At 42.3% G+C, this 72,089-nt stretch overlaps 1 protein-coding gene across 2 annotated transcripts; it reads left to right on the forward strand.

Moving 5' to 3' along the window:
- Positions 1 to 4,583: 4,583 nt before the first annotated feature.
- LOC147433469 (dihydrolipoyllysine-residue succinyltransferase component of 2-oxoglutarate dehydrogenase complex 1, mitochondrial-like) lies at positions 4,584 to 48,243 on the forward strand. Of its 2 annotated transcripts, XM_086490146.1 has the most exons (15): positions 4,647 to 4,784; positions 20,921 to 21,180; positions 21,270 to 21,323; positions 26,141 to 26,174; positions 26,280 to 26,307; positions 35,742 to 35,809; positions 35,894 to 35,968; positions 40,418 to 40,473; positions 40,569 to 40,613; positions 46,393 to 46,689; positions 46,779 to 46,873; positions 46,952 to 47,042; positions 47,132 to 47,242; positions 47,347 to 47,541; positions 47,650 to 48,243. In XM_086490146.1, the coding sequence occupies exons 2-15, from the start codon at positions 21,154 to 21,156 to the stop codon at positions 47,839 to 47,841; spliced, it is 1,368 nt and encodes a 455-aa protein (XP_086346272.1). In that variant the 5' UTR covers positions 4,647 to 4,784; positions 20,921 to 21,153; the 3' UTR covers positions 47,842 to 48,243. The 2 variants fall into 2 exon arrangements, with proteins under 2 accessions (XP_086346271.1, XP_086346272.1); XM_086490145.1 differs by lacking the exons at positions 20,921 to 21,180; positions 21,270 to 21,323 and having other exon boundaries at positions 4,584 to 4,784.
- The last annotated feature ends 23,846 nt before the right edge of the window (positions 48,244 to 72,089 follow it).

Here is a 72,089-nt window from a genome sequence, read left to right on the forward strand (position 1 = left end):
ATCCTCTTTTGGAGATTCAACCATGGAAGCTCTGAGAGTGTCATTGCGTACATTTCTTTTGGGGCAAGAACAATAACAATGTCCTTGCTCCCCACACTTCAAAGAATTTATGGTCTTTATGAAAGGCCTCTAATTCTTTGGGAGGGAGCTTATTTTGACCTTTGTAAGATCCTTTCTCCTTGGCCTTGTTGTTGTTTTTGTTGTTGCCTTGGGAAGAGTTTTGAGCATTGCTCTTCCCTTTAGCTTCATTTTGATCCTTGTTTTCCATGGGCTTGAAATTTCTTCTCACCCCTTGTTGGAAATTGATCTTTGAAGCAACCATAGTGTGGTGGATGGCTTCGGTGATAGTGCTAGGCCGTTGTGAGTTGACATACTCGGCCATTTCTTCCGGTAATACCGCATAAAATTGTTGCTTTTGTTCTGAGAAGTCTATCCTTTGAAAGACTGTAGCTTTGAGATGTAAATCCCAAAACTTGTCTACGTATTTGTGGATAGACTCGTTGAAGAGCACCTTCAAGATCCGCCATTCGGTAAGCACTTTGTCCTTTGCATCGCTTGGGAATTGCTTCATGATGGAAACTTGTAGAGTTTCCATGTCTTTGGGGCCTGCCATTGCCACGAAGGCTAGCCCACCATTGACGAGCAAACTTATGGAAGCGCATAGCTACATGGTGTAGCTTGGAGGACTTCGTGAAACCCTCATCTCCAAAGGCGGCATCAAATTGTTGGATGAAGGCCAATACTTTGTCAGTGGCACCAAAGGTGCTATCATAGGTGAGAAAAGAGATACTCTTTCCTCCCTCTTTGAACTTCTTGAGCTTTTGTGATTTTCGCCATGCAGTGTATGATTTGTGATGTCCTCCCCTCTTGTATTCTCTAGGAAAATAGCCATAGCTTTTGTTGAAAGAGAGGTAAGATGAAGAAGAAGGAGAAGTGGGTGACCTCTTTATTGCCTTTTCTTCCTTTGTTTCCTCTCTTCCCTTTTGGAGTGACAAGGAGAAGGACTATGGGTTGACTGTTTCCTCCTGGGAGAAGTTGGCGATAGTCTAGACCGCCGTCTTCATGGAGCCACATCTTTAGAGGAACTTAGGGATTCACTTCTTTCTCGTTCTTTGGATCCCTCCTCTCTTATGGGAGAGAGAGAGTCTTCTTTCGGGAGTCTCATCAAGAGGTCTCCTAAACTCTCTCTCCTCTTGGAGAGGAAGGGAAATCCCCTAAGCACGAAGTTGTTGGGTAACTTCGGCTTGCAAAGTAGAGTTGCCCATAGCTTGATGCAACCTAGTAACAAGATAATTGATAAACATGGGCGCATCATCATTAGCACCTTCATGTGAAAAATCAAAGTTATCAATGTTCATTCTACTCTCTTGGTTATTGTAAGCCATGCTAATTATACTTATGTGTTTACTTAGTGTATCATTTGGCAATTAAAAACCTTAGTTGCTACTCCTCTTAGCCTTTGAAAATAAGCACTTAAGTATCTACACCCACTGCTCGAATTGGTTAATTATAGAGAGTAGTGAGGTGGGTCCAACATAAGAGAATTGTCGAGGGATAGCTCCTTTCGGACTTCCTATGGCTCAATAATGGTAAAGCTGTAGGCAAGTCTAAAAAGACCCCATTATTAAGACCAAAGCTCTTGAGGTGTGCACCATATCCCACATAGTGGGCTTAACAAAACTGATAATAGATCCCAGTCCCACTTACCCTAATATAATTAACAAAATCAACCATTAATAGACTACTTTAAAGGTCCTCTCTTCTTAAGCAAGAAAAGAGAAACCAAATGCTCTGATACCAATATAATGGGAATGGCCTATGAACTTTGAGAATAACAGAATTAAGAGAATTAGAGTGAGCATTTTTGTGAGATTACTTTGAGAACATAGAGGGTGAACTTAATTGATGGTCGCAACATGAACATAGTACTTAATTAATTTGGCATGAACAATACTTTTGTAAGAGAGAGAGTATTAGAGAACATGACAATAATTGAGGAATGGATTTACTTGGAGCCAGTCCCCCCTCCAAAAGGCGTTTGTATTATAGATTCTCCCATCAAGAGAGACTTGGTACAATACAATCTTTGTGTTCCTTGAGATCTTGGTGATGCTATAAAGATGGAAAGCTTCATGCATCACGGGCATAACATAAACTTTGCAAAATACATTAACTATCCCAAGCCTCAGTCCCAAGGCCTCAAACACCTTAGAAGGTGGAGAGAGCTAACGAGGAATGAGGGTAGGGAAGAGGAAGAAGAATCATCCATAGGAGAAAGAATTAGTTCCTCACTTATCATCACTCTTCTTGCTTAGCATAGCATAATAGCATAGTAATGAAGATGAAGAAGATGACAAGCTTAAGCATTGAAGCATGGCTCTTGGTTGGATTTGCATTCCATAGCCAAGAGTGTTGATGTAGGCTCTCCACTTCTCAACAAGCTTGGAAAAGGAGAGGGAGCTCTTGCACTTTGCACTCCACACAATGAGAGAATGCGTGTGTGTATGGGAGAGTATGCCCCCCTCTCATGCTTGGTCCACACCTCTCTCTCTCTCTCTCTAGTAATATTTAATTATATCATTTGGGACATGTGTCCTCTTTTTCCTCTTTGAGAGAAATAACTTAATTATTTATTTTTATGCATCTAAATTCTCATTGGACCCGTTTAAAGCCTATCCAATAGGATTCAAGAACATCATGAGGACCATATGTGGAGAATTTTTTGAACATGTGTCTTTTATGTTTCTTAAGTCATTTGGTTTGATTTGAATACTTTAAGCACTTAGTCGATCAAGCATGCTTCTTAAGTCATTTGGTTTGAATTGAATACTTAAAGCCTTAGTCAATCAAGCATGGAAATGTTCATGCCTCTTGAGAATTTGTCTTTGAATTTAACATTTCAAAAACCTTAGTCTTTTAAGTATAAAAATCACCTCAAGCTTTGGGCAAGGTTCCCACAACCACTTTAAGCATCTTAGCACCTCACGCTTGGGTAGGAGTTCCACCTAAAGGTTAGCCCTAGCTTGCGTAAGGTCAAAGGACTTTTTAACACTAACTTTTGGAGGTCTTAATGAATCTAACCCTAAGGTCTTTTAAGATCCATTAGATACACGTTGCTCTTTGACAGATTACCTCCTTTTGGACCCCTATTGAGATGTAACCATCTTTCCTCTTCGTCCCTTGCTGCTGAGGTAAATCTAGAAGCACTTATTACACATTGCTCTTTGGTAGACCGTCTCCTTTTGGGCCCCTATTGAGATGCAACCATTTCTCCTTTTGGTCCCCTGTTGAGATAGGTCTAGAAGCACATATCTATATCCTAAGTCTTGTTCCCCTTTTATCTTCCCATATTAAATGATCAGTTTAATATGAAAAAATCATTTGGTAAAGCTAGATATTATATTTTATGACAGAGTATATTGCTTAGTGTAGGATGGAAAGATATGTTATCCCTAGAGTGATGGGCGCATATACAATGCACTGGGGGGGGGATCTCCTAGTGAAAGAAAAAATGCCCTGATGGTCCTAAGTGTGTTGACCCACATTAGTACCACATGTATATGGTAACAATGACTATATTTGCATGGCATTTTATAGATATGAGAGGCGTAGATCTCACATTGTTTCAACAGAGAAATTAATTCAAGGATGGATATAGAATTAGCATCATCTTTGCAAAGCAAGTAAAAGAAGAGTTGAAAAAAGTGTTGGTGGCTTTCATTTATCTTGTGTATGAATTCACCCGGTTATCACCAATTATACCAGGTTTCCAACACTAGTTCTGTATGCAACCCACCATTCTTTTTTTGGAATAGTTGTTCATTCCTAGAAACTCAAATGGCTTTCAGGACTACAACTCTAACTATACAAATTTCTGTCCTCAGATCTTCATTATCCAAGCACCTGGAGCCTAGCGTTACGTCTCGTCTAAGGTATTTATCTCATGTTTGTGCACTTGTTTCACAACTCCTATGCTTTTTGTTATTCTTCACCCCATTTATATGCTACATTCTTCTGTGTTAGTTGTGAAAGAGAGGTATTTATTTGAGAAGAATGTAACATATAAATGGGGTGAAGAATAACAAAAGCGTTGGAGTTGTGAAACAAAATGTTGGTTGTAGCATCAATCCTCAAGCCACTAGATTGGGATTTGTCATTCCATATTTTTATGGATGCTCCCCCCCCTCCCCCCCTCCTGCTCCTGATTCGAGTCTTGGGGAACTACTGGAAAGGATACATAGGCATTAAATAAATGCGTGCTCTTTTTGGCTATGAAGTCCTCATCACTATCTTGCAAGGGGGACTAGATCCACGACCTAGAGTGGGTGGCATCGATTGTGGACACTCTCAGGCTTCAACCACCGGTTCCCTTGGTAACCGTCAATTGAGCCAACAGATCCGACATCAAAGATCACTCATGATCTACAACGCCTATTCACAATAGTGGATCCCTCCTCAACCTCGGGTGACGTGGCTCTGCGGCCGCCACATTTGAGACCAACTCTTTGTTAGCCTACCTGCTTGCGATCATAATTAGAAAACTTTGGTAAAAGTTAATTGTGACACGTGGCATAGGTGGGCATTTCACAAAGTGCTGCCTCGGAAAGTCTCTTTCTTTTCTGCAGCAGAGAAAGATGGCCATGGCTTGGCGCTCCAAGGGTTTCTTGTACATGCGGCGTGCACTCAAACGCTCACCGTCTCTCCCACCAACTTGTCACGATCCAGATCCATGCTTGGAGTCGCTGCGAATTCTGGGCGGAGTTCATGGTCATGTTTCATCTCGGGTATTCTCATTTCCATGCTGTGTTTTTTCGTTCGTAGTGTGTAAGGTGCTTTTATGTGGAGCTCAAGAGAAAGTACCGTTATCTGTTGTGAATAGAGAGCGCAGTCTGCTTGTTTACGTCGTTTCTTAGGACATGCCTTCTTTGGATTCTTGTCATTGTCGACTCCAGAGGAAAGTTATGTCCTTAGCCAAGTCAAGAAATTTTGCTTGACTCGAGTCACGGGGAATGTAACGTATGCTCATTTATTTGTGCTCTGTTGGTGAAGGCTTGATGGCCAATATGTGAGGCAGCTCATGTTTGTATATTTTTTTTAATATGCACCTAAGTACAAACCCCCTTGGGAAACTTTCACCAAAGCTTGCTAACAACTTATCTTTGGTGAGGCCATGTGTGCTAAGGGAGAGCATTGTTTGTTTTATGCACCATATTCGGAAACGGAATCGGAATAATGGGGTTCAAAAACGGGAACAGGCTTTATGGCAGGGGAAAAAAACTGTCAATGTTTGGGAAAAAGACACCTGGAAGATGGCATGGCTGCTAAAGTGTGGTTCCAAAGGTGGAATTGATCTTTGCATGTGACGAAGCTTTATACACAATTACCTAATAATTTAAGCACTCTAGCCTCAAGGCATAGGCCAAGAGCAGCGAAATGATTTGGCTTAAATGAGATCGCAGTTATCCTCGGTCATCTACTCAATTTCTAACTTGATTGGTAAGTTGTTAATGACAATTTTATAATCCTCTATGTTTTTGAGCAATGTTATACTTGAATCAAATTCTTGGCTGTTTCATCTATCATACATACTGATTAGAAGACTCTTTCTCCATCCATATGAGTTGGACTTATTCGAAGAAGTGCTTGGACAATTGTCCAGCCTTTTTGTGGATAAGTTGTGGGTGCAATGAGTGAGGGTGACAATCTGGTGTTGGTGCTCATTAGCCTTTCAGGTTCGAAACTTCAGTGGGAAATTCCACTCACTAACTCTCTGGTTACGCTCATTTTTCGTCCTTGGAGGAGGTGATTTTACTCTTCATCATGGTTTACGATGGGATGTCCATTGAAGTCAGACTTTTAATGGATGCACTTAACTCCATTCACAAATTGGTATTCACATTGGAGGCATGCTGTGTGATATAGGAGAGAGGTTGTTGACAAGACAATTATTGGACTATTTCGGAACTACCTTTCTTGACATGCCGGTTCCCAGGATTGTGATTGTCTCCCCGTTAGTGGTTGTTATAGGTAGCGAACCTGGGAAATTACCTTCCTTTTGTAAGATCCTTAGAGCGAAGACGCTCAACCTGACGATCCCTTGGCTCGATCTTAGAGCAAAACCCGCTCATTAAATAAACTAGGATTTTAATCCTTGGATTCCTCGAGCACAGGCCGTAGTCGTCACTTGTTCCTTCTCTTGTAAAGAGAGTGTTCATTCACTTGTGCGAAAAGCACTACATGTCTTTCCTGACCGGGTAGGGGGTGTTGGTTCATAAGGTACTCAAGCTTAGTAAAAGATTTTCTTGGTTAAAATCTCAAAATGGTTCCTTCTTTTCTGCCGTCCTACCCGCAATAGCAGGTAATTTGTTGGTGAACTACCGGATACGAGATCAATAGTTGACCTTCCGGTTATTTGAGCAAACCAATTCATCTAAAAAAACAATGTTTCAATTTGATCCTGCTCTTGTAAACACTCGAGAGTGAGTAGTCCCGGTTAGACATAACCATACCTCGTGCAAAAGAGCAAACAAGCACAATCACTTTATGATTTCCTCAAAGATGTAACTTTGATCAAAAACCTGCCCTCTCACTTAAAGTCCGAGGGTCTTCTATTCAAGAACTCAGGAGTTAGATTGAATTCCCTTACTCGTAACTTTCTCCTGATAACAACATATCCTTCGAGGAGAAATAAGAAAAATTCGTTGTTTCTGTGTTCAATGGTTCCCGTCCCACTGCGGGGATTAGATTCTATGTACACTAAGGTGTACACTTTCAACTTTTATCGCTGACTCCACCATCTGCTGCAAAGTATTTTGCAGATGCGTCTACAAAATTCGGGCAAAAGTCCTTCGTTAAATTTCATTATCTTTCCTTCCTTAGAGAGGATCAAGAGTGGAGCTACCTTGGCAAGAGTGAACCACTACTTGTTTTCACTCACTCGTGTTCCTATTAGGCAAACCGATCCCAATCTTCTTGGATGCCTTCCTCAAAGTGTAGAGGAAAAAAAATTTGTCGAAAAATTCAGCCTTGAATTGAATCCAAGTCTTGATGTAAGTTCCTTTCAGAGCTTTGGTATACCACCAAGTACTTGCAATTCCCCTTGAGGTGTTTGGTCACATGCCTCACCTTTGACGCTTCTGAGAAATTGCCGTTTGCAAAGGCATCTTCAAACTGTCGAATGAAAGCGGTAGCTTTCGGGACATCTTCCCTTCTATCAAAAGTATCAAACTTGATTGGAGTGTTCCTAGGTCTAGAGACCTTCATATCCTTCCCAAAATGACGGGATTTTTTGGCTATGGTGCTAGATTGATGTTCATGGATATCTTTTGGATTCTGAAGGATCTTGAGCATTCCGCTCCTTGGATTCTCTAGGTTCTTGAGCATCATGCTCTTGTCGCCTTCTCAAAGAATCCAAAGTCTTGTGTCGACTTCTTGCAGAGACAAAAGATTTCCCAACTCTGCGAGCTTTTCCTGCAGGGCTTAGTGTTCTGCCTGCTTACTTCTCTCTTGGCTTGTCATGGCTTCTTCCCAGAGTCGTCCTCCTTTACAGAGAAAGAGAGGAGACCATGCTCTGATACCACTGTCACAAACGGGAGCGCATACCAATATAAAATAAACTAGGATAAATAGAATTTATCACTTAGTACTGAAGCCAGAGTATATAGAGAAATAAATAGAGAGAGAGATATAGAGTGAGAGGATCGACACAGTACTGGGGACCAGAAGATGGGCTGGTCTCCCCCCCGTAATAGTATCTTTATTATTGACGAGAAGTCTATACAAGCACTTGAACCGAACGTATTACCACGTTCGTTCTAGAATAAAACTTGATGGTTCCTTGAAGCCTCGGCTTCCTATTCCTAGGGCAAAACCCTATTCCAAGGAACTTCCGTTCCTTATTCCAAATCCTCGAGAGTCAAGGTTCTCGCCTTTGGATGTCACCTTCCAGACTCAGGGCATGGCATCCCTGCAACTCTTTTCTAACTTTGTTTCCAGAGTCCTCTTCCTGCAGAATAACTCCGTGTTCCTGGACATGAAGTCCTTCCCTTGGGAATTTCAACTTCCGGATTACATCTCGAGAGTCTACCTCTCTTCGATCCGTGGATCTGCTTCCGAACTTGGGTATGAAACCCTTGGGCTGATCTGGCTCTAGTTCCTCAGAGCGCTTTCTCCTACAGAGGCTCATACCTTCCTCTGCTCCTACTCCCTCACTAAGAGAAAGTACACCTGCAAACAAATACTCAGAGTTCATAACATGAAAATCGGTACCGTCAAAGTCTCGACGCTCGAACTCGGTTCTCGAAAAGCAATTCCCCGGAAGAGATCTCTATATAGAAAATCCTCTCTTCCAATCCTACACACAAAAGAGGTCTCGGGTTCCTTCTCGTAAATCAGCCTCGTCTACGACGTTTATGGGCTGAAAACAGAGAAAAAACAGCAACTTTCGCAATGGAAACACGCTCCGTAGGCGCTTCTTCACGAGGGAACTCGCGCATTGGGTCCTGGCGAGATCGGGTACACTTGGGGCAGCCATGGGCATCACCGGCAAACGTCTTCTTTGCGGCTGAAATCTGCAGCAGCATCTCCTCCTTGCGAAAACTGACCTTCTCTCTGGGAGAGGGCGTGTGATGCTTTTATAGCTCCTTGGCCACAACAAAGATAGAAGAGCATTGGTTGCTCGCGTAGAGATTGGTGCCGTTTTTTTTTTTTTTTTTTTGATGCCCTGTTCTGCTAGGAAAAGAGAGGATGCACCTGTCACCCACCTTGTGATGCATCGAGAATACCCATCACCTAGTCTTTTCCTACCGAACTTACGGTACAATCTCCTTCACGATGCTCTATGTCACCCATTCTATGACGCATCAGAGATGTCCGTTCCCGGATGGTCTTATACTTCTTCCCGATGCTCCATGTCACCCATCCGTTGTGACGCATCAGAAGTACTCGTTCCTGGTGGAATTAGAGATATTTGACGCACTAGGAATACTTTGTACTTGGATGTCTCCAGTGAGAAAAACCCTCTCACTTAAAATTCCAATAATTCATTTAGAATGATTTTTCCTTGGTGTTCCAAGCGAGAAAACCCTCTCACTTATAATCCAATAATTCATTTAGAATTATTTTTCTGTCAGATAAAGCCAATTTAGCAACACCCGCAATACTCGGTCCTTAGCCTCGTAGTATCAAGCATCTACCACAGTACCCTTGAATACCTCATCAATACTCAGCATCAGTAGCATCAAGCATCCATTAGCATCTCATCATTTAGTCATTGTATCAATATTTGTGCAAGAAATAAAGAAAGTGCTTGCTTTGGCAACAGAGCAAGGGGGCCCTTAAGGGTGGTTGGGACCGGACATGCCGTGTCGTCTCTCTTTCTCTCTCTCTCTCTCTCTCTCTCTCTCTCTCTCTCTCTCTCTCTCTCATTCTGTTCAGTTCAGTTCTTTCAAGTGAAGTAAAGTAACCCTTGTGTTTGTGCGGAGTACTAGGTGCGAGCTAAATCTGTAAACACTTCCGTTGCACCGGACAAAGCCATACTCCATTGGACTACCATCACCATTGCAGGAATATTGTCTCTCCAAGCAAGTCTCAATCATGCAAGAGCTTATGGACCATGCCGCGGTCGGCTACAAACTGATGAAGGGAAAGCTGGAGTTTACCACAGAATAACCTCCGGCCACTAACCAGAACTCTCGGCAACAATGAACAAATTCTTGAGAGTCATGAAAGTCAACTGCAAAGGTCTCATTTGACGCCTCAACAACGAGACACCTTATCACAAGAAGGCCGACGCTTTGGATGCTTTCAAACAGGGCATAACCATTTTGGTTGTCCCTATTGCACTGATACACCCGCGGAGCCGACGCCCGCACCGACGATCGACAGAACCCCAAGACCACCTCCAATCAAACAAGCTAAACTGGCTGTTGGACTTGTACTTGACATCTATGGCATATGCCTTGAGAGTACAAATGAATTATGCCGAGCATATGGGAAAGTCAAAGGCGTCAAAGTCTTAATTTTCTTTGACCTAGGAGCTATCGAAAACTTCATCCATCCAGAATCCTTGAAGGAGATGCGCTTTGATTATGATCCGTAGGGTGGTGAAATCGAAGCCAAGTTAGCCACCGGTTAGATCGAGAAGGTGGTACCTCTCATTGGTGCTCTTCCAGTGACCATCCAAGGATATCACGGTAAAGCCGATTTTCACATCATGAAGTTGGGCAACTGTAACGTTCTCTTGGGCATGCCTTGGCATGACAAGAATGACGTGACATTTCAGATCTGGAATCGTACAATTACCGTGATGCAGAAGGACGAGCCAGTCGTCCTCAAAGTTCGGCTGTCCAAACAAAAACTTGAATGAATTATTATCCAATTGTTTTAAACACTTTTGAACTCAGTTTCAGGAAGTACTATTTGGAATTTGTTTGAAAGGGATGGTATCTGTTTTAAAAGTGTCTTGGTGCCGATTTGATTTGTTTGACTTTGGTTTTAATACTGGTTCCAATGATTGGTGATTTTACTCCCAAATGGAGTAGTGAGAAATGCTGTTTTGGTATTGTCTGAACCTCGGAACAACGTAGACAGGATGTGGGGAGCCTTTTGTTGTATGTTGGAAAACCAGTGAACCACGCAAACGGGATGTCTGGGGACCGTTTGGTTGTATGCTTGAACCTCCAAACGATGTAGGTTGTGGTATGGGGTGTAAAAGGTCTTTATATCTCCCGGGCTGGACCTTTTAGGTTATATGCGGGAGGAGTGATGAGGGAGTCGTTGAACAGCTCATGGCCCGGACGTGGATGGTTATTTGCGGGGGGAAGTGTTTATCGGTGACTTTATTTTCTGTGTCTTGTAACATGCATATGTGAGCATTTGTGTCAAGCCACTGAAGAACGGAGCAAACTTGCAGATCCCAGATGAGGGGCCTAAACCCTAACAAGAAGCAGCAAGCGAAGTTCTCACCAACTTGCAAAGTCTTGCCGAGTGGCCTATTTTTAAAGAAGAGTTCCCACAAACTTATGAGACTCCGTCTGATGGGGCCTAGGGGACCTAAAGGCATTAAAGTAATACAGGACCGCATGCCCACACAGTCTCTTGCGAAATTGTTGATGATGTGGCAGTTGTATTGACGCCCGCGTTTTACGTTGATGACGTGACACGTTGTACGGGTTTTCGTGAGACCGGATGCTTTTGAGTTTGAAGCTTTTTATGTAATTGCTTTTCATAGGCCAAGGGCCTTCAAATATGAGCCAAGGGTTCATTCCGTGCTTTCGGGGTGAAGGTGCAAAGTGTGGAGTACCGGCTTGTACTAAGTTGAAGCAATATAAAGAAATACCGAAAGGGGCGCTTGAAACCAACCTGTAGGGTGTAGCTTCCACCCGATCTTTACTTTGTTTAACTTTACTTGAACTTTACGACACAAAGGAACTTCATGAATAAACCTGTGACTAAGAATTAAACTTCAAACAGACCACGGCTTGGCAGCTAGAGCGCTCCCAAGTAGGCAAAACGACACCCTTGTTGGCTTCAAAGATCGGCGCCCCTTTCGGTATTTCTTTGTTCTTATTACACTTGAGAAAAACTTGTAAACTTCTACAAGCTGTCCCACTTTCATCGGGCTGAAATTCTCCTACCCTAACCCAATTTCGGTAGCATAACCACAGTTGAAGTCTCGATGGACAAAATCACAAACAAACAATGACTTTCCACACACTTTAGAGCACTTTACAAAACCTGGCGAGAAATTACAGCATGCTGAATTCTCTGTTTTTGGCCCCCAAATTTGACCAAAACAGCTGTTTGGTGATTCCCTAGCTTCCCCGAAGCTCTTGGGACTTGTAGGCATCAAAACTAGCCAAAACCCTAAACGTGCAAAAAATTACAGCAAGCTGTAATTCTCTGTTTTGCGCCCCGATTCGCGTGCCGATCACTCCTGTGGGTAGCCCTCCAGCTAAATCTCTCTAAATTGTCCTATACAAGCACCCAAGGCTTTCCTGAGGCTCTCCTGGCATTACCTTGCAATTCAGGTGCGAAACTCTAAACTTGCAGAAAAACACAGCAGGCTGTAATTTTCTGTTTCGCATCATTTTGAGCGGAGCAAACACGTCTACGCGTGCCTCAGAAGCTCCCGCACGTAATGGGATTGCTCCCCTGTAAATTGGACGAGTTTTCTCATGAGAAAACTCTCCGTTTTCTCATTCCTTCACGATGGAACCGTGCGTACCAGAAGGGGATTAGCAATCAACTAATCCGGTTCGTGTACGGAAGGCTCTTGCCTTGACAAACGCGCATAAAACCCGACGAACTGTACATGGTCATCTGAGAAGCCCAAGTAGAGGGGCATTACCATATGTGCAAAGGTGGGAGAGAGATGCTCGAGAGCAAATCATCGTGCTGCATGAGACAAGGGAGAAGGCAAGCTTTTTATTAAAGCTGTGATCACTTGCACACACACACACACACACACACACACACTTGAGTAGCACCATGTTCAAAAATCAGCCCCCAGCCTCAAATTGGGCGTCCCCCTTGGATGAGACCTTCTGGAGTGAATTTTGACCTGCAGGTTGCTCTCCTATTGCCATGTGTCCAGTTTGCTCCTTTAGGTTTAATTCCTAGTACTCACCAACTTATAAAGTCCTGCTGAGGGACCTAAATGACTTTAGCTCCGACTAATCACTTCTTTACTAGTCGGATTCCAGTATCGATTGGCCCAACCATCTTGTGGCTGCTTGGCCGTGACTCCTGCGGGTGAAACTCTCGACCAATGCCTGTTTCACACCAGCCACACAATGTCGGGGCATTTGTGATTTTAACGAGGGTCCCAAAAATTAAATAAAAATTAAGGGAAAGAAACTAGAAAATATATATAATGGTTGTCATAGTCTTGTGACAGCACCAAGGTTTGAGGCTAGTGCTCTCTTGGGGTGGAACTCCACCACTCCCCGTCTCGTGTGTCGTGCACTCTCTCTCTTTTAGTTCAATTGTTATTTGAAGTGCAGAAAGTTGTTCAGTCTGTTCTTTCCGTTGGCACGTGGTGCCCGTCCCTGTTACATCACGTTCGTACTCCTGAGTGAGCCAAGAAGAGGTAAAAAGTCGCTTGAACTGTAACCACTTCGTCGGTGCTTCCCTTCGTAACAGTAGGGTAGATCACCAAGTTTGTGCGTTTCCCTTGAGATAAGATGCTGCCCTCCTGACCTTGGAGTGCTCTGAGTAGCATCCTCCAAAGTAGGCTATGTCGAATTGTTGGATGAAAGCGAGGGCCTTATGGGTATCGAAAATCATATTGGTTGGGCTCTGTAAAAATGCTTCCTCTTGGTATAAAACATCTGCTCATCGGAGGTGTGACTAACGTAGGTGTTTCTTCAGAGTTGACTTTAGAGGTGAATCGATGGGCGTATGCCATCGGGAATGCATTTCATCAATCAGGTGCTTGATAAAAAATTTCGCATACTGAGGATCTTTTGAATACTGGAGCATCTGCTGGGCACAGGCATGAACCTGTTGTTGGCGTTGGATCTCCATTCGTTCATACTCCGTGGGTGGAGGTAGCCCGTACTCTCCTTCCGCGTCGACGGAAGGTGGTCGTCGTCTGTTTGAATCTTCCATATTTTCACCCGAACCTAAATGGTCAGGTGCAACAGTTTCCTCCCGATCAGATTCGCCAACTGTCCATATGTGTCGCGATGAAAGGGATCGGATTCGAAAGAATCGACTGAGCTCTGATACCACTGTAACAGACTTGGATACCCCAAGTGGAGAATCTTGTGCAACACATGTGAGAGAGACTGAAAACAACTTAATAAACTTAAACACAACTGAAAGAGACGACGCGGCACGATGAAGTTCCGTGTCCAGAGAGATTGGGTCCAAAGTCTGGCGCCCCTTTCGGTATTTCTTTTTTTATTAATGCTTGGCAAAGTACAATGACCAAGAGTCCTCTCTTCCAAGTTCCCTGTAGTGCTCCCAAGCCAATCTCAGGGAGAGAGGCCTTGGCAATTCTTTCAAAGTCTCCTGGCCCAAAAGCATTACATGAAAAGCTCCTAGTTCTAAACACAGTTGCTCCCAAAAGCAGCCAGCGCTGCCCGCAAATTGCACGCGCGGAGGTCCGTACGTTGTGCCACGTCAGCATATATTGCCGCAGATCATGGAAATCCGTACAATGCTGCCACATCAGCAGTCTGGCGCAATATTTAATCTCTATTGTCCATTGGGCCCCATTGAACGGGACCCTATAATTTGGAACAACTTATAAATTGAATTCTATCATTTTTCACTGGGGTTTGTCCTGATCGCCATGCCACGTCATCACTTTGTGACGGGTCTCATAGTCCCTTGGCTTTTGCGAGCTGCTATAGGAGGCTTTTTACAACGGATACTTTATATCAGAGAGACACCTAGCATTGGACATTGTGGTTTTTGCTACATCGCCTGAGGCGGACAACGCTTTTGGCAGATTTTTGTAGGCTTATCACAAGCTAGAGAGCTTCATTATCACGTCTTGATAAGAGTATCTTTCGCTTGATATATCGTATGGTTTGTTGTGGTATTTTTTCCATGATCTCATTGTATATCTTTGAGGGTTTTTCTCATATCTCTTGTAAATGGAACTACGGTCGATTTATAGGGTAGAGGAGCCAGATTAGAGGCGCCCAAATTGGGACCCTGAGTCAGCCTAAAAATGAGCCAGAATGAAAATTTAGCACCACAGACATGCATGTGTTTCTCTACACGTGGGACTAAGCTGGTGTTGTGGCAAGGCCATATGGGGGGCCAAATTAATGGTTTTTGGTAATCCTTTGTAAAAAAAAAAGGGACGAGTGAAGGGATGGACCCTACCCCCTCGGGTTCGCCTTGCGTGGACGAGAGCTGGCTTTGTACGGGACCAATTAAAACGCGATAGTGAATTGGAGCAGGGATGCCACCTCACCCAAGGAGGAGGACTATGTATTCATAGTGAATCATTCGAGTGCCAGTGTGCGTCGAGCAAGCTTCCAGTTCCATCTCACTGCAGTTGCTGCTTACTGTCCTGCGCGTGCTCCTCATTACTGTCTTGCATCGCCTTCAACCTCTAGCTATGGTGTTCTTCCACGAATTGCTATGCTCTGCTCTCACTGCAAGGTTGTGCATTTCAGCCCCCCTTGCTGCTCTCAGAAGGTTGCGCATCAGCCCTCCTCAGAGTACTATCAAGCTGAAGGTTTCCATTATTCTTCAATCCCCCTTGCTGCTCTCAGAAGGTTGCGCATCAGCCCTCCTCATCGGCCTCCTCATCTGCTCGAGCCATGGCTACCCTGGCCAACTGTGCTGCAGCCTCTCATCTGGTTGCCGAAGAGGTGAGACGTTTCTTCTTTGCATGCACTTGTAATTGCTCTAGGCCACATTCGGCGCTCTGATGTTTTTTGCATTGGCAGAAATTGGCGAGCTCATTTGCAGAGTTGAACTTTCTGGGACTACATCTATCGGTTCTTGAGGGAAAAGAAATCGGCCGTAAGGGCATGGCTCTCATGTTGAGAGAGGTTCAACAAAGCTGGCTTAAGCTCCTCTTCGACTCCAAGCTGTTAGGGAATAAAGGCCTAAGTGCCTTGTTTATTAACTTATAAGTTAAAAGACTTATAAGTGAGGGGGCCCAAGTGTGAATGGCCCCCTAGTCACTTACTCATATACTCAAAGGTCAAGCCCAAAAGAAGATTATCGTGACTTTTCCCAAAAACTTCTACGAGCTCTCTCTCTCTCTCACGTTTTCTCTCTGCGTGAGCTTCTTCTGCGCCACTCTCCTCTTCTCCTTCACTCTCATTGCATAGAGTAGCAAGTGGGCTCTCTCCTGCTCCCCCACACATGGTATCAGAGCTTTAGGGTTTCCAAGAGAGCCATTTTCGCAACACAGATCAGAATTCTGTTCTTGCTCGCTGCGGGAAGGATATTCAACCGTTTTCGATCAACTCTGTCGCGAAGGGATCCTCTCACCGTGTAGAATCGACCTCCGGTGACAGTTTCCCCAAAATTAGGGTTTCAAAAACTGGCGAACAGCAGCCTATTTCTGCTGAAATTGACCAATTTCGGGGTCAATTTGATGCAATTTCATTAGGGCAAGTCTCACAGGTCAATCTTACAGGTGTTTCCACCAACGAGGTTCTGAAAATTCAGCAAAACAGGTGTTTACAGGTCTGATTTTTGCCCCTAAACAGGGAATTTCAGCAAGCAAATGATGTATACACCTTGTGGAAACCTTTGGTAAGGGTTTGGCAGTGAATGTACGCCGTTTTGGGGTGATTTCGCGTGAAATTTGCTCGCTGTTTTTCTGTAACAGCAAGCTGTTTTTGCCCGATTGCGCACATTTGGGCGTGTTTAGGTCGGCAAAACAGGGTTTCGGTGTTTGCAATCACTCAGAATGGCTTCTAGCAGTGAAAGTGGCAATTTGTTGCACATTCGCAAGCTTGAAGGGGCCATAACTTTGCTATATGGAAGAAGCAATGTTATAATGTGATGTTGCAGAAGAAACAAGCGAAACCTATTAAGTTACAGGGTGTGAAACCGGTTGATACGGAGGTTGAAGAATGGGAAGAAGTGGACGAGTTGGCTCGCTCCACGATCATGCTTTCGGTGTCTGACAATTTACTCTTCAATGTAGAGAATGAGCAGACAGCATGGGGCATGTGGAAGCGTTTAGACGAGTTGTATGCACAGCAGAGTGCTGCCAGTAAAGTGTATTGGCTTAAGAAGCTTATGGATCTCCGCATGAAGGAGGGCACGCACATGTCAGTGCACCTCAATGAATTCAATTCTATTTTCAGCCAACTGACAGAGCTGAAATTCACAATTGATGAGGAGTTCAAAGCTACTTTTCTGCTATGCACATTGCCCGAGAGTTGGGATGTATTCCGGACAGCTCTTAGTAACTCAAGTGCGTCACTTAAGTATGCAGATGTAGAGAGTTCTCTCTTGATGGAAGAGATGAACAGGAAGAACACCACAGGTGGGTCTTCTAATGCATTGCACTTGAGAGGCAGGTCTCAACAGAGGGAGAAATCTGACAGTAAGGACAGGGCACGCAGCAAATCTCGTAGGAAAGATGTTGTGTGTCATCATTGTGGAAAGAAAGGGCATTATAAACGGGAATGCTATGAGTGGAAGAAAGAGAAGAACAAGGGTGCTGAAACTGATGCAAAGGACAAGGGAAATGCCAAGAAGAGCACTGTGTTGATTGAGGAAATCAATGTTGCTAGTAGTTGTGACAGTGACAGCAGCACTGATGTACTCAATGCCTCTTCTGTGGATGCACATACCCTTGCTATGGGTTCTGATGTGGACATGCATACTTGGATTCTTGATTCAGGTGCCTCCTTTCATGTAACACTTCATAGGGATTGGTTTACACAGTACTCAGGTGAGGTGCAGGGCACTGTTTATTTGGGAGATAACTATGCATGTGACATTGCAGGTATTGGCAGTGTCCAGTTTTCCTTTGCTGATGGTATGACTTTTGTTTTGCACAAAGTGCGCCATGTGCCACAACTCAAGAAGAGTTTGATTAGTACAGGGCAGCTAGATGATGCAGGCTATCACACCACTTTTGGTGATAGCAAGTGGAAAATTTGTAAAGGGGCCCGGATTGTAGCCAAGGGTTGTAAATCGGACACTTTGTATCCTTTGCATGTATCTAGTGTGCGTGACCATGTTGTCGCCGTAACCGAGCAGCCAAGTGTTTCTTTGTGGCATGGCCGGTTGGGACACATGAGTAAAAGAGGAATGGAAACTCTGTCTCGTTGTGGTTATTTGCCGTGTTTGAGGTATGTTGATTTTTCTCATTGTGAGCACTGTATTTATGGTAAGCACAGTCAAACACCGCACAAAAGGTCTCTTTCTTTGAAGTCTGACAGGTTAGACTTAGTGCATTCCGATGTATGTGAAATGCCACAGTTGTCCTTAGGGGGAAAGAAATATTTTGTCTCGTTTATCGATGATGCTACACGTAAGGTGTGGGTGTATCCAATACGTGCTAAAAGCGATGTTTTGGATACTTTCAAGAAGTTTCTTGCGTTTGTTGAGAATCAAACTGACAAGAAGCTTAGGTCTTTGCGCTCAGACAATGGGGGGGAGTATGTATCAAAAGCATTTATTGACTTTTGTGCTACTAAAGGTATTAAAAGAGAGCTCACGGCTCCTTTTAATCCCTCTCAGAATGGAGTTGCAGAGAGGTTGAACCGGACTATCCAAGAGAAAGTTCGGAGTATGCTGTCACATGCTGCATTACCTCATGGTTTTTGGGCAGAAGCTGTGCAAACAACTATTCACTTGATTAATCGCTCACCTAGCAAGGCTTTGGGTGGAAAGGTGCCTGAGGAGGTGTGGTCTGGCAAGCCACCCTCATATGCACATTTAAGAGTGTTTGGTTGTGAGGCCTATGTTCACATCCGGAGTGAACTGCGCACCAAACTAGAACCAAAGTCTCATAAATGCATTTTCCTAGGATATGGTGAGGATGGTGAAATGGGGTATAGATTATGGGATCCCGCATTACGGAAAATCATACGCAGCAATGATGTCATCTTCAATGAGAATTGCATGCACGAACAGCCCACAAAGGTCGAGGAAGTGCGCCGGGTTGTTTTTCGTGAAGATGTTACATATGGACAGCCGAGAAGGCCCAATGTTCAGCAGCCTTTACATGCTGAAAATGGTGCTGAAAATCAGCCATTAGCTGCTGAAAATCAGCCCCAACAAGTTGCCATTGATGCACCACAGGTAGGGGAACAGGTTGATGCTCCTAGACCGCCCGTTGTTGCGATGCAACCGGCTGAACAGCCTGCTGTTTTTGATGGTTTACAGGCTGAAAATCCACCTGTTATGGATCATTGGGTGCGTAGGTCTACTCGGGTGACAAGGCCCCCCGATAGATATGAACCGTCTTTGGACTATGTCATGCTTACTGATTGTGGTGAGCCGTCTTGCTATAAAGAGGCTATGCAACGGGAAGACAGTAAGAAATGGTTCAAAGCAATGGTTTCGGAAATGCAGTCTTTGGAGAAAAACCATACATGGGACTTGGTTGATTTGCCTAAAGGGCATAAGGCTCTGCCATGTAAATGGGTTTACAAGACCAAGGTCACATCTGATGCTTCCTCTAAGTACAAGGCACGTTTGGTTGCTAAAGGGTACAAGCAAAAGCATGGTGTTGATTTTGATGAGATTTTTTCTCCTGTTGTAAAGCTTGCCACATTACGTCTTGTTTTAGGCCTGGTTGCTTCTGAAGATATGGAGTTAAAGTAAATGGATGTCAAAATAGCGTTTTTGCATGGCGATTTGCTTGAGATGATCTATATGATGCAGCCAGAAGGTTTTGTGTCAAAGGGGCAAGAGAAGAAAGTATGTAGACTCTTGAAGAGCTTGTATGGTTTGAAACAGTCTCCCCGTGCATGGTATCACAAGTTTGATACATTCATGAGGTCTCAAGGATACAAAAGAAGTAATTCTGATCACTGTTTGTATATCAAAACGGCAAATGATGGATCTCTTCTATTGCTGATTTTGTATGTTGATGACATGCTTATTGCGGGTAAAAATGTCACGGAGTTGGATGCATTACAGCAAAGCTTAAAGAATCGCTTTGACATGAAAGATCTTGGTGATGCTAATCATATTTTGGGCATGCGTATCTCTCGAGATAGACCCAACAGGCGTCTGTATCTATCTCAACGAGATTATGTTAATAAGGTGCTACATCGTTTTCATATGGATGGGGGAAAGGCACTTGGTACTCCGCTGCCTCCATATGTAAAACTGACTGCACATGACTGCCCAAACACAGATGATATGCGGGCTGAAATGGCCAAGATTCCTTATGCATCAGCCGTTGGCAGTTTGATGTATGCTATGGTTGCTACACGTCCGGACATTGCATTTGCGGTGGGAGTAGTAAGCAGGTACATGAGCAATCCTGGCAAAAAGCATTGGGAAGCAGTGAAGTGTATCTTGAGATACTTGAAAGGCACTAAAGACTTGTGTATTTGTTTTGGGAAGAGTGAGACATCTGTGCATGGCTTTACAGATGCAGATTTTGCTGGACATCCAGATTGCAGGAAGTCTACCTCTGGATATGTGTTTACATTCACAGGAGGTGCAGTTTCTTGGATTTCTAGACTGCAAAAATGTGTTGCTTTGTCTACCACTGAGGCTGAGTATGTGGCTGCCACTGAGGCATGCAAAGAAGCTTTGTGGCTCATGCGTTTGGTAGAAGAGCTTGGCATTAAGTCACCGGTTCCTGTGCTACGCTGTGATAGTCAGAGTGCTATTATGCTTGCAAGGAATCCTGTTTTTCATGCCAAGACAAAGCACATAGAGGTGAAGTATCATTTTATCAGGAGTGTGCTTGATGACAAGAGCATTACACTTGTCAAGGTGCACACAGATGACAATCCTGCAGATCTTTTGACCAAGAGTCTTCCAGCAGAGCGGTTTGCATATTGCCGTCAGATGATGGGTGTTGGATGAGTAAGTGCATGACCAGCTGATGTATCATAGTTAGCTGATTCTTTGATCTCCCAAGGTACATTGCCTTTAGGTGGGAGGTTGTTAGGGAATAAAGGCCTAAGTGCCTTGTTTATTAACTTATAAGTTAAAAGACTTATAAGTGAGGGGGCCCAAGTGTGAATGGCCCCCTAGTCACTTACTCATATACTCAAAGGTCAAGCCCAAAAGAAGATTATCGTGACTTTTCCCAAAAACTTCTACGAGCTCTCTCTCTCTCTCACGTTTTCTCTCTGCGTGAGCTTCTTCTGCGCCACTCTCCTCTTCTCCTTCACTCTCATTGCATAGAGTAGCAAGTGGGCTCTCTCTCGTGCTCCCCCACACAAGCAAGGTCCCATTTTGGTTGTCACTATTAGAGAGTCGATATGGTGAGCACGTACTCGTCTTCTTGTAGGTATCCAATACATGTGGGTGAGGAAGATGACGAAGATGAATGCAGCTCAGATGATTCTGAAACGTTTGCATTTTAGCATGCGGTCCTGATGCACGAGGTTGAACCAAACCAGAAAAGGCCTCAGCTAAGAACAGAGTAGCAGATGAGGAAGAAGAAGAAATGGAAAGGGTCAGTTCGTGCAGGCCAAGCGATAATTACTCTCTAAATCCAATCAGGTCGTGTGATTACTCAAGATGAGGATGATGGAGCTAGAGCATCGAGTAAGTAAGATCTTCTTTGAGAAATCTAATGATTGTTTTCATTTCCCATCCACCTTTTCTCACTATCATTGTATGTGTAACTGTTTCAGAGGTTGTCAAATGGAATGGTAGAACACTTGCTAGCATTGACGATGGCTTTCATGGTGAGATTTATTAAATCTCACTCAGCAATCATTAAGACTCTTTCTGTCTGAACTTCAACTTTTGAGTATAACATTGAAGCACGCATAAAAGATTTTTTCTCATAATTGTAATGTTGCTTGCATAAGGAATTTTACCCAAAATTGACAGTCCTTTTGATCTTTGTGATGGGATTATATTTTGAAACTATTACGAGAACCTTTGACCTTGTTTTTTTGTACCTAATTGTGATTGTCGATTTCAAGCTGTTTCTAAAAGGTAACATAAAGAAGAATGGAAAAAGCTTAAGTTACCAAAATGGATGTATGAAATATGCATCTTAATGGTGGCTGGAAGAGAAAGGGATGCATCAGATCTGTAACTTAATCTTGGATGGTACAAAAATGGATTCATCAGATTTGTAACTTAATGCTGGTTAACAGTGTAAAAGATGAAGCCAAAATGTTGAAAGTTCGGAGAGCATTACATTAGCGTTGGCTGGCACCAAAATGGTTGCAACTAAAAGGCAACCTAATGTACGACCAAAAAGGTTAATTGAGGTATTGCAGTACATAGTGATGAGACAAAAAGTAAGGTTTGTAATCGGCGGTGCCAAAAGGATTATACACATATCGCTTGTGTGGCTTGCTTGCGAGATCTACGCAGTTTCTCCATGCGTTGTTTGCGTGCAAATGCATGAAATGGTAGATCTATGTGTAAAGGCTTTAAATATACTCCTTCAAGTGAGCCTTGCTCCCAAAGTACTGCTCGCATTCGTCTTTCAAAGCGTTGTTGTTGAGCTTCCCAATCCTTTCTTGAGTCTCTTGCTTGAATAGCATCTTGCCTTCGTTGCACACGGGCTTCTTTTTCTGCCCGCATCTGAGCTCTCTTTTTCTCTTTCTCTACCTTTTAATGCTCCTTTGCCTTTGCAATCTCCTTCTTCTTTTGGTTCTTGGCCTTCATAGTTTCTATGTATTGCGTAGAGGTGAGGATTAAACTATTGGTGTAATCCACAAATGCTTTCGAGGCGCTCTTCTAATAGAAGCCTCTGTGACTGGCACTCGTAGTAGATCAATAATTCTAGCCTGCTCAGAATTATGTAGTGTGTGTGGGACAGTGAAAATTTCTGGATTGATGTACTCCTCATTGTGATCTAGTCCTTGCTGTTGCACACATTGTTCTTGTGATGACCTATGGCTGACAGCTTCTCCGTTGCAATGAGCATCCTGCAGCTGATCATCTTGTTGACACCTGCCTCCTTGTAATAATTCCATGAAACTCATAGGCTGCAGAAGGGTGCTTTGCTGGGGTGAATCTGGTGCAGTGTTGCCATTGAAAAGGTCATCTTCCATTTGATTTGCCATAAAGTTCAAAGCGAAGGTGGCTTCATTCTCTGTTGCTCCCATCAATGGAGTTGCAGGGACTTGAGAGAGGTTGTCGTCTATGTGATTGGGTGTTTCTTCCACTAAGTTTATATAGTTGCACGGCATGTTGTCGAACTTAATGGCTGATGAATTAAGTGGCCATATCCCAGTAGCTCGAAAGCCTGCCTGGATATTTTCCTCTGTTAAAGATAAATGTAAGGCTTTTGATACAATTGCAGCAAGCTCTCTCTTGCTTGCTTTAGCAGAGGCTGTTCTTTGCTGCCATATTGTCCTCTCCTTGCGAAAGTTGGCCTTCAAAGACTTGAATACTGAAACATCTAAGGGCTGCAACTTGTGTGAGGTGTGTGCAGGCAATGTAGTGATATCTATGCCATAGTCATGAGCTTTGGCCACAACCTCTAGAGACACGTGACTACCATGTCCATCTAGAATTAGAAGATGTCGATGTTCAAATCCCATATTTTGCATTATAGAATTCTTGAAATGCTCTATCCATGCTTGGAATAATTCCCCTGTCATCCAAGCCTTTTTTTGAATTGCCATGGCTGCCCCTTCTTCACAATCTTCAATGTAGTTGTTGTTGATTCGTCTACCTTTGAATATGTAGTAGGAAGGGATTGCGAAGCCAGCTGCATTGACACAACATAACACTGTCATCCACTCTCTTGAGTCGGACGTTAGTCGGTACACTGATCTTGTTCCTCTCTTTGCTAGAACCTTCATCCCCTTGTCCCGTGAGCCTTGAAAGCCGGTCTCATCGGCATTCCAAATATTTGTGGCTGGATAGCTGTTTTCTGAATATAGCTTTTGAAGATTGTCGTAAAGAGTCTTCACAATCTCTGGCCTGAACCTTGTAGCTCTTGATTGGTCTAAACTTTCTAAAACACGAAACACAAGCTGTGGATGACGCTTTCGAAACCCGTCCCACCAACTTTTGCCGGGAATGCAGTTGCTGAAAAGTGTATGTCTGGTCTGACAGATTTCCGCCACCTTAAGCTTGACATCCACAACTGAAACTCCATATCCTGAGTTGCATTTGAGAAAAATCCATTCTAAGAGTGCCTCTTCTTCTTCAGTTGTGAGCATGGTGGAAGGACCCCTTCTCCTCTTGTGTGTCCGCCCCTCTTCCCAATTTGTTATTGCAGATTTGCTCATCCCAAATTGCATCGAACACTTGTGCAAAGAGAGGCCTTGTTCACGAGCATGGAGTGCTTTGGCCATGTCCTCCTCAGTCCATGACAGCTTTGGGTGTGATTTTGGTTGCACCTGAGGATGTTCATTTGATTGATTGATGATTCTTCTTCAGTAGGAATAGGACTACTGGTTTGTTGAGGAGTTTTTTTGGAAAAGTAGCTCTTGTTAGAGAAGCAAGAGCAGGCTTCTTCACTGATCTAGTTCCATATCTTTTCTTCTTGTTGCAGTGTGCTATTCGTGAGGGAGGCGATAAGGCCATACATTTGTTTGTCGAAGCATATCTCCCTTTGTTAACTTTACTTGCTCTTGAACTCCTCACCATTGTCTGCATTTAGATTTGAACACTCTTAAGAGAAGTATCAAGCATTTGGCGGAAGACCTCGAAAGCAAACCTAAGGTAAAGAAACTTACTTGTAATTGGAGGTCTAATCTTCGTACTGTTTGAGAAGATTTGCGTATGCCTTAACTGAAAATTTCTTCTTGGGGATGGGTGGTGCAATAGCCTTTGGAGGGCTTGCAACTCGCTTGCGAGGTATGGCTGTTGTAGTAGTTGGCTTTGGTGGTTCAACAATTGGCTTTGGTATTGTGAATGGAGTCTTTTTTGGGTTCCTGCATAGAATTGGGGAGGCTACGTGCACTCGACCACAACAACAGACGCGGCCTCCGTGTCGGTGCACAAGAATAGAAGTACACAAAAGGTCAGCTAGTTGAGGATGCCTTTCCAACAAACATGCCTTACACTCGCATGGAGCCTCCGAAGCCATTAATGTATGCTGATTTCATCCGTCTTCAGAGCATGTATGGACTTTCAAAATGGTTGAACATGGATTGGGACTTGGATGTAAATCTGTTCACTGTAGATTGCAAATGAAAATGAGTTAGATGAGTGGTATAGACAGAAGGTGGGTTGTGTGTTGCAAGAGAATAGTAAACTGATAGAGTGGTTTCTACTTATGTTTATTATACTTGTGCTAATTAACTCAAAGCCAAGTGAAGAGCTGGCCGAATGTTGTAGGGAAAGCAGTGGGGCTGGAAGTTCTGACTTTTTGAGTGGGTTAGGAGTAGCACTAGCAAGACGGCAGGGTGAAATTGTTTTGCGCATGAGTTTGAAGTAAAGAATTCATTTTATTTTACAATGGTTTGCTGTGATCCATTGATGTGTTGGTGCAATCTGGACTGTTGGATGCAATCCTAGAGTCAGCTTCTTATTGGTCGTCTGTTGTTATATTGTCTGTAACCTCTACTGGGAGTGTAAGCGTGTGCTAAAAAATGATGAAAACTGTTGTCAATTTTGTGATGTGTTTTTGTAAGATCATGCTTTGTTCAGGTCTTGAAAGCGTGGTTAATGATTGCTGAGATTGGCTGTGTGTTTATTTGTGCAGGCTTGGAGCCAAGGGCGGGAATGGTTAGGCGCCAGATTTCGAAGGAAAGAAACGTAGCTTAGAGAGTGAGAAGACCCTTTTTACCAAAAGTAGCCACGTTTTGAATTTGTCCCTAAACTGGTCCAAGTTAACCTATTTAAATATGTAAAGGTGGATCTAAAAATTGCTTCTAAACTGGTACCCGCCTTTTTACTGGCTCCTCTACCCTATGTAACATAAAAGGGTCAAAAGCCCCACTTTTTGCAGAGAGAGCGATGGCACATTGGGCACCTAAAACCCTAGCGTTGGTGGCCAAGTGTAAACCTTGCCCTCGTGTTGTGTATCACAACCCACGCCCCTGCACTGGTGCCTGCTTACCTCCTCCCCCGTGTTACTGGGACCTTGTTTCTACTCACCTTGGCATGTGCAAGTTGACACAGGTAGCGTTTCCATCAGTACCTCGCTGCCAGCAGCTCTTCTTGACCAGTACCAACAGGTCATCGCCGCCGCCTCTTACACCTCCCCTCCCTGCCCACCTTGCCCCAGCTGCCTGTTGTTGCGTGACCTGCCCGAATCTTGTCCATCGTGCCCACCATTGCCAGGTGTTTCCGCTTTGGTTGGGGCCTCCACCCCCCAACACATGTTCTTGTTTGTTGCCCGGACGCATTAGGTTGTGTCGACGGCCTCCTCTGTCTAGTGTAGAGGAACCCTCTGTGTGTGTGTGTGTGTGTGTGAGAGAGAGAGAGAGAGAGAGAGAGAGAGAGAGAGAGAGAGAGAGAGAGAGAGAGAGAGAGAGAGAGAGAGAGAGAGAGAGAGAGAGAGAGAGAGAGAGAGAGAGAGAGAGAGAGAGATGTTTTTTTTCACTCTTGTCAATGGTGTGGATTTGGTTTTTGATTGCAGACTATAAGGGTTCTTTCTTCGTCGTCCATATATGGTATGCTATAGCTCCATGACTTTGCCACGTGCGCTTAAATTGAAGTTCAAACTTTAGTGTCATGTTTTGAAAGCTGAGCAAGCATACTTCTTATTACTGTTGCAGGTGATACACTGGACAAATTGCTGGCTAGGTATGCTTTCTTTGAAGGACTTAAGTAGCCTTTTAGTTGAGGGCATGACATTCTCACCTGTGCATTTTCTTGCATATCTTGGTTTCAATCTCTAGTGAGTAATGCTAGCTTCGAATTCTGAGATAACTTGGCCTTACCTTGTGGCCTGTGTGACCGAGGTGCCTTTTTGTACCAACCCTTGTCACGACCTTTGGAGGCACTTCACTTCAATTTCTCAACATGCATGAAGAGCAACTCTTGAGCTAGTAAGAGTGCACTTTCTGGAGTAAGATCATGCACGAATTTCTCAATATGCATGAAGAGCAATCTTGAGCTTATAGAAGTGCATCTTTGGAGCAAAAAAGAGAGACGAGAGAGAAGACAAAGAAACAATAGAATGAGAATGTACAACCTGCAAACTGAGCAGCATAAATACGAGAATGCTGGTAGACAGCAAGAGTATGGGGACACCGATAGTTCGGTAAGTGCTTTGACAATGCTGCAGAAGCTGGTGAGTTTAAAACCAATGTCACGTGTGATGTGGGGCTGCGTAAGTTAGGTGAAATAGGAGTTTTTTAGGCAAGCCAAAACCAAACGGGCATTGCCTAAAAATGCTCCACGATAGTGAAAATTGGAAAAAACGTAGGAAGGGGCTGAAAGTGCTAACATGTTGACAGTGGACAAAACTGGGCCACCCAATAGGAGCAAGCCCTGGTGTGAGCCTGTATTTAGGTTTGACACGTTGATTACTCTGGGATGCTGTTTATCATCAGGCATGGATATAGATAGAGCCACTTCCAGGTTTCTCAATTTTGTGAGATTGTGCATGAGTTTGATGATGGTCAGGCTCCCATCTTTTATACCCCCCTGCCTCTGCAGTTTCTTGTAGTTGATGACTGGAATCCACCTCCCACTTTTTGAAACTGTAGAAGACCTGCATCCATTTCCGGTTTTAACTTTTGATCAGGGACAGCTTACACAGTAGGTGCGTGGCATGTTGGCATCTTAGTCGCCGGGTTTCCGTGCTCCCTGGAGTATTAGAGTTTATTATGTACAGGGCTTGAGGTTCATGATCATTCTTTGAGATTGCAGTGGTGCATGATGCTTGAGTGTTGAGCTCTATACATCGCCTTGGTGCCAAAAGAGTGCTTTTGGCAAATTTATGGCGTCACGTAGCTAGAATTTTCCTAATCATTGCCAGTGATTGTATCATTATTTTTGCGCTTTCCCCATGGAGTATGTCATGTTGTAAATTTATTCGGGTTTTACGATCTTGTATTTTTGCCATCTGGCCCCTTGAAAGCAATGTGAGCGGTCTGAAGCCCACTTTTCTCTCACATGAAAGAGAGATGAAATGAATGAAATGTGGTATTAATGTCTGCGAAAGGCCAAAATGCCTGTCACCAGTTGCTGGTGTGGCATATTCACATGGCAGATGGAGACTCTTTGCATTATCACGTCAATGACTTGGCATGTGGACCGTCTAAGAAACAAGAAAAAACTTGCAGACCCAGTGATAGGTGGCACCAAAGTTGCCAGCTGAGATGGGAGCTCACCTGTTGCCAATTGGAGTCCAGCCAAGTGATGGTGCTAAGTAGCAGCTAGAGCTCAATGATGTGTCAGCATACAGATGACAGAGCTGTGTGATATGGCAGAGTTTAAAGCATGTTGACGTGGGTGTGAAGCATTTGATTTAAATTTCAGATTTTGTAAGGTTTTGGGGGTTATTAAGCAAAGCTGAAAAGTGGACTGCCCATTAAAAAAAAATGGGCAGCCCTCAGAAAGAACAAGGCCAACCCAAAACTCGGCGCCTTCTCCAAAAGCAGTCCCCTTTTTCCAATATTACCCCCTCTACTCATCCTTTGTTTTTGGCGCTACAAAAAGCAGCTCTTTGTGTCTTTTGTAGGTGCCCCTGGCTCCTATTCCTTGTCTCTCTCTCTCTCTCTCTCTCTCTCTCTCTCCACATGATGGTGTGAGACCTATGGGACCACACTCAAAGTTGCTACCTGGAATTGTAATGGATCTATGCGTCTAGATGTGGGTGCTTTTGAGGAAAGTTTTAATGGGAGAGATATCATCCTCTACTCTTGAGACACATCAGGCCCCTGGGCAGTCTATGCCTCACATTAGTGGATACAGATGGGAGACCGCATGTAGACAAGAGACACGATCAGAGCACAGAGGGCGGGGCTCAGGTGGAGTGGCAGTGTTATTCAGGGAGGAGTTGCAGCCATTGATACACATAGCTCGCAGGGATGAGCAAGCTAGGTACATGTGGGTGAGATTGAGAGCAGAGACAGGCAGATATCTCTACATTGCTATTTGCTACTTTCCCCCGAGTACGTCAGTGTATGCACCACCCAGAGGACAGTCCCCTTTTCTATTTTGGATGATGACATCTGGGAGTTCTCTAGAGATGGTGACGTCATCATTCTAGGGGATTTCAATGCTAGGATTGCTCATCATCAGACAGTTTTTTATGATACTTCAGAAGAGATGCTGAGATCGTTGGATGTGGCTGAGACAGGCCTATCCAGACTATCACAAGATGGGGAGCATACTGAGTATGGACGACACTTGATAGACATGGGGACTGCACATGGATTGGTCATCTTGAATGGCCTACAGAGATTTTCCGCTGCGGGGGGTTTTACATGCTTTCCACACGGACATGGAGCTAGCACAATGGATTATGTCATGGCACAGTCGAGTCTCATCTCTAGTATCCAGGACCTCACAGTTGGACCCAGATCTATTGGTGTGGCAGTGGACCATGCTCTTGTGTCGTTGACCATCTCTTTCGAGTTTAGTGTAGCACACAGGCCACAGACAGCAGCTCCTACTGGCTACACCTTCACACGAGAGACGGACTCTGAATACATAGATGGGATCTACAGACGCTTGTGTACAGAAGAGCCAGGGCGACCTTTGGAGGAGCTTACTACTATACTGACGCAGACATTATCCACACACACAGCCTGAGTAGAGACGTCGTTCTTGGAGCATGCCCCAGAACAGCTGGTATGACGAGGAATGCCGAGAGACCAGAGCTAGACTTCAGAGAGAGGTGCTTTTGGGGGACATCTCTCACAGACAGTCATAGATTGACTTCCGACGCCTAGTGCGGCGGAAGAAGAGGGCATTTTTGGCTCGCCTAGAGCAAGATCTATACCAGCTATTCTCGAGTCAGGACTCACGTGAGGCATGGCGGCTCTTTCATGAGCACTCCCCTCCCCTTGCCATTACCTTCACAGAGGCTTGGGGCCAGTACGCGTCATCTCTGTACACAGTTCTTGGACAGCCGCCCCTTCCTGACCCCCCCGATCCATGCCCCCATACATGTGCTTTTTTCACCGCTGAAATGGTGAGTAAGGCCATTGACAGGATGAGGATTGGGAGAGCAGATGATCATGATGGCTTAGTGGCTGAGCACTTCATGCATGCCAGAGATCTACTAGCAGAGCTCCTAGCAGTTATGTTTAACCGTGCCATGTGTGAGGGCTTGCTTGATACTTGGAGCCTATCTACTATTGTACCTATCTTCAAGTCAGGAGACCCTATGAAGCGTGGGAATTATCGCACTATCATGATCGGTCACACATTGGCACGGTTGTATGCATCCATTCTTGAGTAGCAATTGAGTAGATGGGCAGAGAAGGGGGGGATACGCGCAGCCGGGCAGGCAAGATTCAGGAGAGGTTTTTCTACTCTTGACCATATCTTGACACTCAGAGCCATCATTGAGGAGGGCAGATCACATGGGAGACGGATCTATTGCAGCTTTGTGGACTTCCACAAAGCATTTGACACCGTACCCAAAGCTAGATTGATGCGCAGATTACAGGAGATGTGAGTACCCATAGAGCTCATTTGGGGGGTCATGGCACTGTACATGTCAGTAGTGGGACATGTACGCACCTCGGAGGGCCTATCTACAGCGGTTCATTCCACTATTGGGGTGAAGCAGGGTTGCCCGCTCTCTCCTACTCTGTTTGGTATGTATGTGGATGAGGTTTCTGACTACATTGAGAGAGATGGTGATAGAGGTGCACAACTGGCAGGAACATGGATACCACTATTGTTATATGCTGATGATATTGTGTTAATCTCCGACTCTCCAGAGGGGATGCAACGTCACTTGGATGCTTTACATAGCTTTGCCCATGAAAGTGGCTTGTCTGTCAACCTTGGTAAAACCAAGGTCATGGTATTTAATAGGACCCCACAATGGATTAGGAGGTCAGCGCCCGCATTCACATAAGGCCAGGAGAGAGTGGAGTATACAGATGCTTACACCTACCTTGGAGTGGTTTTTAGTGGACCAGCATTTTCATTGAGAAGAGTAGCAGAGACTAGATTGACCAGAGCCCATGCAGCATTGGGTAGATTGGAGAGGATGTGTTCACATGTTCAGTTTCAGGAGCCTTGGACGAAGCTCTGGCTCTTTGACACCTTGGTGGCTTCTGCATTGCTCTATGGAGTTGAGATTTGGGGACCTTCATTGGACCATCATGGGAGGACAGGTCGCACTGATGGATGGGGGGACATGGAGAAGCCACTAGTCTCTATGATCTCACGGCTCATTAGAGCCAAGGCTTCAATACCACGTGCCATTATACGAGCAGAGCTAGCTGCCCCCCCGCTAGTGGTTGAGGCGCTCACCAAATCTGTCTCCTTCATACACCGCATTTGGGAACTTCCCAGAAACAGATATGCCCGCCTTGCACTTGAGTCCTCTCGACATTTAGCCATGCAGGGAGATACAACATGCTGGTATGGGGAGATGACATCATGGTTTCAGGCGCATGGGTTCAACATAGACACACTGCCCCCCTTCCAGTACTCACTGGATGCACCTTCTTTGACTCTCACACAGTCCGAGATCACCAGGCTCATCCGCTAGGACCTGACTCAACTAGACATCAAAAGGACATGGATATAGCCAGCACAGGAGCTGGGCACGAAGATGGCTTTCTACAGAGAGCATCTTCTCCAGCTTACGGAGGACGGTCTTGTGACGAGACCTAGATACATGGACACCCACTTGTCTCATGGGATACGGTGTGCTATTGGCCAGATTCGCACATCTTCACAACAGCTGTGGATCGAGACTGGGAGATACAACAAAGTACCAGCAGAGGCCAGGACATGCCTCCTATGTGACCTGGAGCCTGAGACAGAGTTGCACTACACATGCCACTGCCCCGTCTACTACGGGATACGCGGCCGCTTCCACTGCTTGTTCAGAGAGGGCTTCGGACCACTCTCCAGAGTCATGCGGTACGAGGATCAGAGATGCTTGGGTCTGTTTTTGCTCGAGCTGCGCAGACACAGAGAGAGCTTGACGAGAGGAGAGGCCAGCCAGTCTCAGAGACGGATTACAGACTTCTTGGAGCAGACACTGGACACCCGGAGGAGCTACTACCACAGGAGAGCTCGCCGCCTCACACCGGAGGCACACTGATCGACCGAGCGATCGAGCTAGGGAGATCCAAATGCCCACGATTGCGAAGGACTACACAGCATCGACGGAGGTTGCATCAGAGGATTCGGATTACTTTGGCCCAACATGCACGACTCCCGGTTAGGCTATTGACCATGGAGGAGATTGATGAGATCCGCCAGCGATCGATGTTGGATCTTTTGTGATCTGTGATTTAGCTATCCCACCTAGCTGGATCTTTTGTGATCTATGATTTAGCTATCCCACCTATCTTCTTAGATCACACCTAGCTGTTTCAGATTCCATAGCATTTTATTCCGTCATTTTATGTTGTCATTGTCATTTTTGTTACTCTGACTTTGTATCAGATCCACCACATTGTAACTTTTTGGTCTCATAGGTCATTCTGGCCTTCTGAAGACGTAATATAACATTTCATTTCATCTCTCTCTCTCTCTCTCTCTCTCTCTCTCTCTCTCTCTCCACCCCATCTCTCTCTCTTTGCACCCTCTTTGACTCTTACACAGTCCAAGATCACCAGGCTCATCCGCCAGGACCTGACTCAACTAGACACCAGGAGGACGTGGATACAGCAAGCACAAGAGTTGGGCACGAAGATAGCTTCCAAGAGAGCATATTCTCCAGCTTATGGAGGACGGTTTTGTGACGAGGCCCAAACACATGGACACCCACTTGTCCCATGGGATTTGATGCGCTATTGGCCAGATACGCATATCTTCAAACCAGCTGCCGATTGAGACTGGGAGATACAGTGGAGTACCGACAGAGGCCAGGACATGCCTCCTGTGTGACATGGAGCTTGAGACAGAGTTGCACTACACATGTCACTGCCCCGTCTACTACGAGATACGTGGCCGCTTCCACTGCTTGTTCAGAGAGGGCTTTGGACCACTCTCCATAGTCATGCGGTATGAGGATCAGAGATGCTTGGGTCTGTTTTTGCTCGAGCTGCGCAAACACAGAGAGAGCTTGATGAGGGGAGAGGCTAGCCAGTCTCAAAAGACAGATCACAAACTTCTTTAGAGGAGACACTGGGCACCCGGAGGAGCTACTACCACAGGAGAGCTTGTCGCCTCACACCATAGGCACACTGATTGACCGAGCAACCGAGCTAGGGAGATCCAGATGCCCACGACTACGGAGGACTATACAGCATCGACGGAGGATGCATCAGAGGATTCAATCACTTTGGTCCGACATGCACGACTCCCGGTTAGGCTATTGACCATGGAGGAGATTGATGAGATCCGCCAGCAACCGATGTTGGATCTTTTGTGATTTAGCTATCCCACCTAGCTGCTTAGCTCACACCTAGCAGTTTAGGATTCCATAGTATTTTATTTTGTCATTTTTATTACTCAGACTTTGTATCAGATCCACCACATTGTAACTTTCTGGTCTCATAGGTCAGTTTGGCCTTTTGAAGACGTTAATATAACATTTCATTTCATTTCTTTGTGGCCGCGCGTGCGCCTAGGCTCCTCCCTCTATCGTGACAGAAAAATCAACTTCAGCTCCCCTTCAGTGAGCCCTTCACCTCGTCGAACCGCTCCGATCCGTAGCAGAACTTCGCCGTAGACATCCTGTCGCAGCAGATCAGATAGTGTTTTCACTTTTCAGCCCAGATCAGCCAGCGTTGTCTGTTTTCAGCCCTAAGCAGATTGCAGTCCTGAGCCTTGCAGGCCTTGACGGTAGCAGATCAGCCTTTGCCTCGTAGAAGTAACAGATCCACAACATCAGCACCTAGCATTTTCAGATTTCAGCCATCAGCATAGCAGACCTCGACGGCGACACCATTGTTGTCATCGTCACAATCACCATCGTCGTCGTCGGCATCAACATCGTCATCGTCGTCAATATTGTCGTCGTCAAGTACCACAACATCTAGAAGCATTGTACAAGACCTTTGTGCAATCTAAAGTAAATACCTCTGTAGCAATGGTGGGGGGGGGGCCTTGGAGGGGGGTTTGGGACCCCATCTGGTCGCTCTCTCTCTCTAGCACTCTCATGCACCCTCACTCACAGTTTGCATTCCACTCTCGTTGTTTTGGTCATTGTACATTCTCTCATTAAGTGAAGGAAGGCTCTCCCTTCCCGTCAGTAAAAGGAACCTTGAGCACTCACTTATCACTCATCCAGAGCCATACACCATCATTCACTTCAGTTGCACATTACATTGGTATTAGAGCTCCTTGGCAGTGTTCGGTATCATCACTCAAGGAAAGAATCAGAAAGAACCACAATAACTTCTTTTGCTTGTTGTGGTTGCATGTAACCCAAGACCAGTTGGGCGTGTCTATCCCTAATCTGTGTTTTTGAAGAGTGGCAGGCAACCCAAGAAAGAAGGGCTTGTCCAACCTCCTCTCGTTCCTCTTTTCTACTCATTGAGAGCGGACCTTGCACGTAGCGGCAGACCAATCGACGTGAGGTGGAAAAAAGCACCTTAGTGTGAGCGCAAGGGGTGCACCCGCAGGAAGGAGTTGAGCTTGGGTAAGAGAAAAGCCTTCTTAAACACAGGTTGCAAGCCAAGAACCCTGAGTACTCAAGAACCCCAAGAACCTCGAGTACTCGAGAATCCCAAGTACTCAAGAACCCCAAGTACCCCGAGTGGTGCTGTTCGTGCTACACAAACAGTCTTCCAGTAATTAGAGACCCATTTGTGCTTCTCATCCTTAGATCGTCCTGAAACTGACGGAGAGACCGAACGCACAAATCAAACCATGGAGGACATGCTACGAGCTGACGTCAATCTGATTGGGAACACTATTTCCCGCAGATTGAGTTTGCTTATAACAGTACAAAGCACTCGGTTACTGGCTATAGCCAGTTTATGTTTATGTAAAGTTATGAGCCGAAACCACCAATCGCCAACCGGATTCAAGGGGTCAAGATGCGATCAATGGCCGATTTCTTACGCGATATGCAAGAAACGCTCGAGATTACAAAAGAGAGCATAAAAAGACTACGCAAGATCATACCATTTTTTACGCTAATCAGCATCAATAACCCCGCGAACTCCAAGAGGGCATGTGAGTGTACCTTAGGGTACTAAAGGAATCCGAAACAATCCGAACTAGTCCATGCTCAAAATTATCTTCTCACTATTGTGGTCCGTTTCAGATCACAAAGAAGATAAGTGTGGTTTCTTACAAGTTGGACCTGCCTCAAGGCATTGCTATTCATCCCGTGTTCCACGCAAGCCGTCTAAAAGAACGGTTGGGGTAGGATGACTTAATGATTTCCCCCAAGGAAGTCCCGAACTTGGAAGACACCACCCGTTACGTTCCTCTTGAATGCTAATTGGTTTTTGATCAAAGGGTCCGCAAGTCTCACAAGTCTTCGTAACCCGAACATTTGATCAAGTGCAAGCATTGTCTTGAATCCAAGTGACTTGGGAGTCAGTTGATTGTTAAGGAATCGTTTTCTTGGTTTTATAACCAAGGATATTGTTGAGGACAACAATTAAAAATAAGGGGGGAAGTGTTACGTGCAGTATGTCCGACCAGTGTGACTCTGACCCTTTGATTATGAAGTCCTATAAATAGGACTTGAGTCTCATCTGTGAGACATCTTTTTGTGATCACCACACTTGGACTCTAGGCCCTTGGCAGCTCTACCCCACATACCTGTATTGGTGTGGGCGTGGTGGTATGTGACACCAGCCCTTGTGGTATGGGCTAGTCCGCTTGACTGAACGCTCTTGGCTCCAGGGCTCGGGGGTAAGCCCGTCTTGGCTCTATGGCCCGTAGGTGAGCCTTGTGTCTGCTCACTATGTGTGTCTAGGTGTGAGTTTGGCTTGTGTCATGTCGTGTGCAAGATGGATCCAATGAGGGACTCAACACTTTTTTTTGGTAATGTGACACACACACACACACACACACACACACACACACACACACACAGAGAGAGAGAGAGAGAGAGAGAGAGAGAGAGAGAGAGAGAGAGAGAGAGAGAGATTTATCAAAGTCAACCTTTTTGTAAAATTTTACAGACAAGTACAAGACAATTGGCTGGAAAATCATTGGAGAAGATCTGTGCGATTGTTTGCATCTGCTCAAGGTGCTTCCATGACTATTTAGGTATGAAGTTGCTGGTTGTATAATCAAGTAATTTTCTCTACTCCTTTTCTTTGTCATCGCTCAGGGCAAAAGATAAATATTGTCGTTCCTGCAATGGGAGAATCAGTTTCCGAAGGATCTATTACTGAGTACAGTATAAGTGAGTATGCTCTCATTGTTGCCTCATGCATGAAAACATATTTTTGAGCTTTCAGGGATCTTACGTCACTTCCAATTTGTGGTATTTCACAGCTTTCTGCTTTCTAGCTTGCGCCTCCTGATGTGAAGTTGAGCACTCCCTAAGGGTTCCCATGTTGTGACTTTATCGAGATGTAGTTAAGAAGGTTGCATCCATGTGTGTGAGTGTGTGTGTGTGTGTGTGTGTGTGTGTGTGTGTGTGTGCGTGTGTGTTTGTGTGTGTGTGTGTGTGTGAGTGACTTATTTCAAGCATTATTCAGTTGCTCATTTCAGCCAACGCATTTGGTTATGTTCTGGCTACATATTTCCTATTGTAGTGATGTAAAACACGATGTTTAGCCTTTTTTAGCCTATCTCTTACACTTGCATATTGAAACGGATGCATTGAAATTTGACCAAACATGCATAACCATGATTGTACGAGGCGGTGTTTTACCTCATTTTCTGGGCATCTGCTATATTCATCATGTTAATATGAGCATTAGGAAACTGTGCGCACTCATAAATCTAGCAGGTACTTTAAATGACGGTGAAATTTTAATGATCATTATGAAACTCGATGCTTATAGAAGAGAGCTTGGGGAAATTGCATGTTCACAGATTCTGGTAAGGCATTTTTTCCGTAATCTATGCGCTATCCTATTGCCTGAATGCAGTAAGGTCAACAGGGGTCATCCCTTCATCTTCTTCCATATGCTTGCACTTTTATACCATATTGTGCTCTCAATTATCAGGCCCCTAGAAACCTCTTTGGCAACCTTACCTCTGGCTATAGCACCAATACAGCCTGTTACATAGGTGACCTGTTTTCAGCATCCTAGAAATCCCTATGACCTTGCTACAGCCCCGTCCCTCTGTGCTTTACCGTGTACAAGGCTGATCTTGCATATCAGTGTGCATTCTCTCTCTTCATCAACTTGCATCATCTCGGAGGTAGCTGAGTTACTGTGGCCATGCGGAGCAAGAAGGTGGGCATTAAATCTAGAAGATCATTGGAGGTCTCTTGCATGAGCATCTCATACTATCTGTTGTATGTGGTGGTTTATGGAAAGGCCACTCTGGTTCTAGATTTGGGGGTCCTTGAAGGTGTATGTATGTGTGTGTGTGTGTGTGTGTGTGTGTGTATGTATATGTATATACATACACATATACATATGTATATCTTTATGTATATACATATACATATGTATATGTGTATATATATATAGAGTCATGAGAGAGGGCTTGTGTGAGTGTGCTCTATGCGAGGAAGAGTGCACACAAGATTCCTCTCGTGACCAAGAGGTTCTTCAAGCTTGTAGGAGAAAGAGAGTGTCTAAGTGAGTGAGTTGAGTTTGCAGAATCATTGAGAAAGCCTATAGAAAAGAGGTCGCTTGCACGCAGAGGGGAGTGATAGAACCTAGTGCACTAAGGTGGATCAACGTTAGTGCTGTTCATTAGGCATTAAGCTAATGATGATCACTCGTTTAGTTAATAATAAAGACCAATAGACAAACAAACATGCAAAGTGAAATTGGACTGATGAATAACTTGAATACAAAAAGAGGCTTATATAGCCGTAGCAAGTGGTAAGAGGGTGATGCAATGCATGATGTATGTAGCCCAAGTGAGCCTTCTTTAATGCTAGAGGTGCATGAATGGAGAAAAGGAGAGTGAATGTGAGGCTCATTCAATGAGCCCCATGCCCTATGGATCATGTATCATGTCATGGAAAGAGTAGAGGTCATACCCATGGCTAGGGTTATCGCTACAAACTCCCCCATAAACCTAGTCATGGTGATGTTCTAGCATAAGCGATACATCTAGGATATTGTGATACACTGATACATCATAGTGGATCAACATGATTCATCACTATGGTTCACAAGGTGCTCGCTTATCATATCTAGGGTCAAAAGACTAGAGTACATCAGTATATCCACAAATGTAATTGCATGATCTTGAAGAAGTAGAGGGTGCATCATGTCCCTCTTCGTGGTTGTCTTGAGGAGCGGTCATGTGAATTCCTTTTCCTCTGTCGTTATAATTCCTTGGTCTTGAATCTTCTCCTTATCCTTCTTGAAGCATTTGAATGAAGGGTGTCCCGTCTTGTGGCATCGATACATAGAGTCAATGTCTACTGATCTATTTTTTGTCCGTGTCAGTTTTGCAAGCATAATTGAGGGCAATTACAATTCTTTCAAGAGGTGGGTATGTCACAAGTTTGCAGCCTAAAGAACCGATTGGGGTTAGGGTTTCTAAACCGAACCCCTACCTAACTTGGAAGAACGACCTAAAACCTAAAAACTAATGACGGCCAACCAAAAGAAACATGGACAATTGTTGATATGTACACTGTACATGTACGGATATCCGTACACTGTACGGATATCTTTGCAAATTGCGGAAACAACTACTGACGTGGTAGTCCAATACAGACACCCGTGCATATCACGGAACTTATTGTTAGCGCCAGTTTTTGGTTATGAAAGCTTTTGAATTTGATGCTTTTGGGGCATCACTTTTGGGCATCCCTTGTGATAGTTTATAAGAACCCTGGGTGCCACTCCCTGAGGGCATTTGATGCGGAGTTGCGGAGAGTTGGACCCTCGGGAATTGTACTTTTGTGATGGGCAATCAATAAAGAAATACTGGAAGGGGCGCCAGTCCTTGGGGCGAGTGCATTTGGGAATGAAACTCCACCGTTCTGGGTTGACTCTGTGTATGTGCGCGCGCGCAAGTTTAGTTCAGTTATTTGCAGTTTCCAATTGTGTGTTGCTATTGATTTCTTGCTTGGAGTGTCCAAGCTTGTAACAATGGGTGCCACACCAGTAAACCCATATGGCTGGCCACGTCATCTTCTGCGATCCCTCTCTCTTTTCACGATCTCGGCTGGTGGGTTATGTGTGACGTCATAATTTTTGTGACATATGGGATGTGATAGTTGCTAAGGATGGCACTTGGTTGAGTACAAGAGACTGGCAAGCTGTGAAGAAAGTAACCTCAAGGCTTTCAAGATTATAGGGGAGGGTCTTCAAGATGTGTTTATGCATCATATTGGCAATTTTCTTGCAAGTTACAACTCAGGAAGCATGGGAATCCCTAGAGAGAATTTTTGGTACCACTAGTAAGGTACCCAGAATCACCTTGTTATTGAATTATTTGGCTTGAAAAAACCATGAGATATCTCTTTTTCAGCACATCTTCATATAATAATAATATAGGAGAAAATATTACAGTAGCTGCTCTAATTAAGAGTATTTTCCTCTTTCTAGCTTGATCGCAACTCTCATGAGGCTACCCCTCTCTGACATTGACCGAAACTGAGGCTCCATTTCTGGAATAAACAAGACTTAACAAGAAAGTGTAAGGCTTCATTATGGCTGCGTCTGCCCTTGGTCTCCGGAATCATGACAGAAACTCAGTGCGCTGAACTTTGTGTTGACGTATGCTCATGTGTGTGTGCGTGTGTTGTGTGTTGTGTTTGGGAGCATATGTTAGTACCTAGTTCTACACCCACTATTGGGCCCTGACCTAGTGGGGATGTCGTGGTATTTAGTCAATACTATGCATGATGGAGTTGACGGTTATATTGTCTTGTGGTTGGCTACCATGGGTCTATACCTTGCACTTTCCTTTAAGGGTGAATCTGGGCTTATCCTGGATTCATCTAGGTATATATATAAGACTTAACAAGAAAGTGTACATCTTGTAATACCAAAGGAGCTTACGTTGTCAAAAGCGAGTAAGGACGAAAAGTGGGCTTTCGAAGTGCTAAGAAGTTCAGCATTCAGTTCACCTCACATCATCCACTTTGTATACGTCTAGGAGAGATGATGCATTCTCCATCCTTTAAACTCTACCTGGCTTGTTGCCCTGTAAAGTCTAAAGAAGCTCCTAGCAGGAATGAATTATTCCTAGGTTTGCGCTTAGGTTAAAATTTTCCGCTTATGGTATTACAATTAACTCATGCGCTAGAAACATCCCTACGCCACCTCCCTCACATTTACAAATTACTCCACCTCTTGTCCATGTGCACAAGTTCAGATGCCGTATATGTACTCACCCACCTGAAAATACATTAATCGTATTTTTTTCTGCTCATCTACCTCATTGTTTCATACATATATAGAGCACCATCTTTTCACTCATTTTAGGAATCATACATGTACTTCTTGGTGTACCTTGATTAAGCCTTGGAATCAGGTGATCAGTCCATGTTTAGTTTTTACTCAAATTATGGTGAATTTATGTCATTAAGACTTGGTAATAATAAAATGAACAGAAGGCGCGTGTTTGAGCTTTCATTGAAACTTGTATCTGTGTATCATCTGTCACTTATAAAGCTTGCTTGTTTTCTTGAATAAAAAGCCCTAATTCTATTATTTCCTTGTGTATATTTTTGTCACTTATGGTGCCTCTAATTTTGCAGAGCCTGGTGATCACGTGAATGCGGGTGATGTTCTTATGCAGATTGAGACGGATAAGGTTCAAAACCAGGCTTGAAAGTTTCTCAGAGAATATTTATCTTTTTTTTCGTTTTGAAGTAAATTTTCACCCGTCTTAAGATTCCTTTGTTTTAGGTGACTCTTGACGTGCGGACTGATGTATCCGGTGCTGTGGAGAAGGTGAGATCCAAATTTTAGTTTTTGCTGATAGTGAGCTTCTTTGCTCCTGTGTTCAATTGTCAATGTCCTGCTGTAGTTTAAGTCCTCATGTCCATTTTGAAATTGAGTCCCTCTTCTTTTACGTCCAGTTAAAAGCGACCTATGTTTTAAGTTTAGTTTGAAAGTTCTAAGTTCTGAATGTTGCATTTGGATTGCTGTTTGGGTGGATTTTGTGAGGTCTGATGGCAAGCTGATCTCTGAAGGCACGCAAAGGTGCCTGGCCTTGTGACCGTTTGTTTTAACAGGCATTTAGTTGATGACAATACTATTTGATAAGTGCGGTTGCAATCTTGGACTATGCCTCAGAATTGCTAGTGTGATGATGAGCTCTATAACTGTCGCCACAAAGAGCCCCAGGAGGGGCTCTTAGTAGATTTGATGGAGCCTTTGAGGAGTTGTAGGATTGGTATGTGAGCAATATGCCTAGTAATAGAGAGGCAGATGAAATATCATATAATGGGAACGGGCACCACGTCACACTTGCCAACCGAAAAGAATAGGTTGAACAACTTTAAGCACTTAAAATAACAGCTGAACTGAAAGAAATGCACGACACATGAGACGGGGAGTGGCGGAGTTCCAATTCCAAGAGAGCTCTGGCCCCAAACCTTGGCACTTCTTTCAGTATTTCTTTATGTTGCTTCAACAAGGTACAACTCCCATGGCTTTGCATCTCCGTGGGTAGACTGTTAGAGTGAGAGCCCATGGGTCATTTTTAAAGGCCTCTGGCCTCTAAAAGCAATCTACATGAAAAGCAATCAAGTTCTAAAAGCATCTGGCCTCCCAAAAGCAGCCATTGCAAACTGCCATGTCAGCACTGTCAGCGCGTTTTACGGGACCCGCTTAGTTTGCCACGTTAGCAAGTTAGCGCAAAATTCGGGATTGCCGTACATCCTCCTGCTAACCCTGTCATTCCTTCCAAGCCTTCCCAAATTTATTCTTCTCTTCCGCATGACCCTTCTCGAAATTACCCAATTATCTCTTCATGACGGAGCTCTAGAGATGTCTCTCAGTTTTTGGGAGGCATCTTCAGGAGAACGACCGCGTGGCTTCCAAAGCACCACTATTATTTCCTTCTACACCTCCACCCTATGTCCCACACCCTCCTATTCATCAGATGGGCACCATCACCATTACTATTATTACTCAGTACCTTTGGTGGCAAGGTACTGGTGGCAAATTCTGGTCCAGAACCCTCTTAAGGATGGTGGTGCTACAATTAAATTTTTCACCTTCTCAGGCGTCCAAGATTCTCATAACGCTTGCAAGTTCCTACAACTGTTTGACGTCTTGTTCAGCAACAAAAATTTTACAGAAGAATCCAAGTTGTTGCGGGCCACGTCCTTCCTCAAGGATAGTTCTTTGAGATGGTGGGCTTCCCTAATCAAGAAGCCTAACAATCCCAAAACTTGGCATGACTTGAAGGGCGCTTTCTACCCAAGCTTCCTTTATCAGACCTCTTGAAGTAGACGCGATTGTAGCTTCGTTCGGCCTCAAGATGTATCCCTTGGACACTCTTCTAACATACAACAAAGATTTTGGACGCTTATCTACGAGTTTCCAGTTTTCAAGACATTACTTTTACAAAATAGATTGAGAAGTACATTGTGGGCCGACCTTTTTCATTGCAGGATTATTGTATAGGAAAAGTGGTCTCAAATATGCGACAACTTATGTCTCATGCAAGAGTAGGATATCGCTTCATGAAGAAAGAACTAGTATTTACCGTCACTTTGAGGTAGATGTAATTGTAGCTTCGTTTAGCCTCAAGATGTATCCCTTGGACACTCTTCTAACATACAACAAAGATGTTGGGACGCTTATCTACTAGTTTCCACTTTTCAAGACATTACTTTTGCAAAATAGATTGAGAAGTACACTGTGGGCCGATCTTTTCCATTGCAGGATTATTGTATAGGAAAAGTGGTCCCAAATATGCGACAATTTATGTCTCATGCAAGAGTAGGATATCACATATGAAGAAAGAGCTAGTATTTACCAGCATTACTACTACTCAGAAGAGAAACTCAAGTTCACGATCCTTCATCCAAGATACCCCACAACCGTGAAGTAGTACAATCTCCAACACTTCTACTGGATGGCTGACTCCCGAAGAGATGACATAGTACCTATCAGAAGGAAGGTGCTACAAATGTAGCGTCGCGGCCATATTTCCTGGGACTATCTAGAAAAACCCCAATAACAAAAGATCAAGCACATATGAAAGCACAGAAAACAAGAAACCCCAACCCCTAGCTAGATTGATTTCTGATTTGATAGGTGTTCATTCTCTCAACACATCCAATAAACCATGCAAAGCTATGGGAAAAGTTATAGATCAAGATGCCCTTATTCTCTTTGATTCAGGTTCCATGCAAAATTTGATTTGGCCAGAATTAGCTGCAAGATTAGGTATTGAGGAATATGCCAAGGGGACGCAGATTGAAGCACAAATGTCTAATGGGACTTTTACATCATCGACTCCATTGATTGGATCACTTCGACTTCAAGTTCAAACATTTGCAGATCCAATTGACTTCTACATTATAGATTTGGGAGGATGTGATGTACTATTGGGCATGCCTTGGTTTTACAAGCATCATGGCCGATTTGACGCAAGAGAACGAATGATTCAATTGAAGTACAAGAAGAAAGATTTAGTGTTAAGACTTGAGTATTCTGGCTACTCAAGAAGCGCAAGCTAGGAATCAAGACTTGAAGGAAAGAATTAATTTGTATGAATTTATGATGGATAATGATTACGATTAAGATTAAGATTATGATACTGGGTGTGTGCACGACCAGAAACTGGCCATAAGAGAGATTTTTAGATGCACCCAAGGTGTCTACAGCTAGCTTTTCTCCTTTATGTGTGCACGGCCGTCATGACACAAGAATGCATGATTGAATGGTCAATTGTGAGATTTTAAGTTGCATGAATGTGAGAAGTGTGGACATTTTCTTGTATCTTGCAGTCGAGGACGATTGTTTTGATTTTAGAAGGCGGTATGGGACAGGTTTAGGATTTCTGCGTCGAGGTCCTAGACACATTAGATCCATGCGTTCGTTTGGCCTGCCCGAGACTCACTTCCCCTAGAAAGGTAGTCCATGCCAATCTCTTTGTGTGAATAGATCTCTCTATGTGGTATTTGCATCTGTAATCACCTGCGTAACACTAGGACATCTGAGTGACCTTCGGGTCTTGGACTAACTTGACCGAGTTTTGTAGGAATCAACTGAGAGGCCTAAAGTCTAGAGAAAGAAGAAGAAAGTGAAGCTTACCAACTTGAGAAGAAATTGCAGCTTACCAACTTATGGGTTCTCGCCGAGGGGACTAACTTAATAGAAGACACCCACACACTTAAAAATTGCGTAGAGCATGGTAACTTGGCAGTTGTACAGATTTTTGCAAATTGCGCTGGCCAAATTGGCTAAAATTGGCAGATTGGCACGCTAGCTTTAGGTGCAGATGTTTTTAGGATCAAGTGCTTTTAAGGCTTAAGCTTTTGCACATCCCTCGTACGTTTATAAGTGCCTAGAGGGCCACTTTCCCGGAGAGAATCAGGATGTAGAGTCTTGGAGAGGGTTTGACCCTTGGGAGTTGTACTTTGTGAAGTATAATAATAAAGAAATACCGAAAGGGGCGTCGCCAGTGCGTCTTGGCTCGGAACTCCGCCAAGTCGTGTCGTCTACTCTCTCTTTCTTTCATAGTTATTCAAGTGTTTTGAAGTGCTAAAGTATGTAGATTGCAGTCATCTCTGTGTTTCCATCTGATCCCTTGCGGAAAGTGATTACACTATGTATTCACACTTAGATGTCTAATAGAGCATGTTAAGGTCAGAGTTATCTTTTCGCACAACGTTTGATGTAGTACCTAGTGAATGTCTTTTTCAGAGGCTTATGACTGGGATGATATGGGGAATGTAGGAGCGAAAGGATGGTAGAGTTTTATGCCCTGGTGCATTATCAGACAAGATTGCTAGCACATTGTGTGAAGACCTCCTGATGGGGAGATATGGACAGGAGCGGAAAGAAGGTAGAGCTCGATGCCCTGGTGCATTATCCGACAACATTGCAACCACAATTGGCGTTAAAGTATCACCTGCCCAATGCCCCCAATCCTCTCTGGGTCCATATATAGATGAGGTGACAGCTTACATACAGCGGGGTGAGGTCATAGAGTCAGAGATCTGGGTTAATGCCTGCTCATGAATCTAGCTTCGTACTGTCCTTGGCCCATTTTCTGGTCTTTGGGGAATTTCAGTAGTAGAAATCCAGGTCTGTTTCCTGTGTTGACAAAAAGGGGGAGAGCTTGTTTGGTGGTGATTCCACTCTCCTTAAGAGTGATCAACCAGTCTTTGGTTATGGACCCTCTTTGCTACATTGCCCTCCTGGCCATACATGGCGAGCAATCACTAGGAGGTTTTCTTCATTGCATTACTAGATCGTTGCTTGTTTGTGGGGGAAATTTGCAACTTGGTACACCTGATGAAGGTGATTGAAGAGAAGAACAAGCAGTAGTGGAGTAGGAGCTCATGAGACTCTCGAAGAGTCTACAGGTGGGTTTAAGAGTAAGAGTAAATGCAGGGGAGAGAAGAAGAGAGGCTGTAACTGGCAAGTCATCCGACAAGACAGTAAGATAGAAGAACGACACCGTGAACTGGACTGAAAGAGAGACTAAACAGTTGAGACGAGACAAAGTGAGGTGGAGTTCCACACTTAGATGCACTGGCCCCTAATGTAAGCGCCCCTTATTAAGCTCTCAAGCCTTGTGTACAATGGCCAGGGAGAGCCCACTCTGCAAACTGATGAGTGAAAAGGCTCCCCCAGGCACATGTTTCAAGGCCCTTTCCCTCTTCCTTTTGGAGACGGCCAAATGCATCTACTATAAAATACTGGCGCCCAAAAAGCTTTGAAAATCAACGCTTTCAAGATCTGACACCGAAAACCTTGGAGCGCCCAACGCCCATCTGCCACGTTAGCAACACTGTATGGTGTGGTGCGGCTCTGGTCGGCTCGGGCTCTCTAATTGCTCTTGGGTTGGCTCTCCCTCTCCGTTCCCATACAGCTAGCTCATGCCACGTCACCAAGTTGTGACATATACCCCGCCCCCCCGCCCCCCCGCCGCGCCCCCCCCCCCCCCCCCCCCCCCCCCCCCCCCCCCCAACACACACACACACACACACACACACACACACCCACCCACCCCACCCCACCCCACCCAAAATTGTGACAAAGTTGCGTTGATGCTTACCTGCTGCTTTCTTATGCCACCAGTGAGACTTCTGCAAAGCCTCTTTAACCTTGGTAAATGATGTGCTTATATCCTTTGCAAAATGATATATGCCCGAAAGGTCTTGTCCTTGGTGTGCAAGATAGGCGGAACCTTATTGGCAGTTTTTCCACAACGTGGTTGATCTTTAGCTCCCAAGGAATTTACCTTAGAATTTTATGCATTTCTCTTAACAATATTCAATGAATGCTGGGCATGGGGCGGAATTTTCAATTTTCTTCACCGGCCATGACATTGAGCACTGGGTTCAAGTTTTATACAGCTTCTCTTCTTGAAGCATTCAATTTCATGGAAGAGTCAAATGTCATATTTCCACGAGGGGGATTGGTCTTTAGCTCCAAGGAAATTTCCTAGAATTTTATGCAGTTCGCTTTACAATATTCAATGAATGCTGACTGCATGGCTTGATCATTCAGTGTTTTAAGATGCTCAATTGAAATTATGCAGATACTGGTGAAGCCAGGGGATACTGTCAAGGTTAAAGATGTTGTTGCAGTTGTTGTGGAAGGGGATGCATATGTCGCAACTGACGCTCAGGGTAAACCTTCTGAAACGAAGGCATCACCTGCACTGAGTAAAGAAGTAAAATCTGAAACGCCATCAAAATCAGATGGGGCAGCAGCCGCTCCTGCAGCCTCATCAAGCCCTGCACCCCCGCGTCCGTCTCGTACTCCAGAGCCGGCTCCATCTCAAGTTGCAAAAGCAACAGAACCACAACTCCCACCAAAGGAAAGAGAAAGACGGGTATGAGTCTATATGAGAACCTTTTGTTGCCTACAAGGTTACTTCTTGTTTATTTGTACAACCACATATTTGGGGGAAAATTGTTGTAGGTCCCTATGACAATGCTGCGAAAACGTGTAGCCACAAGGCTCAAGGACTCACAGAACACTTTTGCCCTTTTGACAACTTTCAATGAGATTGACATGTATGTTGCTCTTTTTAGTCTTAAGTTCACAGGAAAATCAATGCTATGAATTCAACCCTAATGCATGTCAATGGGCAGGACCAATTTGATGGAGCTCCGTTCCCAATACAATCAAAAGTTTCTTGAGAAGCATGGTCTAAAGTTGGGGTTCATGTCTTGTTTTGTGAAGGTAAGTGTTCTGAACTCCAGTGAAATTTTCTTCCTTTTGGTTCTTGTCAAGAAGCAGTTTTTACATTTGCTTGCTTACATTGATTTCAGGCAGCTGTGAGCGCTCTTCAACAACAACCTGTAGTTAATGCAGTTATTGATGGGGACAATATTATTTATAGGGATTACGTTGATATAAGCATAGCTGTCGGTACCAAAAAGGTGCTTGATTTGTTTGTTGCTATTTGTGCCATACTCTGTGTGCAAAATGCAGCGACATTTTACCATGGTTGACTATCTGCAACGTTTATATGGCATGTATACAGGGTCTTGTGGTGCCAGTCGTTCGGAATGTAGAGAAGATGAATTTTGCAGAAATAGAGAAGACTATTAATGAGTTAGCAACAAAGGCTAATAATGGAACCATCTCCATTGATGAGATGGCAGGTGGAACTTTCACCATATCCAACGGTGGTGTCTATGGTAGTCTTCTAAGTACTCCTATCATCAACCCGCCTCAAGTGAGTTCTCACGACTTTATGTCCTCGTGTTGCTTTCTTGGGATGAGACCCTCTGGGCTTCTATGTATGTCGGACTGAATATTTTGTACGTATTTTGTATGTTGTCAGTCTGCAATTTTAGGCATGCACACAATACAAAAAAGACCGATGGTGGTGAAGGACAGCATTGTGGCTAGGCCTATGATGTACATCGCATTGACTTATGATCATCGACTCATTGATGGAAGAGAAGCTGTCTACTTTTTAGGCCGTATCAAAGAAGTTGTCGAAGATCCTCGACGGCTTCTATTGGATGTGTAAATTTGAAGCATAGATTAGAAGGTCATAATTTTGTATATGCAAGCACCAATTTTGTTCGCCCTGGGGTGTTTCGCCTTTGGGGTCGCTTGCTTGACAACATTTGGGCAATAATTCCAGAAATCGGCCTTCATGAAACAGAATAAACAGTTTATAAGCTGTTCAAATGGGCTTCTCCAGTATTCTCATACTTGCTTAGTGTATGGCACTTTGCTCAAGTTTAATGAGCAAAGTCGTTTTACTATAGCAAAAATTGACTATGGTGTTTAAGAATAAAAAGAGATTTTATCATTCATGTATTCAAAAGGATGCTCAGCGTCAGCATGCGCTCATTGGTAATAGTGTATGTCTTTGGGTTTTAAAGATATCCCATTTCTTTAACGAGAACTTGGGTTCTGTTGTTGCGATTGGCTTCAGGCGATTATGATATGGAACCCATGTTATGTTTTTGAATGCGAAATAGTGAGTGGAGCTGACATGAAATTGACTCTACAAAGGCGTTTCAAGCTAGCAAGATTAGGAAAGATACAGAATTTGGCTAAATGCCATTTATAATGTAGTGCTTAATTCTTGTGGTGTAAAACAGCAAGCTGCGGTCAAGAGAAGGGTGCAACTCTACTATGGATTGGTTTGGCTCATGGATTGCGATTAATTTGCCACGGATTTCATCTTGTTTACTCCAGATGCACTTCATTGATACTCTTTAAGATTCTTTATGATTCACAGCATGTAGTCAGATGCATATGAAGTCATTGCTTTCTAATCTGCTCCATATTCATGGACTAGCTGTTCTGCTGTTCAATGATTAACTGCTTGAAGGCTACAAAGATTCACATGTGCAATATTGTCATACAGCGTGCATGTTGCCCTCCTTTTACAAGCGAGCAGCAAAAGATGGATTTATTGAAACTTGGTATTTCAAATGTGAATTTAAAAGCCGTGTGTTTGTGACACAACTAAGGCAGGCCTTTTCACAAGGAGAAGTACAGTACTTTGAAGAGAGAGAATAGCGGTGTCCTAAAATTAGTTGACCCCAATTCACGTATCAAACGATAGATACCACCACATTGTTAGAGCATTTGTGCAGCTCCTAAATGCTTTTTCCTCTTGCTTGCAAAGACTTGCATTTGCCAAGGCCCTTCGTCGTGGGTTGGCCAACCTTTCGCCCCCCTGGTTGGGATGCTCGGCACATAGTGTTTGTACGAAGCATTCTGCCCAGTTATGTATTTTTTGGGTGGTGGCTGAGATGACCCATCTTTGGAACTCTTTGTATGTGCTACTAGGGTCCATTTTCTGGGTAACAATGTATTGTATTGCCATTTGGAGTTGAGACTTGCAAGCTTCTCAAAGGGTCATGTTCTCTTGCATGCCATTCTTTCTCTTCCGTTATACACTTTCACGTGGTTTCAGAGCACACGGTATTCTAAGCATACATTGCCATCACCTCTACCTAGACTATTTTCACTTGGTAACTAATGAGGTTCTGACGTTTTGAGAGCCTACAATTGGCCAGTCTTTTTACACATTGCTCTGTTGTGTGAAAATAAATCATTGCTGTAATTGCCCTGTTGAATTCATCTTAAAATAAAGCATCACATGCTGTTGTAGAAGCATATGCCAAAGACATGCAAACGTCGCTGGGTTGCATTCATGTTAAAACATGTGCAGTTGTAAAAGCATATGGCAAGACAGCAAAGCTATCACCAATAGTTCTTGGATGACATCCATCTCAATTAACAGAGCTTCGGCAGCATTGACCAACTCTCCTGCTCGGGCTTGAGGAATGCACCCACGTGCTCCCTTCACATTTCTTTTCTTCTAAAGCCACATATCTTTCGAGATGGCATAAACGCACAAGGATTTGGTTGCACATTTGACTTTTGGCTTCACATGTTCGCAAAATAGCGTTAGCAATCCAATCATTGCCAGCTTGACTTTGAGTTGGTAAAAATAATATTACATCTTTTAATCCAAATATATTCTGCTCGAATGGTGTTCTAGATGATTGAAAGAAAGCCTACAAAATCTTAGTAAAATTTGTTGCCAAGACAAGTTAAGAGCATTTAATGTCACAAAGTCGAGCTAAAATAAAGAAATCTTTTGTGTTTTCTTTGTAGTCAGTAAACAAGTGAAAGAGAAGGTGAAAAATATCCTCTTGGCACCAAGTTACATCTCGGATAGATGCTTTGCTTGGTAGGCCTTGCTACATTATTTTTATCTATACTTATTTTTATCTATACTGGATTGTAGAGAGCGCGTGCACACACACACACACACACAGATATATATTTTTAGGTGGTGGTCATGCAAGGCTTAGTTATCAATTATTTGGGTGGATAATTGAGCTTCGTTTACTGTGACAATACTAATAAACTGAGCCAACTTGTACTAGGCACACCCTTTTGCAACTATGCCAAAATCCGCATAGTCGCAAAAGGAAGCCGATTACAATAATGAGTGCAACAAAACTGTCCTGATGCGTGGTGCCACACATGCCAAATGCCGCCATGTTAGTGCTGCAAATGGACGACCTCATTGACTATCCAACCTATGGCATGTTACTGGCCGCCAATGATATTGTCCCCCTCTCGCTGTTTCTAACTCGTGTTGCATGCGATGCAGCTCCTAAAAACTCAAAGGCTCTAACATGCTGCAATATGTAAGGTATGGGCTTTGTCCTAGAGTCACTAGAGTATGAGTGAATGAGAGAAGAGGTGGAAGTATCCCACATGTAATGGTGCAAGGATGTAGTGCTACTTGTAGCTCCTTTCATGAATAAAAAAATCCATTCCAATTTTGCATTACATGTCTCTTGTCAATGGTGAGCTTGTGATGGGCTAGCAAACTACTCAAGATCGTGTTTATGAGTCCAAGTTAATCTATCTTGGAACCTGAGTAACAATCTAGCCTACATACAGTCATTTGTATGTACAATGTTTGTCTATCGCCCACCTTAGCTAGCAAGATCCCATTCCCATCACAATCGACTCCTAAACCTTCAGGCGGCAACGATTACACAATATTGAACAGCACATGACTACCTTGTAGGCTTCTACCATCAATTTTTGCAAAAGAGCTTAGTAGACACAACTAGTCTTTCTTGGTGGGTCTTGCTATAGAACATCTATAGAACATAACATGAGATACACAAATTGTCATCAAGCATCTAGCACTGAAGTAAACAAGTACATAGTGCATTGGATTAAAAAGAAAAAAGAAGTGCATGCATAACTTATTAAACATATATGATGACTAATTATCCTTGCAGTGGCCCATAAAATGGTCCAATTTCACGTACGGGTTCGGATAGATTTTGGAGTGCAGTTGGTTACTTCGTTAGTTGGTGATTGTTGTCGCCTTGACTTTTTTTGTGGAGCACGAGTAGATGAGTAGAACCAATTGATCGGCAACAACAATAGCTTAGCTTGGGAAGAAGAAAGTTGTGTCCCATAGCACTCACTATGCAAGAGAGGGCTACTAAAGGGAGTAATTGAATTGAGCAAAGGGTTGCACCTTAGTCATTTTGCTTAAATCCTACTCCTTAACCTACTTTGGTAGTTCTTTGTAGATTGCCATTCAATCGGGTAATATCGGCCATTTAGTTTGTAGACCAGGGACCCATCTTTGAGGCACCCATCTTACTCTAAATCAAGCCCTTGCACATGACACATGGCCGGGTGCTGCGGACAGATGTTGATATTGTTAATGCCGTGAATGGGTGACACAGACACAAAAAGAAGGCACTGTTAATTATGCGTGATAAACTAAAAACAGTGTGCCAAGTGGTTACATGTAGGCTCACAAAATACAAAAACCTCATTAGGCTTACCAAGTAATTATCGATTACTGATATCGTGCCTCGCATGACCACCCCATTTTATTTACACGCAAAGGTGGTGGTTGTGGAATACAGGTGAGGGATGGGGAGATGGTAGAGAAAATGCAGAGAAATGTTAAGAAGCTGGCGTACTGATGATCTCCAACTAGAGGTTGAGGCCTACTGCACGGCTGGCTTGATTACTTGTAGAATGAGTACAAGCTTTATGTGTAATTCGAAAGCGAGCTTTTTATGCACTCGAGTTGATTAGAAAACACAAAAATTATGAAAATGTTTGCCACGGTATTTTACCGTATTTTATAGAGAGAAAGTCCAAAATAGTCTGTCCAAAGAAGAGCGAGGCGGGTGGGATGCCAAATTTTTGATGTCTAAATTTTACTGCGGGCATTATCGTTGTCATTATTACCGCGTTTACCACCGCATCTACTATTGTGTGCATTATCGAACCATCCCTTAGCGCCAAAACATTCAAATTTAGATGTTTTGATCTATTTTGTTCATAAAAGAATTTAAAGAACATAATTTTTATTTTTTTGAAAAACTAGGTATTGATACTTGAAACAATGGTTATTTGAATAAATCAAATTACGCAAAGTGTGTGACCGCTTTGTCACTAATGTTGACCTGTACTACTCAATACACGCATGCACAAAACAAAAGAGGCTCGCATGCTTCTCCCAACAATGCACACATTTCACTCGAGCGACTACATCCATGCATTGTTTGCATATTCTGAAAGGCTTTACGTAGTGGTGCCAAAGAGCTCTCTTGTCATGAAAAGGTGTTGAGCAAGGAGCACAATAAAGGAGCTCTTGTTCAAAGCACTTTCACACTGCGCACAACACAAAACAATAGCTCCACTTGCACGCATAACATTTCATAATTACAACGGAATGCAATGTGTGAAGGTGGATGCGAGGGAGAGAAAGAGGTTATAACCGTTATTAATATCTGTAGCATTATAGTGCAATAATTTGGAGCCAAAATATGCAAATTTGTGTACGTTTATCTATTTTCTTAAAAAAGTACAAAGCGTTTTTTATTTCCCGTAAATAATTGTTCCAAATATTATAGATATTTTTTCATTAATTAAATTAATCACACCCACTTGATTAACATAATTTAGCATGCTTCACAAAATGTGTGTGTGTGTGTGTGTGTGTGTGTGTGTGTGTGTGTGAGAGAGAGAGAGAGAGAGAGAGAGAGAGAGAGAGAGAGAGAGAGATGAATGGATGACACGACAAAAAAATTTCAAAAAAAAGTATCAAAATGTTTATGAATCATCTTCCAAAAGATCTCTACAAGAAGCATCATCCAATTCTAAGCTATGGCTCCTAAATCAATAAAGAAAGAAATAGAATTGTCGTTTGTGGATGTGTTGGCTTCATCATCTTCGAATTCGTCATCCTCCATCTCATCATCATCATCATGGCAATCCTCCTTACTAAGGCTAGCATCCATGGGACTTGAATCATCAATCTCTCTGTCCTCTGTCTCCTCCTCATCCAAAGTAGTAGGTGGGAGAGGGTTGAAGATGGTCTCTGCTTCATTAGTCGAAAAAATGGTTCTCCCCCTATTACGGGAACTACGAACCAAAGTTTTGGTTGGTGGATTGATGGGATATGGATTACCTAGAGAAGAGAAGTTCAAAGTGAGTAACATTGTCATAATTAATGTTATAAGCAAATAAGGGGAAAAGAGGTAATCACTCACTTGCCCAAAATTGTGTGGCAAAACTAAATTGTCATACCTCCTCGTGTGATGCACACTAGAGTCCACCATGTAAAGGCCATGCTCATGCTGTCTAGATACATTTTTAAACTACTTGCACTCAAAGATGAAGGGATGAAGGTTCTAAAATTGAACTTTAATATCCTTTCAATAGTCCCACAATACCTGACTTTATCACCATCTGTGTTAAAGTTGCCCATGATGCCACAGTCCTGGTGGTTCGACGCTCATCAATGTGGCGTGTACAAAGGTGTCGACCCTTTGACCACATAGAGTTAAAGGAAAAGCACTATAAAATAGATAATTTTTTTAAAATCAATTATAAAGATAAATCAAGGAAAAACTAAAATATATGGTTTAAGTATATGAGTACTCTACCTTTGGCATGCAACCTTGTGTATACTCCCATTCTTTATCGTTTAAGTATATGAGTACTCTACCTTTGGTATACAACCTTGTGTATACTCCCATTCTTTATCGTTGATGTTTTCTCCGTGTGATTTTGCTTCGGTCATTCTCTTATGAATCCACTCGGCACTAATGAGATCTTGGGAACATGCAAGGTGTCGAGGCATTGGGGGTGCCCTCCTACCTCCATGCACCTGCTTCCATGCTTCCCTCTCCTGCAAACGCCTTGCCTTTGCCATTGTCCACAAGTCCACCCACTTGGTCATAACCTTTGCATTGAGGATGCAAAAGTTATTGACCACTCGAGATAGATTCATATCCGTGTTAAATAACTTTTCCTTTCCACTTGACAAGTGTGAAGTCATTCTTGCACTCTTCTCACCTTACCACATGCGAGACATTGAGGGATCAACTTGTGCCAAATACCTTGAAATGTAAACAAATGACTCTTGCACAATCCATCTTTTGGCCATGCATGCCTCTGGCTAGGACCGTAGTCACAAGAGTATATTAAGAGGTTGTTGAGGATATTGTGTACATAGAAATTTAATTTGACTAGAGATGTGATGTACCTTACTAACTCTCCAAGTTTGAAATAGCTTCCCTCACTTTCTTATCCCAGCATTTGCACATACTCACTGGCAAAATGAACTACACTGTCAAAAGACAGAAACAAAATATGTTAGAAAGTCATGCATACAAATCAATATCTAAACCAAATGATAGAGAGGATTAAAAAAAGAGAGAAAGAACTACCTGTAACATCTTGTGCCAATCATGGCACTTCAACCGAGACAATTGAATGCTTCCACCTTTCTTTGCTTTTGTGAAAGCTCACTTTAGTGACCTCAAGTATCCCATTGGTGTGCAAATAGATGCAATGGAACCCTTCACTTGATTTAGCTCATCTTTGATTAGCATCCGTGGGGCTTTAGGAAGCACAATATTTCCATTGGGGGACTCGCCGTGGAGTGGCGGAGGCGGGGAAACGCTTCAAGGCTCTCAAATCCTCCCTCACCCCCAAAGAGTCTTTTTTGCCCGTAATGTGATCCCACAGGGTGTGAGCTACATTCTTGAGAATGTGCACGGGATCCAAGAGGTGTTGTATTTTTAGTCCTTCCAATATGGAAGCCTTAAAAATATGGAGTACCTCAACATATCTTTTGGTGGAATAATCGGGGGTTGGAGATTTGCTGTAGTGCTCTTTCCAAATAGTTCCTAATCTACCATCGTGCGCTTTAGTGGAGTCTTCCCACTTGTTGGAGCCTTGTATTTGCTATGACTTTGGGGGCAGGAAATGATGGTTGTTTGGATACATTACATTGTGAAAGGCATCTGGGCCACTCCATAACCGATGATGGCCCACAAGTAGGATAGGCATTGTGACCCACTGTGGACAACCCTGCACTCATATCACATTGTTAGAGAAAAGATTCAAACGTTAAATGACATGGAGAGAGTAGAATGAACATAACATACCAAAAATCTCTCCATGCCTAGGATAGTCGTGCATAGTATTCCACATAAGGATTCCTTTCACAATGGTCTCTCCTTTGGAAGCGAGACATCGCCAATGGGGATTCCCTTCCATAACTCCTCCAACTCCTCGATGAGGGGCTCGAGGTAGACATCAATATTTTTTACCTTGTACTTCCTTGGCACAACTAAAGAAAGAAGTATATTGCTCTTCTTGGTTGTCTCCCATGGTGGAATATTCTAGTTGATGGTCACCACAGGCCAAGTACTCCATGATGTGGACTTGGTGCCAAAAAGATTGACATTGTCGCTTGCCAGACCAAGCCTCAAGTGTCAAGGCTTTAGCTAAAACTCTGGCCACTGAGTCTTTATGTGCCTCCATGCAAGTGAATCGGCAGGGACACACATCATTCCATCATTTGAGTAGTGGTTGGCGTGCCATGTGAGAAGCTCTATCATAGACCTACTTTTAAACATGTGTTGAATGCAAGGGATAAGTGGAAAATGCCTCAATACCTAGCGGGGTAGGTGTGTCCCGCTCTCACTGTGGTTTTGTAGTGTGCTTGCCCGCCCATGTGACAGAAGGTAGCATGTGCATGCTCATTGAGGTATAGTATACAAGCGTTGCTGCACGCATGGATGCGCTCATACTCCATGCCAAATGCAGTGACATAAGATATCGCTCACTTGTCAGTGATCAAAAGGCATGTGGTGATCTTTAGGAAGCATTTTGCCCATCAAAATATAATGAAAAAGAGTATTAATACAAATTCAAGGGGAGGCCAATAAGAGGGTGCTATGTATAAAATCCATATATAGAACTTACCCAAGGAGTGCATCCACACTTGCATTGCTCCAACAAAAATTTGCTTGCAAGTTGAGGACTTCTAACAATGCTTGCACCACCGAGTACTGTGCACCATTGTAAAGAGGTGTTCAACACTCAACAACAATCTATCCTCTGTTGTTGCTACCGGTCGTGAGTGCACATTCAAAAATTCTCCTTGCACATATTGCCTTCATGAGTCAATAACTCATCAACCATGTCAAACACGTGCTCATCCTCAAGCTCAAAGAATCCTTGAGACGTGTGTGGAGGAGCTGTTGAAGTAGAGGTAGTGGGAGGGTCACCACGCACCATGCTTTCACCCAATAACTCAGCCTTGCATGCCAGAGCACTGCCACCAAACACAGACCAATGGGGGGCATCCTCAAGCAAGGGGGGGATGCGTTCCCATCTACTCGAGTACTTTTTGAGCATGCCAAAGCCCTTCGTTCTCCACATGCTCCAAAGCAAAACACCTCAAGTGAGGGATTGCCTGTTTGCACTTGGCGTGCAAAGACAAGGGATTTTGTCCTTGAGCCATCGATCATGTTTGGGCCCGATCAGAGGGCCACGATCATCCCAATCGTCCTGCAAAAACACATCAAATGAATAACTGAAAATGTGTGAAAATAAATTAAAAGTGCAAGAATGCATTAAAAAAATGCCAATGACAGGAAACAAAATAAAAGAGAGGAAAAAAGATAGAATTAAAAAGAAAACATGTGCTTTAAAGTTTGAATAGTTACTAGCGTAGTCCTAAGCTAATTTTTCAATAGTGATAGAGACAAAAGTAACTAAAGTAACTAAAGTAACATTAAATTTTTTATTACTAGTAAAAATTAGCTTAGTACTGCTCTAGTGATCACATAAAAAATTAGAAAGACTAAAGATATGTTATCATGCAATCTAAAGATAGCTGGGTGTGGTTTCTACCACGTCTACGTCAGATACTTTTTTTTATTTGTTTCATAATAGGCGTGGTAATAGACGCAGTAATAACTGTCACCCAATAAATTCATTTCTAGTAGAGTATGCCACGTTTTTTTAGCATACTCTACTCTCTTCTTGCTTGCCATCGCAAACCTGCTTTCTCAAGCTTTTCCTCTCTTCTCTCCTCTATCTCTCTACCATCCCCTTCTTCTTTATGTCTCTCATGGCCATCTCCCCTCTTTCACACACACACACACACACACACACACACACACACACACACACACACACACACACACACACAAACACACATATGTCACTTTCATCAGTGGCTTACATTTCTGAGAATGGATATTTGCTGATATTTAACACTACATGGATGGTATGTATAAGTTAAAAAGGATTTAATTAATAGGACACATTAGGGAAAATATGACCCCCAAAAGGACCCTTTAGGGTCAAAGATGCTTTTGGAATATACTCTCTACACTAATCAAAATGAGTTTGTGGCCACAGTCTCACCAGTTTTTGTATTTCTTTTGAATGGCCATAACTTGAGCATTTTAACTTCAAATTTATCGGACAATAGTGCATTTGGATTGCATTGCTGAGCTCTTTCCATGGATATGTTATATGATACAGTTTTGAGGTACATAAATATAGGCTATCCATGCCCCCCCTTTTATGTCCTTTTGTCGATTGAAATCTGATTGGTTACTCTTACAAGGCCCTTTGGGGTTCATATTTTTCATAACGATGGATAACAATTGATAGGTTTGTTGACACTTGTAGTATATATTCAAGGATAACAAATATATTGTCTTGTTTATCTTTACTTAGGATATTTTTGGCTAAGCTGATGTCCATCATTGTCAAATCTGGCCTCTTTAACACTAGAAAACACTAGAATGACACCTCATTCTCACTATGATGTACAAAATGAATCAAAGACCGAGTTATTTTTGTGCTAATCATTGTCCTTTGTCTAAAGCCAACTGTCTTTTGAACTGTTATGTTCTTTTGTGTATAAGTCTAAAAACAACAACACATACATCCTAAACACAAGGTTCTCCTAGAAAGCTAGGAAACCAGAATGCTAGCTTTGAAGATTTTTGTCTATAGGATTTGATGGACCCATTTTCTATAATTCCTTGTGAGGTTGACAAGTGTTCGGTGGTATTTCCTTGTTTATAGATCGAATTTTTGATCATAGCTATTGTAGTCTTTGACTCTGCTAGTTTCAGGTTGTAGGTTAATCCAAAATTACTTACCCTTATGTAATTATTTTGATTCTTATGATTTCAAGAACATTTTACCTATAAATGAATTACTCTTGGATGGACGGTTTGTTTGAGGACTATCGATTGAAACTGGTTAAAGCATGGAAAACTTCTACGACTGACTATGAACAATATCCATACTATTCTCTACTGGATAATAAAGCCTTAAAACTCCAACTAGAGTATAATCCTTTCTATTAACATTGTCACTTATAGCTCCAATGAGACTCATGGATTTTTTGATATGATACAACTCTTTGGCTTCAGACTTTACTATTTTGTTCTCATCAACTTGATGAGGCAGTAGGCCCATACTCAATGGGCCTACTGCCGACTCATTACAGTGCCTGAGTTAGGGCAGGCGCGCACGCACACACATACACACACATGTCACTTTCATTTGTGGCTTACTATTTTGAGAATGGATATTTGCTGATATTTAACACTATATGGATGGTAGGTATAAGTTAAAAAGGTTTTAAGTAGGACATGGATAACAATTGATATGTTTGTTGACACCTATAATATGTATTCAAGGATAACAAATTTGTTGTCTTGTTTATAAGGATGCAGGTGAGGACTCTATCTTTACTTATGATCTTTTTGGCTAAGCTATTGTTCATCACTGTCAAATGTGGCCTCTTTTACTTCAAAATAAGTTGTCCTTGACTATCTTATGTACAAAACACTAGAATGATACCTCATTCTCACTGTGATCTACAAAAATGATGGAGTTTTTTTTGTGCTAATCATTGTCCTTTGTCTAGAGCCATATGTCTTTTCAACTGTCGTATTATTTTGTGTATAAGTATAAGTCTAAAAACAACAACACATACGTCCTAAACACAAGGTTCTCCTAGAAAGCTAGGAAACTAGGACGCTGGCTTTGGAGATTTTTGTCTATAGGCTTTGATGGATCCACTTTCATAATTCCTTGAGAGGTTAACAAGTGCTAGGTTGTCTTTCCTTGTCTATAGATTGGATTCCTACTCATAGCTATTGTAGTCTTTGACTCTACTGGTTTTAGATTGTAGGTAAATCCAAAATTACTTACCCTTGTGTAATTATTTTGATTCTTATGATTTCAGGAACATTTTCCCTATACACGAACTACTCTTGGATGGATGGTGTGTTTGAGGACTATCCATAGAAACTGGTTAAAGCATGGATAACAATTGATATGTTTATTGACACTTGTAATACGTATTCAAGGCTAAAAAATATTTTGTCTTGTTTATAAGGATGCAAGCGAGGACTCTATCTTTACTTAGGACCATTTTGGCTAAGCCGCTGTCCATCACCATCAAATATGGCCAAATGCCACTGCCAGCATGTGGATGTTGATGGATCTCTAGCTTTGGAAAGAATCTTGCAAGATCTCATGTTATGAATTGAGATGGAGCAAATAGGTTTCACATGGAGTGTAATCCCTAACATAGAACGAGAAGCACTCTAGAATCTTACAATATGAAGGTACTCAAAGAGACATACCCATGACTTTTGCTCGTAGAATTTAGCTCGGGAGTGAGCTAAATTAGGTTTTCATGGATGTTGGTTTTGAATGCCTAGGGGACTTTCCCTAAGAAGTGGAGTATTCTTGCCATATCACCACTCTTACTCAACTTTGAGTAGATTTTAGCTACTACTGGCAATTGGAAAGGTTAATCTTTCCTAGAGTCGTTTTTATGGGATTAGGTTGCGAGGTAGTTTAACCTTTTCAATTTGGCTATAACAAGTTCACAACATGTAGAGTCTTTAGGCAATGAGTGGAGCATTTCCAATTTATATCATCTTTCTAGATTGTGAGGGCCATACCCAGACTCGACCCTACTCACCTCCCTCAGTCCTCCAGACCGTTCTAGGGAATGACGTAGATCTATCTGCAGGTATCCCTCCCACTTGGGACCGACACTCAGACACGACTCCGGTCTATCTCGAATGCCAACCCAAGGGGGTACATCCCTTCGTTCAACAATTCTACCCGCTTCTCATAATCAATCTGTCCTTGACAGCTTCCGGCACCCAAAATCGTGGTCCCTAGTCTTGATTCTCTTGATCTTTAACTTGAGGATTTGCTCTTGCTTTCTTGTTCTTCCTTGGTTCATGGCAATAACCCCTTTTTCCTGACAAGCAGGCACGACAGTTATCACTTTCCTCTAAGAAGAGGGATCTTGCAATCCTACTTGGTCTCGCTCGTCCCCGATTACCAATTTTTATCCCACGTAGTCTTACGTTTAACATAAAATTTTTAAATCAACATCCGGCCATCTGGCCCTTTGGATCCCCCTACCCACCGAACCATTTCATGAAAATCCCTTCCCAAGGTAGTACTTAACTACTACAAAATCAGGAAGACAACAGTCTATCAGACATCATCAAACATCAAGCAGCATGTAATCTATTGTATACCCTTGTTCAGGGAAATTCATCTGGTTGTTCTCACCAGATCTTTATTTAGAAACTTGTAATTCATTTCCTTTCCTTTATCTGCTATAATTAGCTTGTAACTAGTTTCCTAACTAATCAGGCAACACATTTAGTTTCAACCAATTCATCTTGCCTCCCCATTCAGGCCAAGATAATCTGTTACAAGCCATCAAAATGGCAACACCTTCACAATATATCCCAGAATTAAGTGTTTAGAAAAGGCTCATCAAGTAATTTAATCATTCCTTACTAAGTATTTTATTTCGAGAGGTATAGCACCATCTGGTGACAGATGCACAGGATAGCCCCTATATTCCTAGCCTTTCCAGTTCCTTTTTAAGCAACCGAGTCGAACAAATTTCCTTAATTAAATTCACATCATCCTCCCTGAGTATGACCTTTTCATCCAACTATTGGCATCAGGCCATACCCGGATTATGGCCGATTTCCAATAAGATACCGCGGGTACTTCACCTGGCCGGGCAAAAATAAAACAAACCATTCATCCCTTATCCCTCGGGCATGAATGACCTAGGTATAACAACTTGCAGGTTACGCTTCCCTAGCCGAAAAGGGCAAATCTCCATCAAGTTCTCCAAGAGAATCCTCTCAATAGGCCGGCCTTTCAATCAAATTGACCCCAAGAAGATCCATCTTGGTTTCCGGTCATTTCCAGACAATCTTCAAAACTCATAGTTAAATCTATGTTTTGAATTGGGCTATCCCTATCACCTCTCGAGATTCCTTTTTTAACTCCTAGTTGGTAATTGTCAGGTTCATACCCATTTATCAACCTTAATTCCTACTTTCATTAATTATCTACCAGCCAAGTTTATTAGAAAATACAAGCGAGCTTTTGTCATATGCATTTGATGGTTAATGTCTCTTCGAAAATGCTAACTTTTTAAGTTCAATCCCCGTTTTGTATGATTCCCAGGTTTTTGCAATCCTTTGCCATCCATGGGGCATCTCCATGGAAGCTTGTAGAGTTTTTGGTTCAAACAACACGGAGATCAATTCAGCGAAGTTATCCCCTATCGCCCCCATGCCGTATTTGCAAACAAACTTGAAATTGAAAACTTTAGAAATACTCTTCAATACCAAAAAATGAACTACTTCTATCGAGTTTAGAAAACTACTCTTTTCTTATGGTGCTTAGCTTTCCATTTAAGAAGCTAAAATGTCATCCTATAATTTATGAGTTTTCGAGCTTTCCATTAAAGCTTAAACCTAAAATACAACGTAGTCACTAAAGCTTACACCTAAGTGCAAAGTTACCATTAATGCTTAGCTTAAGAGTGCGAATCTACCTTTGAAACTTAACTTAATAATGCATAGATACTCTTAGCACTTAACCTTAATTGTGAGGTTTTCATTAAAGCTTAAACCTAAAATACAAGGTAGTCACTAAAGCTTACACCTAAGTGCAAAGTTACCATTAAAGCTTAGCTTAAGAATGCAAATCTACCTTGTAATCTTAGATTAATGATGCATAGATACTCTTAGCACTTAACGCTAATTGCGAGGTCTCCATTAAAGCTTAAACCTAAAATACAAGATAGTCACTAGAGTTTACACCTAAGTGAAAAGTTACCATTAAATTTTAGCTTAAGAGTGAAAATCTACCTTGGAAGCTTAGCTTACTGATGCATAGATACTCAAAGCACTTAACCCTAATTGCGAGGTTTCCATTAAAGCTTAAGCTTAAAATACAAGGTAGTCACTAAAGCTTACACCTAAGTGCAAAGTTACCATTAAAGCTTAGCTTAAGAGTGCAAATCTACCTTGGAAGCTTAACTTTATGATGCATAGATACTCTTATCACTTAACCCTAATTGCAAGGTTTCCATTAAAGCTTAACACTAGGTTGGTAATCTCCTTTCAGGGTTTTGAAAAAAACCTCCAAAACCATAGTAGATCCACTCACTTTGTAAAATCCTTTCATGAGGTTATAGTTCAAGGCCTACTACACATGGAAAAAATAAGAAACTTGTAAAATTTCTCATCTTTTGGTCACACCAAGCCTCCAAAGTTGATGGACCAGTACATTTTCATCAAAACAGTCATTTCTTACGCTTTGTTGCATAAAAATAAGATTAGGGATTTTTTTAGGACTTGAGATAAATTCCCTAGTTAACTTCAATGGGTTGGTGATCAGAACATATGATTGCTTCTCACTCACTATTTTTTGTTTTGCCAAAAGAAATAGGTACAAAAAAGTTGAATTTTTACCATTCTGCAAACCTATCATCAAAGTTTCTATAGCCACGCTCAATATAAATAATATATGCATGTTTTCTTAGTTCCGTATTGTCGTTTAGGTTCATAAGGAGCCATGGAGCATATCAAAAGAATAATACATCTCTTACCAAGGGGAATCTTGGGGACAAAGTTGAAGTGCTAAATACAGCAAACATGAAAAAAATGGGTTCAACATTATGAGTTGTAGAATCCCATAGAAACTATTCAATATCTAGCCAAATTTGATCCTTATGACTAGATATGGTTACTACCTACAAAATGCATGTAGTTGTCACAAGAAACTAACAATACTGAAAAAGCTATACTTGATATACTAGAATGTTTCGTTTTCTTCTATAATTGAAAAAATCAACCATCGTTGTCTACTATGCAAAATAGGGTATTAGGTGCCCCAAAACTCAAGGAATATTAGGTTTATGTTACAATATGCGACATAGAAAATCAAAACTGCATTTGGATATCATGAAAGCCACCAAAAAAATCATAGAAGAGCTAAAATTGGCTAAAAAACAAGATTTGACAATTTTTGTAATTTGGTCATAACTTAAACCTTTAACATTTATTTCTCCCTAGAAGCATCAGGACATGTTGAGCACTACTAAATATAGTTCTCTAGCATTATAGACCTCACAAACATGAATTCTAGAGTGGTATAGTTGCAAAAAGTTGAAAAAAAGCCAAAAATAGGACCCGTTTTTTCAGACAGTTTAGGTTGTGAAATGTTGTGCAAGGACAAGGTTAAAGATGGAATTGATATTCCAAAAAAATGTCGAGTTTTTTTCACCTCATGAGACAACTTTCTAGACGGATAGCACCTCAAAATCCATTTTGAAACTCTTGACATAATTCACGGAAAATGGTCACTTAACAGGACATAAAAGTGTCCCAGGACATAAAAGTGGCCTATTACCAACCTAGTGTTAAACCTAAAAATACAAAGTAGTCACTAAAGCTTACACCTAAGTGCAAAGTTACCATTAAAGCTTAGCTTACGAGAGCAAATCTACCTTTGAAGCTTAACTTTATGATGCATAGATACTCTTATCACTTGATCCTAATTGCAAAGTTTCCATTAAAGCTTAAACCTAAAAATACAAGGTAGTTACTAAAGATTACATCTAAGTGCAAAGTTACCATTAAAGCTTAGCTTACAAGTGCAAATCTACCTTTGAAGCTTAACTTAATGATGCATAAATACCATTAATGCTTAACCCTAATTCCAAGGTTACCATTAAAGCTTAAACCTAAAATGATGCACATAAACCTTCCTAGTATTAAAACACATGGATTAATTAATCCTACTAGAAATGAAGATTACCTACTCTAAACAAGAGGGAAGTGGGGTTGAAGTCCTTCTTGAAGAGATGTGAGGCTCAAGGAAGAAAGAAAGGGATTTATGGTGAAGAGGAAGGAGAGAGGAGCTTCTTCACAAAACCCTCAAGGGTTTGGCCTTCAAGAGAGGAAGAGAGCAAGAGCAAGTTGATTTACTTAAGAATAATCTTGAGCATGGCAAGTATGCAAGTAGCTTAGCAATATGTGTGTGTAAAATTACAAAGGAGAGGGGGTGCTTATATAGGAAATGGTGGGTATTCTTTTCTCAATTCCTATTGGACTCCAATTCTCTTCTCAATTCCTATGGGACCCCAATTCTCTTATCAAATCCTATTGGACCCTAATTCTCCTCTCAATTGCTATTGGACCCCATTTCTTTTCTCAAATGCTATTGGACCCCAATTCTCTTCTTAATTCCTATTGGACCCCAATTTTCTTCTTAGTTCTTATCTCTTAACTTAATCTTTTAATCAAGTTAGTCCCTTTTTCTCCCAGTTCCCGATCTAGATCAGTTCCTACGCGGATCTTCACGAAGAAGTATAAAAATAATCTTAATCTTTTTGAAAAAATATAGGGATGACGTAATTTCTTATCCAAAATATCCTTGTCTTTTCATTCTGGAGTAAAGTCTCGTTGTCCGCATGACTTCTTTGTCGGTCTTGCTTTTTTTAAATTATTTTCTAGGCTGAAAAAAGTTCTGAATGGCTCTAGGATTTAGGGAGGGACCTTACAAACTCCGTAACAAAAAGAAAGAGCTGTCCTCAGCTCGGGACATGCTTTAGAGAGTATACAGACTCCATCTTTGGTCAACTTATGATTGAAGATGGTTAGTAACTTTAGGGTATTTAGATTAAAGGACAGTGAAACTGGTATGGACCTTGAATAATACACTTCTCTTCCATTTTTTTGCACTGACTCAAAAGTCTTAATCATAAAGAAGTCTTAATGACTCGGGGTTACTTTAATTACTGAGTGTGATCTTACTCAACTAGGTATTTTTCCTTTGGTGTGACCGGATTGTGTTTCTCTTGTTAGATATGAAGATCATTTCTTCACTTCGCTCTCTATCTAGCCTTAATACGCTTACCATTCTTACCTAAACTTTAACCTTTTTCCATTTTGAGAGTTGACTCATTTCTCTATTGATATCATCCAACTAATACCATGTTCTTAACAATTAAAGGATTTCATATTGATCTTTGAATTAATCTTGCAATTTCTCCTCCCTTGTGTACCCAATTTATTTCATCCATCCTTTTTTTCTCTTTTGTCTTTAGCTTACTGCCTCATCTTTCACATGGTAATCAGATATTCCATGTAGCATAATAATTAGACTTGTAAAACACCATAGCGATTTAAATCTCAAAAGAATTGACTGACTAGAGATGCTTGAATCTCATAAATATGACGATTGATTACATCCGCATAAAAATTACATCAAAAGTGCCATCGATATCTTGAAGAATAATTATAAGTTGTTCCGAAGAACCAACCAAAAATATGATCAAGGGTTTGGACAAAAGGGAGATATTGATTTGATTCCAAAAGGTCCACAATATCTGAATGCAAGCTTACAAAATTTCCCTAGCTTTAAGGAATGTGTTTGGGTTTGACTCTGAGGAAAACTTGTTTGCCTTTGCTAAAGCTTCTAGCGGAGCGGTGAAGATTAGCGTAGCTCTTCTGCCTATCGCTAGCTCTCTTCAGGTTGTCTCTAATGACTAGAAGTTGATGATCCATCTCTTCCAGGGTAGACTTAGTGGTAGGAACATGAAGAGATGGGTCGGCTAATCGAAGAGGGACTAAAAATTCTTGACCATACAAGGCTTTAAAGGGTGACATTTCGACGCTGCGACGATGGTGAGAAGAGTTATAAGTAAACTCAACTAGGGGAAGAACCTTGAGCCATTGTTGGGGCTGCTGGTTGCGGTATGCTTGAATCATATCTTCAATGAGTTGATTCACTCACTCAGTTTGATGATCAGTCTCTGGATGATATGCTGAGATGAGATTCAGCTGGTTACCCAGAGATCGAATCATGGCTTGCCAAAACTTAGAAGTAAATTTGGCATCCCAATCACTTATGATTCTTGCAGGGATTCCATGTAATCTTACTACCTCTTTGACAAATACTTGGGCTGTGTCGATGGCGGTGGCTGTCTGCTTGACTGGAATTAGATGAGCCACCTTAGTGAGCTTATCTATTACGACAAAAATAGAATCATAGTTTCTAGTTGTCTTTGAAAGACCAGTGACAAAGTCCATACTTAGACATTCCCACTTCATTTGAGGGATATCTAGGGACTGAAGCTTTCCAGGTAGAAAAGAAGACATTTGCTAAGGTGTAGTCAGTTAAGTGTTCCCTTGGGTTCTAAGCTTGAATCTCTTGCAAAGGAGGTCTTAAATAGGGGTCTACCTGAATTTCTTATTAAACTTTCTCGGGTAAAGAAGAGCTAAGGAGTGAAATTAATCAGGTTTGATGAGGACAGGACTGCTGGTCAAGAGATTTTTGAGTCTATTGAAGGCAGCATCTCTCCCAACAAAAAAAGAAAGTGATTTCCTCAATTCGAATAAAATATATAATTGATGAAGCTTCTCGGATACGTCTTGCGACTTAACTTCTTCTTGTTGCGACTTAACTTCTTGTTAACGCTTTCAACTTGATTTCTCTCTTACACTTCTTCATACCCAAAAATATGCTAATATAATATTAGAGTCATGGAAAATCTTTCTTAATAAGCTATCTTCTTGAATAAGTCATCGCGTTTGTGGCTTCTTCAATACGCTACTTCTTCTTTATAAGCTACTGGTAATCCCTTCTTTATCAGCACTTGTTATCCTCTTATTTTTGCGATCTTCACTCTCTTGTAACTTAGTCATTTTCTTATCTGATGGTGTCTTGGAAAGAAGACTTGGTTCTTCCTGTATGTATCTCTCACTTGCAGAGTACAGAGGAGGTAGTTAAAAGACAGTTCTTAGAGCGATACAAAGATCTCCTCTTTCCTCAGCAAAATTCTTGTGTCGACCAGACGATATGGAAGACATGCCAATATCGCACAAGAGTGACTCTTTGGGGTAGAGACCATTTCTACAACAATACCCGACTTGCTATGATTACAGAGGCTCTAGGACTTGGCCCTCAATACTATTACCTCAAAAGGACACGAGATCTTGGGTTCTCCGCAAGGTTGTTCTTGCTTGTGCAGTTTATCCCCGATTCCAAGATTTGCCACGATACCATCTGGAGTCTTCCTCTTAGAGGTCCCTTTCTTTTCTCAGCTCATACCCGAGAAATTGCTCAAGATGTTTCTTGTAGAAGCATTCCAGAGGGTGAGCATCCTAATATGTGAGGTGCTTGTGATACTTGATTATGTGACCATATATTATAGGATCTTCATGAGTTGTAAACTTTCTTGCCTCTCTCTGTAATTACTTCCTGCCTCCCTTGTAATCCTTTTTTTTGGCTTTAATTGAAGAAATAACCCATTTTTGAAAAATTTGAGTATTGTCCGTACTTCCTTGTCTTGAAATGTCAATCTCTCCTCTTTAAATAAATTCTTAAACACATCTCTATTTAGTGCTTTCAGCAAAGGGTCTTCTGTCTATGATAGTCTTGAGTAAAGATTCCAACTCTAAAGTTCTTGGCTAACTCATAAATTTGCTTTCTTATTCTTCTCAAGTCTTTGAATGATCCGCAGAATTTGTGAGCTTATCTCTTGCACTTTCCCATCTTTAAGGGATTTCTTTTGGTCGGACTTTAAAGGGGAAAAAAAAACTTGGTCATCACTTGCACTCTTAAGATTCTTTCTTATGACTTGCAATTTGGCAATCCAATTCTTCACTTGATCAAAAAATCCTTTTGTCTCAAGATAATCTTGGTACGAATTATAGTAATCTTGAATTATCATGAAGTCCTAACAATAAAAAACTTGGAAAATTTGCGACTCTTGCGCTCACCAAGACTTCTTCAATTCAGTGGATGAGTACTCAATTATTGATGTAAACAAAAAATGCCATCCTTGCCATTCCATGTAATCTTCCAATCCTGATAAATTCCAACCTTCATAAATCTCTCATTTATGTGCTTCCTAAAATTATCCAGCATAGTGAGCCTTCACTCTAGCGTCGCAGTTTTCATCCTCGCGTACATAATCCGCTGAATTTCTTCCGACAGATCCCAAGCCATCTTGAAATATTTTTTTTGAATAATTTATTGGAACATCAAGACTTCATTTTGTAATATAATTGAAATTTGGATGCTACAGTGAGTTGTTTTTCTCTCATGCATTAATCTTAAATCCAAAATTCTAAATTCCAAGGTCCAAGATTCAAAATTAGGCTCTAATACCACTTGTGAGGGCCATACCCAGATTCGACCCTACTCACCTCCCTCAGTCCTCCAGACCGTTCTAGGGAATGACGTAGATCTATCTGCAGGTATCCCTCCCACTTGGGACCGACACTCAGACATGACTCCGGTCTATCTCGAATGCCAACCCAAGGGGGTACATTCCTTCATTCAACAATTCTACCCGCTTATCATAATCAATCTGTCCTCGATAGCTTTCCGCACCCAAAATCGTGGTCCTTAGTCTTGATTCTCTTGATCTTTAACTTGAGGATATGCTCTTGCTTTCTTGTTCTCCCTTGGTTCATGGCGATAAACCCTTTTTCCTGACAAGCAGGTACGACAATTATCACTTTCCCCTAAGAAGAGGGATCTTGCAATCCTCCCTGGTCTCGCTCGTCCCCGATTATCCATTTTTATCCCATGTAGTCCTAGCGTTTAACATAAAATTTTTAAATCAACATCTCGCTATCTGACCCTTCGGATCCCCCCACCCACCGAACCATTCCATGAAAATCCCTTCCGGAGGTAGTACTTAACTACTACAAAATCAGGAAGACAACAGTCTATCAGACATCATCAAACATCAAGCAACATGCAATTTGTTGCATACCCTCGTTCAAGGAAATTCATCTGGTTGTTCCCACCAGATATTTATTAAGAAACTTTTAATTCATTTCCTTTCCTTTATCTGCTATAATTAGCTTGTAACTAGTTTCCTAACTAATCAGGCAACACATTTAGTTTCAACCAATTCATCTTGCCTTCCCATTCAGGCTAAGATAATCAGTTACAAGCCATCAAAATGGCAACACCTTCACAATATATCCCAGAATTAAGTGTTTCGGAAAGGTTCATCAAGTAATTTAATCTTTCCTTCTTAAGTATTTTATTTCGAGAGGTATAGCACCATCTGGTGACAGATGCACATGATAGCCCCTATATTCCTAGCCTTTCTAATTCCTTTTTAAGCAACCAAGTTGAGCAAATTTCCATAATTAAATTCACATCATCCTCCCTGAGTATGACCTTCTCATCCAACTATTGGCATTATGCCATACCTGGATTATGGCCGATTTCCAATAAGATACCACGGGTACTTCACCCGGCCGGGTAAAAATAAAACAAACCCATTCATCCCTTATCCCTCGGGCATGAATGACCTAGGTATAACAACTTGCAGGTTACGCTGCCCTAGCCGAAAAGGGCCAATCTCCCTCAAGTTCCCCAAGAGAATCCTCTCAATGGGCCGGCCTTTCAATCAAATTGACCCCAAGAAGATCCATCTTGGTTTCCGATCATTTCCAAACAATCTTCAAAACTCCTAGTTAAATCTATGTTTTGCAATGGGCTATCCCATTGCAAAACATATATTCCGTTTTTAACTCCTAGTTGGTAATTTCCAGGTTCATTCATTTATCAACCTTAATTCCTACTTTCATTAATTATCTACCAACCAAGTTTATTAGAAAGAGTTTTTACCATAGGCATTTGATGGTTAATGTCTCTTCGGAAATGCCAACTTTTTAAGTTCAATCCCCGTTTTGTACGATTCCCAGGTTTTTGCAATCCTTTGCCATCCATGGGGCATCTCCATGGAAGCTTGTAGAGTTTTTGGTTCAAACAACATGGAGATCAATTCCGCGAAGTTATCCCCTATCTCCCCCATCCCGTATTTGCAAACAAACTTGAAATTCAAAACTTTAGAAATACTCTTCAATACCAAAAATTGAACTACTTTTATCGAGCTTAGACAACTACTCTTTTCTTATGGTGCCTAGCTTTCCATTTAAGAAGCTAGAAGGCCATCCTATAATTTATGAGTTTTCGAGCTTTCCATTAAAGCTTAAACCTAAAATACAACGTAGTCACTAAAGCTTACACCTAATTGAAAAGTTACCATTAGTGCTTAGCTTAAGAGTGTAAATCTACCTTTTTGAAACTTAACTTAATGATGCATAGATACTCTTAGCACTTAACCCTAATTGCGAGGTTTCCATTAAAGCTTAAACCTAAAATACAAGGTAGTCACTAAAGCTTACACCTAAGTGCAAAATTACCATTAAAGCTTAGCTTAAGAGTGAAAATATATCTTAGAAGCTTAGCTTAATGATGCATAGAGACTCTTAGCACTTAACCTTAATTGCGAGGTTTCCATTAAAGCTTAAACCTAAAATACAAGGTAGTCACTAAAGCTTACACCTAAGTGTGAAGTTACCATTAAAGCTTAGCTTAAGAGTGAAAATCTACCTTGGAAGCTTAGCTTACTGATGCATAGATACTCTTAGCACTTAACCTTAATTGCGAGGTTTCCATTAAAGCTTACACCTAAAATACAAGGTAGTCACTAAAGGTTAAACCTAAGTGCAAAGTTACCATTAAAGCTTAGCTTAAGAGTGCAAATCTACCTTGGAAGCTTAACCGTATGATGCATAGATACTCTTCTCACTTGACCCTAATTGCAAGGTTTCCATTAAAGCTTAAACCTAAAAATACAAGGTAGTCACTAAAGCTTACACGTAAGTGCAAAGTTATCCTTAAAGCTTTGCTTACGAGAGAAAATATACCTTTGAAGCTTAACTTTATGATGCATAGATGCTCTTATCACTTGACCCTAATTGCAAGGTTTCCATTAAAACTTAAACCTAAAAATACAAGGTAGTCACTAAAGCTTACACCTAAGTGCAAAGGTACCATTAAAGCTTTGCTTACGAGAGAAAATCTACCTTTGAATATGACCTTTATGATGCATAGATAATCTTATCACTTGACCTTAATTACAAGGTTTCCATTAAAGCTTAAACCTTAAAATACAAGGTAGTCAGTAAAGCTTACATCTAAGTGCAAAGTTACCATTAAAGCTTAGCTTACAAGTGCAAATATACCTTTGAAGCTTAACTTAGTGATGCATAACTACCATTAATACTTAGCCCTAATTCCAAGGTTACCATTAATGCTTAAACCTAAAATGATGCACATAAACCTTCCTAGTATTAAAACACATGGATTAATTAATCCTACCTCCTCTAAACAAGAGGGAAGTGGGGTTGAAGTCCTTCTTGAAGAGATGTGAGGCTCAAGGAAGAAGGAAAGGGATTTATGGTGAAGAGTAAGGAGAGAGGAGCTTCTTCACAATAACCTCAAGGGTTTGGCCTTCAAGAGAGAAAGAGAGTTGAGGGTTTGGCCTTTAAGAGAGGGAGAAAGCAAGAGCAAGGTGTAATGGAAACCTTGATTTACTTAAGCATAATCTTGAGCATGGCAAGTATGCAAGTACCTTAGCAATATGTGTGTGTAAAATTACAAAGGAGAGGGGGTGCTTATATAGGAAATGGTGGGTATTCTTTTCTTAATTCCTATTGGACCCCAATTCTCTTCTCAATTCCTATTGGACCCCAA

This window comes from Adiantum capillus-veneris, chromosome 19 (genome assembly GCF_014529385.1).
Source record: "Adiantum capillus-veneris isolate H3 chromosome 19, ASM1452938v2, whole genome shotgun sequence".
NCBI classification, from domain to species: domain Eukaryota; kingdom Viridiplantae; phylum Streptophyta; class Polypodiopsida; order Polypodiales; family Pteridaceae; genus Adiantum; species Adiantum capillus-veneris.

Excerpts from the sequence above, each read along its gene's own strand:
- LOC147433469 (XM_086490145.1), top strand. The coding sequence starts at position 4,635 with ATGGCCATGGCTTGGCGCTCCAAGGGTTTCTTGTACATGCGGCGTGCA. Across the intron at positions 35,810-35,893 it reads ATTGTTTGCATCTGCTCAAG|GGCAAAAGATAAATATTGTC; the intron begins GTGCTTCCATGA and ends GTCATCGCTCAG. Across the intron at positions 47,243-47,346 it reads TAGCTGTCGGTACCAAAAAG|GGTCTTGTGGTGCCAGTCGT; the intron begins GTGCTTGATTTG and ends GCATGTATACAG.